At 46.8% G+C, this 70,720-nt stretch overlaps 3 protein-coding genes and 2 long non-coding RNA genes across 10 annotated transcripts in view; 3 read left to right on the forward strand and 2 right to left on the reverse strand.

Moving 5' to 3' along the window:
* The first annotated feature begins 10,194 nt into the window (after nucleotides 1-10,194).
* Nucleotides 10,195-11,429, forward strand: LOC109942456 (uncharacterized). The gene is made up of 3 exons (XM_020544486.1): nucleotides 10,195-10,260; nucleotides 10,374-10,497; nucleotides 10,683-11,429. The coding sequence occupies exons 1-3, from the start codon at nucleotides 10,236-10,238 to the stop codon at nucleotides 10,912-10,914; spliced, it is 381 nt and encodes a 126-aa protein (XP_020400075.1). The 5' UTR covers nucleotides 10,195-10,235; the 3' UTR covers nucleotides 10,915-11,429.
* A 5,019-nt stretch (nucleotides 11,430-16,448) lies between these two features.
* On the forward strand, nucleotides 16,449-48,375 carry LOC100381791 (uncharacterized). Of its 3 annotated transcripts, none has more exons than XM_020543748.3 (10): nucleotides 16,449-16,899; nucleotides 17,781-17,990; nucleotides 18,757-18,819; nucleotides 18,900-18,973; nucleotides 19,074-19,169; nucleotides 44,420-44,477; nucleotides 44,584-44,688; nucleotides 44,772-44,853; nucleotides 47,341-47,462; nucleotides 47,605-48,375. In XM_020543748.3, the coding sequence occupies exons 1-9, from the start codon at nucleotides 16,711-16,713 to the stop codon at nucleotides 47,457-47,459; spliced, it is 996 nt and encodes a 331-aa protein (XP_020399337.1). In that variant the 5' UTR covers nucleotides 16,449-16,710; the 3' UTR covers nucleotides 47,460-47,462; nucleotides 47,605-48,375. The 3 variants fall into 3 exon arrangements, with proteins under 3 accessions (XP_020399337.1, XP_020399338.1, NP_001348243.1); XM_020543749.3 differs by having other exon boundaries at nucleotides 47,341-47,406; NM_001361314.1 differs by having other exon boundaries at nucleotides 16,494-16,899; nucleotides 47,341-47,453; nucleotides 47,605-48,374.
* LOC103638990 (uncharacterized) lies at nucleotides 20,394-25,091 on the reverse strand. Of its 4 annotated transcripts, XR_004852745.1 has the most exons (4): nucleotides 24,754-25,091; nucleotides 24,264-24,612; nucleotides 24,090-24,177; nucleotides 20,394-23,103 (listed from the first exon to the last, which is right to left on the reverse strand). It is a non-coding gene; the product is annotated as an uncharacterized lncRNA (long non-coding RNA). The 4 variants fall into 4 exon arrangements; XR_559150.3 differs by having other exon boundaries at nucleotides 20,394-24,177; XR_004852744.1 differs by having other exon boundaries at nucleotides 24,090-24,612.
* LOC111590114 (uncharacterized) lies at nucleotides 30,014-30,401 on the reverse strand. The gene is made up of 2 exons (XR_002749199.1): nucleotides 30,259-30,401; nucleotides 30,014-30,173 (listed from the first exon to the last, which is right to left on the reverse strand). It is a non-coding gene; the product is annotated as an uncharacterized lncRNA (long non-coding RNA).
* Nucleotides 48,376-61,126: 12,751 nt separating the features above from the next.
* Nucleotides 61,127-70,720, forward strand: part of LOC118473466 (uncharacterized) — a 12,406-nt gene continuing 2,812 nt past the window's right edge. Inside the window, exons 1-2 of the mRNA XM_035962848.1 lie at nucleotides 61,127-61,432; nucleotides 61,531-61,611. Coding sequence (XP_035818741.1) covers nucleotides 61,244-61,432; nucleotides 61,531-61,611 — 270 coding nt within the window. The 5' untranslated portion in view covers nucleotides 61,127-61,243. The remainder of the gene's footprint in view (nucleotides 61,433-61,530; nucleotides 61,612-70,720) is intronic.

Raw genomic sequence — 70,720 nt, forward strand, 5'->3', positions numbered from 1 at the left:
GAACTTAACAAGCCATAAGACTCCCATCTCCACCAAGGAGAAAGGGAAGGCTCCTATGGCTAATAGTGTTAAGAAGAATCATGCTTTCATGTACTATGATAGGAGATATTCTAGAAATGCTTTTAGAGGTCATGATGTTTTTGATTCACATGCTTATGACTCTTATGCTATGACTGCTTCTAGTTCTCATGTTATGCATGGTAGAAATGGGCTTAGAAGAAATGTTGTTCATCAAATGCCTAGGAGAAATGTTGTTAGGAAAGTAGTGAATGAACCTTCTACAATTTATTGTGCTTTAAATGCTTCCTTTGCTATTTGTAGAAAGGATAGGAAAATAGTTGCTAGGAAGTTAGGGGCAAAATGCAAGGGAGACAAAACTTGCATTTGGGTCCCTAAAGATATTTGTGCTAACCTTGTAGGACCCAACATGAGTTGGGTACCTAAAACCCAAGCCTAAATTTGCCTTGCAGGTTTATGCATCCGGGGGTTCAAGCTGGATTATTGACAGCGGATGCACAAACCATATGACGGGGGAGAAGAAGATGTTCACCTCCTACATCAAAAATAAGGATTCCCAAGATTCAATTGTATTCGGTGATGGGAATCAAGGCAAGGTAAAAGGTTTAGGTAAAATTGCAATTTCTAATGAGCATTCTATCTCTAATGTATTTTTAGTAGAGAGTCTTGGATATAATTTGCTATCTGTTAGTCAATTATGTCATATGGGGTATAACTGTCTATTTACAAATGTAGATGTGTCTGTCTTTAGAAGAAGTGATGGTTCACTAGCTTTTAAGGGTGTATTAGACGGCAAACTTTATTTAGTTGATTTTGCAAAAGAAGAGGCCGGTCTAGATGCATGCTTAATAGCTAAGACTAGCATGGGCTGGCTGTGGCATCGCCGCTTAGCACATGTGGGGATGAAGAACCTTCACAAGCTTCTAAAGGGAGAACACGTGATAGGTCTAACTAATGTTCAATTCGAAAAAGATAGACCTTGTGCAGCTTGTCAAGCAGGGAAACAGGTGGGAGGCTCTCATCACACCAAAAATGTGATGACGACATCAAGACCCTTGGAGATGCTGCATATGGACCTTTTTGGACCCGTCGCCTATCTGAGCATAGGAGGGAGTAAGTATGGTCTAGTTATTGTTGATGACTTTTCCCGCTTCACTTGGGTGTTCTTTTTGCAGGATAAGTCTGAAACCCAAGGGACCCTCAAGCGCTTCCTCAGGAGAGCTCAAAATGAGTTTGAGCTCAAAGTGAAGAAGATAAGGAGCACAAGATGGTAACGTGATGGAGGAAGAAGCGCAACCGGCACCTCCAACCCAAGTTCGAGCGATGATTCAAAGGGATCATCCCGTCGATCAAATTCTGGGTGACATTAGCAAGGGAGTAACTACTCGGTCTCGATTAGTTAATTTTTGTGAACATTACTCTTTTGTCTCTTCTATTGAGCCTTTCAGGTAGAAGAGGCCTTGCTAGATCCGGACTGGGTGTTGGCCATGCAAGAGGAGCTAAACAACTTCAAGCGCAATGAAGTTTGGACACTGGTGCCTAGTCCGAAGCAAAATGTTGTGGGAACCAAGTGGGTGTTCCGCAACAAACAGGACGAGCACGGGGTGGTGACGAGGAACAAGGCTCGACTTGTGGCAAAAGGTTATGCCCAAGTCGCAGGTTTGGACTTTGAGGAGACTTTTGCTCCTGTGGCTAGGCTAGAGTCCATTCGTATTTTGCTAGCATATGCCGCTCACCATTCTTTCAGGTTGTACCAAATGGATGTGAAGAGCGCTTTCCTCAATGGGCCAATCAAGGAGGAGGTGTACGTGGAGCAACCCCCTGGCTTTGAGGATGAACGGTACCCCGACCATGTGTGTAAGCTCTCTAAGGCGCTCTATGGACTTAAGCAAGCCCCAAGAGCATGGTATGAATGCCTTAGAGATTTCTTAATTGTTAATGCTTTCAAGGTTGGGAAAGCCGATCCAACTCTTTTTACAAAGACATGTGATGGTGATTTGTTTGTGTGCCAAATTTATGTCGACGACATAATATTTGGTTCAACTAACCAAAAGTCTTGTGAAGAGTTTAGCAGGGTGATGACGCAGAAATTCGAGATGTCGATGATGGGCGAGTTGAACTACTTCCTTGGGTTCCAAGTGAAGCAACTCAAGGACGGCACCTTCATCTCCCAAACGAAGTACACGCAAGATCTACTAAAGCGGTTTGGGATGAAGGACGCCAAGCCCGCAAAGACGCCGATGGGAACCGACGGACACACAGACCTCAACAAAGGAGGTAAGTCCGTTGATCAAAAAGCATACCGGTCAATGATAGGGTCTTTACTTTATTTATGTGCTAGTAGACCGGATATTATGCTTAGCGTATGCATGTGTGCTAGATTTCAATCCGATCCTAAGGAGTGTCACTTAGTGGCGGTGAAGCGAATTCTTAGATATTTAGTTGCTACGCCTTGCTTCGGGCTCTGGTATCCAAAGGGGTCTACTTTTGACTTGGTTGGATACTCAGACTCCGACTATGCTGGATGTAAGGTCGATAGGAAGAGTACATCGGGGACGTGCCAATTCTTAGGAAGGTCCCTGGTGTCATGGAACTCTAAGAAACAAACCTCTGTTGCCCTATCCACCGCTGAGGCCGAGTATGTTGCCGCAGGACAGTGTTGCGCGCAACTACTTTGGATGAGGCAAACCCTCAGGGACTTTGGCTACAATCTGAGTAAAGTCCCACTCCTATGTGATAATGAGAGTGCTATCCGCATGGCGGAAAATCCTGTTGAACACAGCCGCACAAAGCACATAGACATCCGGCATCACTTTTTGAGAGACCACCAGCAAAAGGGAGATATCGAAGTGTTTCATGTTAGCACCGAGAACCAGCTAGCCGATATCTTTACCAAGCCTCTAGATGAGAAGACCTTTTGCAGGCTGCGTAGTGAGCTAAATGTCTTAGATTCGCGGAACTTGGATTGAATTGTAGCATACATGTGTTTATGCCCTTGATCATGTTCATTCTGCATTTTGTTGCTTATTGTGGTGCTCAAGTTGTACAAACACTCCCTGGACCTCACAAGTCCGTTGCAAAGTAATGCACATGTTTAGGGGGAGATGTGTTACAACTTGACCCTTTGAGACTAACCATGTGCTTGAGTTTGGTAATTTAGTCTCGAAGGAGGATTGAAAGGGAAAAGGTGGACTTGGACCATGAAAGACTTCCACTGCACTCCGATGAGAGGGTAACTAATTCCAAGTTCATCTCATGAAATCTTATTGCCATTTGCTCTTAATTGAAGACTTTGGTGAGGCAATGGGGTTAAAAAGCCAAGATTAATCCCGTTTTGGTGCTTGATGCCAAAGGGGGAGAAAATAAAGGCCAAAGTGATAAATGGATCAGCTACCACTTGAGAGATTTTGAAAATAGTAGAATAGAGTTTTTGTTTTGTCAAAAGCTTTTATTGTCTCTTATTGTCTCTATTGTCAAAAGTTGGCCTTGTGGGGAGAAGTGTTGATTATGGGAAATAGGGGGAGTTTTTGAACTCTTTGATCAATCTCTTTTGGAATGACTCTCTTTATGCCTCAACATGTGTGTTTGACATAGAAATAGAGATTTGAGTTTGATTTGCAAAAACAAACCAAGTGGTGGCAAAGGATGATCCATATATGCCAAAATTGAATCAAAATCAATTTGAGTTTTCATTTGAAGTGATTTTGCACTTGTTCTAGTTGCTTTATGTTGTGTTGGCATAAATCACCAAAAAGGGGGAGATTGAAAGGGAAATGTGCCTTTGGGCCATTTCTAAGTATTTTGGTGATTGAGTGTCAACACAAGTGCTTAAATGTAAATCAATGCCCATGGATGAACAAAGTGCAAATCTTCAACAAAGGTATGTTTCTAAGTCTTAGTACATTGGTTTTGTGTACTAATATATTTGTCTAAGTGTTAGAAACAGAAAGAAGAAGAGAAGAGAAGACTTGGCTGTGTGCAGCCAAGGGGCTGTTTCGGTCTGGGGCACCGGACTGTCCGGTGGTGCACCAGGCTGCCTCGGCCGAAGAGGCCACTCTCGGGTTTTTCTCCGGCGACTTCGGCTAAAATTCACCGGACTGTCCGGTGTGCACCGGACTGTCCGGTGAGCCAACGGTCGGCCGGGCCAACGGTCGGCCGCACGATCGCCGCGCGACACGTGGCCGAGCCAACGGTCGGAAGGAAGCACCGGACTGTCCGGTGTGCACCGGACTGTCCGGTGCGCCAGATCTGCAGTGGTCGGCAACGGTCGGCTGCGCCTGTTAAGGAAAGAAATCGGGCACCGGACAATGTCCGGTGTGCACCGGACTGTCCGGTGCGCCCGACGCCAGAAGACAAGGATAGCCTTCCAGATGTGCTCTCAACGGCTCCTAGCTGCCTTGGGGCTATAAAAGGGACCCCTAGGCGCATGGAGGAGAATACCAAGCATTCCTTGAGCACTCTTGATCACTCACACATCAATCTCGCGCACTTGTTCGACATTCTAGTGATTTGAGCTCCGTTCTAGTGTGCTAGTCTTTTGAGCTCAAGTCTGGGTCTTGTGTGTGCGTATTCGCTGTGATCTTTGTGTCGTGTGTGAGTTGCTAATCCCTCCCTTGCTCTGTGATTCTCTGTGAACATCTTTTGTAAGGGCGAGAGGCTCCAAGTTGTGGAGATTCCTCGCAAACGGGATTGAGAAAAGAAAAGCAAGAACACCGTGGTATTCAAGTTGATCATTGGATCACTTGAGAGGAGTTGAGTGCAACTCTCGTCCGTTGGGACGCCACAACGTGGAGTAGGCAAGTTTTGTACTTGGCCGAACCACGGGATAACCACTGTGTCATCTCTGTGATTGGATTCTTGTGCTTATTGTGTTTTGACTCCTCTCTAGCCACTTGGCCATAATTGTGCTAACACTTAACAAGTTTTTGTGGCTTAAGTTTTAAAGTTTTACAGGATCACCTATTCACCCCCCCTCTAGGTGCTCTCAAAAACCCTATACTTTAGATCTTGTGCCCAAAAATGATTTAAAACACCAAAACGGTATCACGCTAATCGAGCATAGCGCAAATCGAGCACGAAATTAATTTATAAAATGCTTGCACAACATATATATTATTATTGATTTTTTGCCAACAACCAATAGAGAATTAAACTGATACTGGTAATCTACGGTAGTCAAAAGCGAGAAAACAACCCAAACAGAACAATTATATACAGAAGAGTGCATGGTATAAAATTTCTCTGTTTATTTTTCATAAAAAATAAATCAATCTCGTTCAATCTGGAAGGAGGCATCGGTTAGCTATTCTACCAGCCCACATTCTAGTTATTTAACCAGAGGAAAAGGTTTTCTCTAGTCCAATTTGATGCTGGTTAATCTTACAGGGATGAAACACTACTATACAGATTCAATAATGTGATGAACCAATGGAGACCTCTTCAAAGCCCAAACAAAAGCACAAAATTGCAGAGAGACGCAATGACATCTATAGTGTGTGTGAGAGAGACATTCAGAGAGACTAAAAGCGGCAACGACTGATATGCAAGCAAATCTCTACTATTATTAATAAGGTCTGTCATTCCCATTCTTTATTCTGTCTTTCTCATTCCCTCCTCCCGCAAAGCTTAGGGTGTGTTTGGTTTGACTTTTGGCTTTTGGCTTTTGCCCCCTAAAAGCCAAAAGCCAACCAAAGGGCTGGATCCAGGAAGCAGCTTTTTTTAAAAGCTGACTTTCTCACAGTGCAAATCTGAAAGCACCCCTGAACCTGCTTTTAGTGACTTTTCGGATGAAACTATGAAAACATATATCGAAGAACTTTTAACGATTTTTAGTGGTTTCCACTAAACGGTTTTTAGCTTTTTAACGGCTCACAGCCTACAGCAGCTTTTTCCACAGCTCACAGCCCACAGCAACTTTTTTAACAGCCACAGCCCAACCAAACAGACCCTTATTCCCATTCTCATTCCCCCGTACAGCCCACGTCTAGCTAAAATTAAAAAAACACATGCCCTCAAGGGGATTTGAACCCGTGACCTCTTAAGCAAAGGCCAAGAGTAGCTACCACTACATCACATATGTGTTTATGTCTACATCTATGACAAGAAACACATCTACTATATCTCTCACCAAGCTCACTTGCTACCCTTGCACAATGCGTAGTAGTAGATAAGTATCACCGAGATTCTTGAATTAGATTTTTGGATGGAGGTAATATTATTTAAAGAAGAGCTTTGCATGCAATTTTTTTTGTTTGAATAATGTATTATACTTAAATTCCTTTTTTTTGCATGCGTGCCATTTTTCTCCGTAATATTTTTTCCATAGATCAGACTTCTGAGTCATTTTCATAAACCAACGCCAAACATGAATCCATGTTTCTTACTTGAAACCCCGAACAAACACCATGAGCAGGAGGCACTCACGTTGGCGTCGCTCATCGATGACGAGAAGAAGCTTGACGACTGTCAGTTCGACCTCTAGAAGCAGTCTTACGTGGTCGCATGCGCCGCTGTGTACGACAAGCTCCCGCGAAGCCACCACTTGGACGCGATCCAGAGCAGCTGCACCGCGCTGTCCATCGTTAAGCAGAGAGGCCTCATGGTTGTTGCCAACATCGACGACTCTCGGGTTGTTCTGGACACCGGATCCGACGACGACGCCATCACGTCGTCTAGCTCATCGTCCACCTGAAGCCCAACCTACCACGTAAGTCGCTACTGACCGGACATGAATTCTTGTGCGCACGATGGATGTTGCTGACGTTGTGTGAGTGTCCTCGAACATGATGTATGTAGTGGAGTAGCGCATCTGGTGGTGCAACGGCTAGGGGTACTACCTCGCTGATGAGCCCGGGGTACACTTCGTTTGGCAGCCCAACCAAGAGTCATCGGTACTCGTCATGTCGCGCGCGTTCGACGACTACTATATCGAGGATTGTGGCGTCATCTTAGCGTCGGAGGTGACGCAGAGGAGGATCGACAATAGTGACCAGTTCGTCATCCTCGTCACCATCAGGGTAGCTTTTGTGCCGACCTGCCTTTAATTCTCTTCACAAACACACACATTTACCTTTTTGTTTAAGCAAGAGCGTATGGTGGTGCGTGTCTGATGACTAACGATGTACGAGTAAATTTCTTCCAGCATATGTGGAACGTGCTCTCTAATGATGAGACCATATAAATCGTGGTATATATCGAAGTCTGCATGATACTGATGGTTGCAATGTAGTGGTGAAACAACTAGATTAAAATAATAAAATTTATGTATGACTAGGATCACAAATTGATTATAAAACATTTTCTCATAACAATATAACACACATTTTATATATAAGTTATCGTAGTATACTGATATTACATATTACCGTTGCAACGCACGGGCACTCAGCTAGTACTAGGTACAAACATGCAAACAGATCTTTTTTTTTCATTAGATCTAAATTTAACGGTAGATACAATTGTGTTTTGTTAGGGTTTTTTATAAAGCTACATCAGATGATGGTGAAAGAATTTAGGTGTTAAATATGACATACCATTGAATATAGATCTAACGGAGTAAAATATCTGCTTGCACGCTTACATCTGGTACATGCTTGCATATTAGTCGTCGCCCACTAAAAACCGGTGTTCAAATTCATACATTTGGTTAGGCTACAATCTATTACTACTCTATAAGACGGTAACGAGGGCGTCCACCAGTGTGCGCATGCCCCCGCTCCCATGATTCTCGCCCCGCCCCGCTCACCGAGCTCTAACGTGCGCCATTCTAGAATGCCCCACAATCCTCGCCGCCGCGATCCCTTCCATAGGCGCCCCCATCCTCGCCCTTCCATCGGCGCCGGGTATCTCGCCCGCGAGCCCGCGCCCCCTGCCCGCGCACCAAGCTCCTTCCCCGCGGCAAGCTCCCTCCCCCGCGGCTCCCCTTCCTCCGCATGAGCCCCCTTCCTGCGCCGCCCCGGGTCACTGCCAGGTAGCATGCAGCCGTCGCAGTCGCTGGTGTCCGCGCTCGCACTGCGATCCACTCCGCCGCCGCCCGCGTGCTCACCGACATCAAGGCCGACCTCCGAGGTACGTGTGCCGTCGCGCGGGGTCCTCGTGCTCGCTGTTCGCTCCCGCTTCTGAATCTAATGAGCTCCTGGGCGGGGGGTGGGGTGGGATCGGTGTGGTGGGGGGCGCAGATGCCGAAGGATCCGGAGGGCGTAGCCGAGCGCCGTCCCTGGATCGGGAGGCCGCCGAAGCGAGCGCCACGGGGCGGGATCCAGACGTGAAGTCGCCGTCGCCGCGTGATTAGGTACGGGGTTCTTGTCGTTCTACTCCTCCAACTGGGTGTTGCTCCATTCAGTCCAGTGCACGCGCGGGTTGGTGGTAATGGTGCTGAATCCGAGCAATTGAGCTGATTGTGACGGAGAGATTGGTGAATTGATGTCGACTTGTGGTGGAAGTGGTTGCTGTTCCAGACAGCTGAACTGCTATTGGCCTGTGTGCTTCTCTGTTCTCACAGTGTGGCTCAGCAGAATCGTGAAGCTCTGGATTCAAGCTTTGTTGGGCTTTGTCAATGCTCCAGGGTGTAGATTCCATGGAAGCATATGGCTGTGTGTGCTGAGCCTCCCCTGAGCAATTTTTTTATGACGAACTGGGGCAATTGGGTGTGTTAAACACAGCCAAATGGAGCAATCGGTTCTGGTGGATTGGACTGGATATTGAGTTTGCGGGAGCTGTTAGGGACAATATTCATAGTTCTGCAGTTAGTATCAAAACCCCTTTTTTTGTTAAGTACACAAAATGCCTCTTTGTTGGATGCTAGATTATTTGAAGAATTAGTTTATTCCTTTTGCATGATGAAGCGAGCATGAATATGATGGTCTTTGCTACTGGTTCTTTTGTGATCCAGATTCCAGACGCTTCCTGGCAACATATAAGGACAACTTTCTAGCAACATGGAATGACTGGGAGATCCGCATGCTTGTGCTCAGCAGTCCCGCCCTCCACCAGGTGTCTCTCCTCTTCTCCGCCGTGCTGATCCTGCTTCTATAGCTGGCCTACCTGCTCGCGTACTCCATCTGCTTCGAGCGCACCCACCGCATCCAGACCTTCTGGGCACCATTCCTCCTCCACCTCGGCGGCCAGGACACCATCACCGCCTGCCTTCTCCACCGAAGACAACGACGTGCTCTGGAAGCGCCACCTGCTCAGCCTCCTCACCTAGGTACGCAACGGGCCATGCCACATGCTCGCACGCTTCCACATGCTCGCACATTTTAGATTTCGACTATATCACAATCTTTTTCTAAATAAGTATTTGAAGGAAAGGAAGCAATTTGGAGCTCCACTGGCAGCTTTTCAGCTCAATCAAGAAAAGCTTATGCACATGCTTGGTAACTTCTTGTTGGTTAGTGACTGTGCAAGCTGTATGAGTCATGTTAGGCAAAATAACACCAGTACGGTCTACAATTTATTGTATCACACAAAAAAAGAGAGAGAGAAATAAAGTTCTCATCAAACAATACATGTTGAAGTAGACATAGATGTCAAACAAACAACACATCAAAAGAATCGGTAACTATTTCAAGGAATTATCTATGACTTGGCAATGTATTTGTTTTTGAATCAGGCTCCAGGATTCCTAGATTTCTTGTTTTGCATGAATTTTGTAAAATAATATTGTCATGGTTAAATTCTGAAATATTGTCACAATTAAATCTATACTACTCCTTAAGACCCTATCGTAGGCGTCCACAGTATATGGCGCACGGTTCTGCCTCTCGCCTGTAGTTTCTATGCCGCTATGAAGGGTGGTGGCATTTCCTCAAATACGTTGCATGCATCACTGTAACTGTTCTTCCCTTTCTGTCTATTTCTAATTACTTGTATATTTTACGTGCTAGATGGCCTGATGCTCCACAGCAGTATCCTGGAAACACCCTCCTATGATGAGTGGAAGAATAATTTCCCAGACTAAGAAACAGAGGAAGATCAACCCATCATAGGCCACTCTATCATCCATGGTGTGGTATGTATTTGGATATCTAATTTAGCAGCCGCATCTATTTTTCGTGTCTTAATTTTATGTTCGCTTGCTCTGGAGAGCTGCGCAAATTATTCCATTTATTTTAAGGAATTTAGCAGCTACTTATACTCTGTACATGTACATCTGAATCTAAGAAATAGACAGCTGACCAACAATTCCTAACCCAGCACAAGGATATCCGTGTATCAGCATGCCGCTATGCTCACCACCACACAGTAAGCCATTAGTCATGAAGGTCCTCACCATTCCTCAAATACGTTGCATGCATCACTGTAATTGTTCTTCCCTTTCCATCTATTTCTAATTACTTGTATATTTTACGTGCTAGATGGCCTGATGCTCCACAGCAGTATCCTGGAAACACCCTTCTATGATGAGTGGAAGAATAATTTCCCAGACCAGGAAACAGAGGAAGATCAACCCATCATAGGCCATCTATCATCCATGGTGTGGTATGTATTTGGATATCTAATTTAGCAGCTGTATCCATTTTTCGTGTCTTAATTTTCTGTACGCTTGCTCTGGAGAGCTACGCAAATTATTCCATTTATTTTAAAGAATTTAGCAGCTACTTATACTCTGTACATGTGCATCTGAATCTAAGAAATAGATAGCTGACCAACAATTCCTGACCCAGCACAAGGATATCCGTGTATCAGCACGCCGCTATGCTCACCACCACACACGAAGCCATTAGTCATGAAGGTCCTCACCGTTCCTCCGCACCGCCGGCCAGGTACATCACCGTGTGTTGTGTGTTCTCCTGTCTGGACCTTGGTCTGACGGACGCCACACATTATGCCTGGTTTTATAAATTCTGCATTATGAAAGAAAACTTGATATTGGGAACAAATTCAATATTCACGTAATACTTGAATGTTTGACGGTGTCTCTGTCTTTTGATGTTTTCACTATCGCCGTGAACTTGACCCTCATGACCTTGTCATAATTATTTGCTAGGTACAAACTGTAATCTTGTTCTCTCTTTTTGTGCTACTGGATCGAGCTTGTATAAAGGTTGATTTTGGATTTAGATTCTAGAGTTGCATGCTTAGCCAAGTTTATAGTCTGAATAGTAATGTAATCTCATGTTCTGGAATCATGGTCCGACATGCCATATCTCTGAATCTGTGCTACGAGTTAGTTTTTTAAATGAAATGTAATCTTGTGAGAATTGTCCTGCTCTACTCAAATATTAAATATCCTATGTTGTGTAATACCAACCAAAACTCTTTCATATACGCTACTTTAGAAACTAAGGTACACAATTAAATTAGCTAACACATTGGAACTCAGATGGTATGATCTACCAGATAGTTTAACAAATCTAAATATGAAATTATGATAGATCAGCATACTACCTTGTACCTTACATGGACAGATGGGCTGGACATTGAGTTGTACATAGTCAAATGAGTGATAGGAAACTTTGGAACTCACATATTTTGTTTGATGCAGGTGCATCACAACCCACCTATTTAGTAACTACTAATGATGTGGACTCCACTAGCGTTTGGGTCCAGCCTCTGGATGACAAAAAATAAAGGTATATGCAGCGCTTTTGGTTAGAATTCATACCTCGGCTCTTTAGATATATGATGGTAGGGTGCTAACACATAGTTAATGGTTTGAAATCTTTTCTCTTGTTGTTGGGTGAGATTATGAAGGTTCATGCCAATGATCAAATAAAAAACATGTGTTGAGTTTCCATTTTCTTTTCATTTTGTGCACCTTGTATGTTTTAAAAAATGATTGGGTATCTGAGCTCCATACCTTTATAGAGGATTGCTGGTCAAACATGAACTGTCAGTGAGAGGAAAGAATCATGTTATGGTGAAGGGTTTCTTTTGGCATATCATATATATCTCTCCTATAATAGATAGATATATCATCTGGTTGTACAATTCTAGATGGATTAAGTAGATAGCTGAAAACAGGAAAGTTCCAGCCAATAAGGCACATAAGCATACTACAATTTGATTTGACGAACTGATACAAAGTAAAAGGAAAAATGGTTAGCCCAAAAATGATAATAAGTGAAAATTCTTCAAATATGAGGATAATCACACCTCAACAAAGTCATGCCCGTGGTAGTAGTGGATCTGGGAAGAACTTATTTGCTAAAGCAAGAGCAAGAAGGCTGCTTTGCATTCCTGCATCAAGAGATACCGGTAAGGCAACAAAACAAATTAGAAAGAGCATATCCTCATGTATAGGAGAGGACGTCACCTGTCTCAAAAGATATTGTCCTCTGTAGTGCCTTTACGTCGTCTGACTTGCTAAACCAAGTACCAGCAAGATGATAAGAACTGGAACTGCAAGAGTGCCAAAAAGGAATCCAAACAAAGGCTTAATGACAAACTGTCCGATATAGCCCGCAGCAATAGCATCTGGCCTTTTTATTGCTTCAGTGAAATCCTTGACGCTTGAGTTTACACCAACAGCAAACATCAAGAACCCCAAAGCTGGTGCATAATACCTGCAATAATAACACACACCCTAGAAATGTAAATATCAGGTCCAAATATAGAGCACTATGCTACTGACACAAATATGAAACTATCTAATTGTATAAAAGCCAGCTAATAAGTGGGTCTGTGACATGTAAGACCCTTGAATGATTAATCATTACAGAAATATATGACCCTGCGAACACCAAACTATTCTGCAGGTTAGATTTTTAGATATATGGGAACTAGCTGGCTTGCCCACGCTGCAACGACATGTTTTGCGCTTTCTCCAATGGCTATAGGTATGCACCCTCCTCCCTTTGGATCATATCTGTGGTGTTTCTACCTATGCGGCGTCTCCCCTTTGATGCGAATTTAATGCCTACTTTAGACCAGCATGACTATTGGTTTGATAAAAGCTTGCGATCATCAAGTTTTGAAATACATTTTTTGTTTTAGTAGTACTAATTGATAAACTATAATTTTCAGAAGTAACGTTTCTTCCTTACATATGTTGCTCTGGTCAGTGATGGCTAGGGACATAAATGTGTATTCTTGCTACAAAAAATGCAGGTACGTTTGGATTTTTGTGGTCCACAAATAGCAGCAATTCTATGCTTTCTTGCTTGATACAGTGTGGCGGATGACGACTTGCTTCTACTTGTACGGTAAATGCAAATCTTTTTTAAATGATTGTTTATTATCGTCCAATCATGATCTTCTCTATGTGCTGCGAAAGTTGGAGCGGCTGATGCATGTTTTGATTCAAATATTCAAAACTACTTTGTACGCCATGCTCCTTAAACTGTTTTGCAAAATTCAGTTGCAATATCTTCCTCAATTTCAACTTCAACCATGTGTCTTGCTGTGTCAGGATCTGATTCAGTTCTACTTACTCCATATAAAACTAAATAGAAATCTACACATTTTGCAAACAACAAAATGCCCCAGTTGTAGGAATGAGCTGGCCATATAGGGTCTGATTCAGTTGTACTTCCTCCTGATAAAACTGAATAGACTAGAGAATATCCGATGGGCCATCCGTTTGCTCCTCCGGAACCTGCGTGTTGCATGATCTGAGTACTCTAACGGTAACCGAAGGATTCACCATTTTGTCCCCCCTTTCAGGCTGGCCCATCGGATCCTCAGCGCTTTCTGTTCATTTTGGTCGGGAACAAGATTGATTTAGATGGCGGGAGCAAACGGATGGTCAGTTTTCCTGAATGCGCAAGCTTTCTCATATATATAGATTCGAAATACCCTGCAGTCTCTTTGCCTTTCCCGCAGGTTCCGGAGAAGAAAGCGAGGGAATGGTGCGCCTCCAAGGGTGATATTCCATACTTCGAGACCTCTGCGAAGGAGGTCCACAACGTCGACACTGCTTTCCTATGCATCGCTAGGCTCGCCTTGGAGCATGAGCATGACCAAGACATGTAAGTAAAAGCGTCTTATGTTTCTTGTTCGGATACAAAGTTCAGTCCATGTCATTTTTCCTGGATTATGGTCTTGCTGAAGTTCTACCAAAACACATTTACTGGTTTTTTTATTGGGAAAAAAGAGCAAAGACGAACCTTTTTTATAACAAAAAGGGAGCAAAAAAAGATGCTAGGAGGGTTAAGGTCATCCTGTGTCTGTGCAGGTTGCCAAATCCTGGCGACTCCCAGATTGATTTGCGGTTCTAATATAGATATGGATCTACTAGGAGAAGCTTTAATACGCTCGATACCTGGCATGATGAGTTCCTCAATCAAGTAAGCCACATCTCCCACGAGCATGTATCTTTCTGGATGTCTGGTTACAATAGCAGCTACTCATGTGGTTGAGAATAAAATACAAAAGATAAAGATAAATATTCAGATGATCGTCAGTATAGTCTCATCCACGACAAGTTCATTATGATTTACATAGACTTCATTTTTACATCCAAAATCAAAAGAAAATAAAAGAAAACCGGCAGAACCTTGCCTACGTTTCGGTTTCGTTGTTAAGTGCAGTGCATGCGTGTTGCATGATCTGAGTACTCTAACGCTAACCAAAGGATTCACCATCTTGTCCCCCTTTCAGGCTGGCCCATCGGATCCTCAGCGCTTTCCGTTCATTTTGGTCGGGAACAAGATTGATTTAGATGACGGGAGCAAACGGATGGTCAGTTTTCCTGAATGCGCAAGCTTTCTCATATATATAGATTCGAAATACCCTGCAGTCTCTTTGCCTTTCCCGCAGGAAAGCGGGGGAATGGTGCGCCTCCAAGGGCGATATTCCATACTTCGAGACCTCTGCGAAGGAGGACCACAACGTCGACACTGCTTTCCTATGCATGGCTAGACTCGCCTTGGAGCATGAGCATGACCAAGACATGTAAGTAAAAGCGTCTTCTATTTCTTGTTCGAATACAAAGTTCAGTCCATGTCATTTTTCCTGGATTATGGTTTTGCTAAAGTTCTACCAAAACACATTTACTGGTTTTTTATTGGGAAAAAAGAGCAAAGAAGAACCTTTTTTAATAACAAAAAGGGAGCAAAAAGAAAAAAGATGCTAGGAGGGTTCAGGTCATCCTGTGTCCGTGCAGGTTGCCAAATCCTGGCCACTCCCAGATTGATTTGCAGTTCTAATCATAGATACATGTTTGTTATTTGTCTGTTTTGTGTGCCCCCAGTTACTTCAAGACAGTTGCGGAACAATTCCCGGAAACTGAACAGACAAGCGGATGTGCTTGCTAGGAGCCAGCCATTTCCTAGAAGGCTGGAACTACGTGGATGTTACTGAAGGACTGGCCCCCGATATGTTCCCTTGCAGTTTTTCTTTTGAGCTCCAGTAACTTTATTACTGTTCTGCGTTGCTCTCACTGGATTTTAGCACTTCTGTAAGTTGTCATCTTTTAAAGTTAAGAATTTTTACATAAGTCTTACACATCGAACAAATCCACCATGTACATTAAGATGCAATGCTTATCGACCACTCAAGTAATATGTTGTTCATGTTGTCTGGTGTTTAGTGCAACTGAAATGAATCTACAACTGTGTTCTGTCCAAAAGAAGGAGTACACATATGTAGAAATCCTCAAGTTGACATTTTGATTTTTGTTCCGTGCAGTTCAAAACTTTGGACTACGTCATGTACGGAAGCTACGGTCATGTGATGTGTGGACTTTAGTCAGAGAATATTGTGTAGTTTCAATTGGAATTATCTGAAATTTGACGTGATAATTGCTGCAATGAGGAACCTATTTGAGAGATAAGAGTCATGTAAGGATTGATATTATTTGAATTTGGGTCTAATTGGGTTGTAAAGTGCACCCTTCATCAGTAATTATAGTGTGAATTGTGCAAATGAGGAGAAATTGTAGTTCAAGATGACATAAATTGTTCTTTTCTTCTCTGTTTTTACAACGCAATCAAGCACACCGTCAAAAGTGCATGGAAACAGAACAGCCTGGAACAGAGTTATTACAATTCTAAGACACACGGAAGCAGATAACATGTGATATACAGAAGCAAAGAGCATCTGGTTCAAAACCACTAAATTCTCGAATGGTTTCTCCCACTGGTCAACTTGGCAATCCTTCTCACTAAAATTGTGAATGCGAGGAAAAAGGGGATGTCTGGAGCCTGAACATAAATAGCTGATTTGTTTCACTTTTGCAATGCTTCTTACTAAGCTCCCCTGATGATACACAACATATGCATTTGTCTGTTGCATCAGCATCATACATATTACTCCTTGCCAAAATCTACATTGTAATGTGCACTCGATTTCAGCTTTTTTAGCATTTAGCTTCCTCAGCCTGAAATAGAAGTTGCGAAGATTTTGAGTGTCAACGTTTAACTACCACCTTCATGAATTGTTGATTGGATTGGTGAACTGAGTGCAAATGGTGTCAATTCATCGATGTGTGCCGTCGCAACGCACGGGCACTGTACTAGTAGAGTCCAATAACCCCATAGTTTCGAGTACACAAAAAACCCGGATTTAATTTCCCAAAATACCAATCTAGCCAAAACCATTTTGTATGACCGTATACCACCCCGCACCCACCCGAGGTGATTGGGATTGTGAAGAAGAGAGGAGAGAAGGTGAAGTGGACTGCACAGCACACACAACTCGTCCTCGGTCCTCCGTACCCTTCCGCGCTCCGCCCCAGCACGAAACGCCGAAACCCTACCCTTTGGCTTCTCCGTCCTCGTCCTCGCCCCCGCCCATCCGCGCACCAGCCGAATGTCGTCGGGAGGCGGTGGGGGGCAGCAGTTCCGCTACACGCAGACGCCGTCCAAGGTGCTGCACCTGCGGAACCTTCCGTGGGAGTGCGCGGAAGAGGAGCTCGTCGAGCTCTGCAAGCCTTTCGGCCGCATCGTCAACACCAAGAGCGGCGTCGGCGCCAACCACAACCAGGCCTTTGTCGAGTTCGTAAGTCCTTCCCCCGCCCCTCACCCTTCCTTCCTGTCGACCGTACCCATCGATATCATTTGCGATACGGTCGGGAATTGGGGGTGGGCGCGCCGCTGGATGTTCTCTGTGGTTTCATACTTAGTACAGAAATTGATTTGGTCAGCAGTTTAATTGTTGGGCTTGTTGGCAAACCACTGAATCTAGCTAGGTTTAACCTGTGTGGTATTGGAGTTTTGTCAGCGCTCTGGATTTGGATTATATCTTTTGAAGGATTCAGCGAAAGATTCCAACATATTTAGTTACACTTGATTAAACCTGTTTGAGTGATCCGATCAATCCATGAAGCTGCACAATTATGTTCTATTGAGTTGCATAGATCAGACATGATTAGGAGATTTGGGAGCTTTTTATTCTTTTCAGCCTGCTTGGTGAAAGCTGCTAAAAGGTCTTTCATATATATTTGCACAGTTCCATCCGAAAGCCGATACAAGCAGGCCCAGAGATGCTTTCAATTTTGCAATGCGAGAAAGCCGGCTTTTGGAAAAAGCTGCTTTGGTTTGGCTTTTAGGGGATAAAAGCCAAAAGTCAAACAAACACACCCTTATATGGCTGGTAGAGAAGTGTAGTACTGTAGTTCCCCTTGTTTCATCCATTTTTTGGTGTGTGTTGGGGAGGGGGGGGGGGGTCCCTGTAGTAGTGGGAACTGGATTGGTGTTGCTCGAAATCAAATCATTTGCAGTACTCCCTCCGTTCTTTTTTTATTTGTCACGTTTTAGTTCAAAAATGAACTAGCAGACGACAAATATTTGAGAACGGAGGTAATACTATATTTGGATCTACTGTTTTAGTGCCAAATGATCATGGCAGGATTACTTATGTGGAATCAATTTCCTTTGCAGACTGACGTTAATCAGGCAATCTCGATGGTTTCTTATTTCGCATCATCTTCAGAACCAGCACAAATACGAGGCAAGACTGTTTATATTCAGTATTCAAATAGGCAAGAAATAATTAACAACAAGAGTCCTGGAGAGACTGCTGGAAATGTCTTGCTTGTTACCATAGAGGGTGTTCAATCTAGTGATGTCACCATTGATGTGATCCATATGGTGAGTTCTAAAATCCTTTCCTTTTCCTGTCTTCTAAAGTACTTAGATGGTTGTGTTAGTATGGTAATGACAAACCTCAAGTATGCCTGTTATTTTCTTGATTGCCGTTGACTGAAGGAATCCAAGGGAGTCTACCTGACCCGATCCTTGTAAATCAAAGATTTTACATAGATTTTAATTTCGTAGTAACATATTCTGCATGAATCAGCAGGCCCATGATAACTGGAGAAAATATCATTATCAGCACCTGCAATTGGAGAGATACCATGTTTGTTTTGCTGCCTTCTAACTAGTACATTCCAAGTTCTTATGAACTCTCATGTTTCATCTGGAGGATGCAACTTTCTAAGTATCCTCCATCAACGCGCTTATCTCCGGTGTAGGACACCTCCTGTTTATCCAAGTTACTGATGAAAGGTTAAATTCCAAACCTTTAGACCATAAGTATCTCTATGGTGCTTATCTTTAGATCATTGTTTGGCGATATTATACATTTTGGCCTGTTTATTTTAACAGTACATTGAATTTCATTTATTGGTTCTCTCTCGTTGCCCCTTCTTTTTTTGTTTGGGTGAGGGATAAGCTTCAAGAGTTTTTATCTTTTGTCTGGAAATGATGTTTACTTTTATTATCAAATATTATGTCAATCACTGTGTGCTGTGCCCTGTGCTGCAGTTTTTTACATGTGCCATGAATTGTTATGCATTTTCTAAAACAGCCTTCCCTTTACCTCCTACGTATGATCCCTTTATTATATTCCTTTCAGGTTTTCTCGGCTTTTGGGTATGTTCATAAAATAGCCACCTTTGAAAAGGCTGCAGGTTTTCAGGTCAGGTTAAAGTTACATGCTTCAGATACTTAGTAATTTTGAAATGAACATCAAGAGCCTTATCTTATTCTTTCTGGCAGGCATTGATCCAGTACACTGATGCGGCTACTGCTTCAGCTGCTAAAGAATCCTTAGATGGAAGGAGCATCCCAAGGTGACATTGTGTGGCCTTCCCTTTGTCATCCATCCTTGTTGTTTGTTGTACTTTCTTATGCCTGTTATAAACTGAATTTTCCTTTGTACCTTTATCGTAGTTACTTGCTTCCGGAGCATGTAACATCCTGCTGCCTGCGAATTTCTTTTTCTGCACATAAGGATTTGAACATCAAGTTTCAGTCGAACCGCAGCAGGTAATGCCCATAATTTGTTTTCATGGAGTTAGTTATTCATTATTATTTCTGATGTAAGATCCATCCTTTTGTCCCATGTTCTCTTAAGTTTGATCATTCACTGCTTTATGGTGTTCTCATAGTTTTCAGATCGTCTGATCGATCCCACTGGGCGATCAGGTGTCGATCAGGGCGATTAGTCGCCCCTGATCGACCCTAATCGTCCCCCTAGTCGTCCTGTGTTTTCCAGGACATATATATATATATATATATATATATATATATATATATATATATATATATATATATATATATATATATATATATAGGGACGAACTAATGGAAGCCCAGGGCTTCCATTAGTACGGGAAGCCCCAGCCAGGTATACCTACGCGCAGGTAGGCGTGCATCCGATCGTGCACGGTTCTAGCTCAGGCAGATTTTAGCGTAAATCGTGAACCAAACCAGCATAAATTAGTACGAATTTTAGCGTAAATCGTAGATCCGTTTCATAACGACGAATGGGCCCAAACATTACGACGTAAAAATCGCGCGCTTCCGATCGTGCGCGGGATCTGGATCAGACGATTTTTTGCGTAAAACGTGAACCAAAACAGCGTAAATGGGTATGAATTTTAGCGTAAATCATAGATCTGTTTCGTGACGACGAATGAGACCCAAAATTACGGCGTAAAAATCGTCCGCGTCCGATCGTGCGCTGGATCTGGATCGGACGAATTTTTGCGTAAAATGTGAGCCAAAACAGCGTAAATGGGTATGAATTTTAGCGTAAATCATAGATCTGTTTCGTGACGACGAATGAGACCCAAAAATTACGGCGTAAAAATCGCCCACGTCCGATCGTGCGCGGGTTCTGGCTCGAACGAATTTTTGCGTAAAATGTGAACCAAAACAACGTAAATGTGTACAAATTTTAGCGTAATCGTAAATTTGTTTCATAACGACGAATGTGCCCCAAAAATTACGCCGTAAAAATCGCGCGCGTTCGATCGTGCGCGGGTTATGGCTCGGGCGGATTTTTGCGTAAAATATGATCCAAAATAGCATAAATGGGTGTGAATTTTAGCATAAATCGTTGATCTGTTTCGTAACGAATTACAGAGTTTAAATCGCGCATGTTTAGCGTTAGTTTCCGTGCATGTCGCATAGAAGTTTTTGAACGTAAAACACATCGACAGGACCATTTATTATGTAACAACCAAAAGGCAACACATGGTTCAGATCTCAAAAATAAGAAACCTGTCATTTCATATCCGTGAACCCATAAATGATATACAAAATATGATAATGAGCGACACAATGATGGTCAGGATGTTAAAAAGATCCACCATTCATGTCGCACACATCAATCAAGAACGATGTCATAAATATAACAAAGATGGCAGATGCCACGCCATAAATCATATCAATATATGTGCATGCTGAACCAATGACAGAAAACACAATTGAAAAAACAAAATCATCAGAACACTTGGCTTGCTATAAAAATGCTTCTTATGCTTCTTTATAGCCTATACATAGTTCCTCCATATGCTTTTATGATTCCAGTAAGAAATAGGATAAGTGAGATGAAAATGAAAGAATACAATCCAAAACTTTAGTAACTTACTTCTTTATCCTCTAACATTTCTTTAGAACAATTATTATACATTTCTAGTACCACAATCGAGCCATACAAAAATTTTAAAGCCCAATGTTTTCCTGTTTACCGCATGAAAAGGAAGGACACGATGCAAAATAAGCGCGCACACACACAATGGATAGAAACTTGACTGAGTTCAGCTACATGCATCTGCATGGATACCCTCAATTCCATTTCTGCTATATATTGCAAAGTAAGTACCAAATGCCACACTAGGAAATACATAGAGGAAATGAAAGTGCATAGTAGCTGCTCAAGTATATAATAAACCATTATGTTGCTAGCATTTCAGACAGAAGATAAAAGAAAATATCTAATACCATGATAATGCAAACCATTACAAATTGGCTTTTAGGTGTTTCAACCAACACATTAGTGAATGAGGGAAAAACCATTATCGGGATGGTTGATGAGGTGCTGGATGCAGAGGATTCGGGGGGTGCCTGCATGAGACATTGTGATGTTAAATGTTAACTATAGATCAGCATAGCAAGTGAACTAAACTCATTTTAACTAACCTGAACTCAATTAAAACTAGTGTCTTGTATATGTCCTAAAAGGAAGGACTTATGATGTCGTAACAAAGAACAATTACTTTCAACTATATAGATAACATGAATGTTCACAACAAAATCTATTGGTTGTCTCCACCCTGAATTGTTTAGCAAAAATATTCCAGAAATTTTTCCACTACAACTGACCATTACTAGCAACTGACAAATATTGTTATCTTAACAGTGCTACTTGTTAGCATACAATGGAGGAACTAATACTTCAATTAATTATTTTGATAAGCATTTGCATGTAATGGTATTTTAATGGGAGTGAACATCACAAGGATAAGGTGATTAAACAGTGTATATTGATGCCAGGCCAAGCAAAGCAATGCAGAGCGAGGCATACAAATGTCATCTCTGTAAACACATCATGTTCAGTTGCTGAAACTAGTGTATCAACGATTACTTGGAAGAAAGATGAATCCTAGAATCATAAAAACTGTGATATGTACACGTGTGCACTGCTATAATCCAAGAATCATAAAAACTCAACTTGATTATTGTAAACAAGTGCTTGGATGAGCATAGTTATTTGTGTGCATAAGAATAAATGGATCAGCGATGTTAATTTTATGATAGTGAGGCACCTTTTCCCTGGAGCACTGAATATATTGTGAAGAACATTGCAAAACAAAAAAAGATTCGATTGAACCATGAATATAGAACAAAAAACTATAAAAAACAAATGCGTGTATCATGTAACCGTGTACCAGTGAGAATAACTAAATGCCATTTTGTTGTGTAAAAAATTATGTAGAAAAGTATAACTAGGATTGAACTTCATATTTTCTAAATGTTTTGTAACAACTGCACATATAATTTCCATGAGAGCATAAAAACATTAAGCCCTAATAATAAAAAGTTTGAAATTTGAGTGTCACCTATACGTCAGTGATTTTAACTAGTGTGCTCGTATAAGCGAGCATATACATGCCTTTTAAAGTGTAAAACAATGTGCATAAAAAGTAATAGCTGAGACTAAACTTCATAGTTGTACTATATCAAACGAAAAAGATAGGGAATTGATATGTTTGAATCATTAACTGTGCATTGCATAGAAAATGCATTAACAATTTTGCAAAAGGGGTGCTGGCAACCCTAATCATAAAAAAAACTTAACATGTCTATTTTGTGGCTAAGCATAAACAAGATCCATGTATCGTAAAAACCCTAATCGATGTGCATAACAATATCTCTACCAGCTGAAAACGGAAACACAGATAGTTTCATGCGTTCAAATTCTGGTTGTGAATTACTCCTTCAAGACACTTCCACATATGAGTTAACATAAGTAATTGAAAAGCCTCAATTAAAATGGGATGCTAGTGCTAAACACTAAAGACAATATTTTCAATTAATGCTTGCATAACATACCAGGTTGTTTCCCTAATAATGAAGCCATGACCTTCAAGTCTAGCATGAATTTAGCTTCATACTTATGTTTCTACTACGGACCCTAAATGCTAATTTAGTTTTGGCAAGTGAAGGATTTCATCATTTAGAAAGTGGAGGATTTATGTTGTATTATTGCTAGACCCAAAATATATCTCTAAAACTGTACATTGCAGATTAGCATCAATTAGAAAGTAGAGGTTTTAGGTTGTATTATATGGTATAGCTAGACCCTAAATATATTTGTAAAACTGTACAATGCCAATTAGCATCAATTTCTGCTATTAGATAGTTTGTGCTTGTGCTTACGTGTCTCTTGTGGTCTTGTATCAAATGTAAAAAGCTGCAAAAAGATCCATCAAGCTAATTAGCAAATTTGATAAGGACAAATAGTCCAATAACATAACAATATCAAAAATCTACTATAAGCTCAATCACCAGGCACAAAATCACATTGCAATGCGATCTATTATTTTGATCACCTACATCCTGGTAGATTCTGCAGCATGAAAGAAAATGTTGCCCTAGCCTTATATATTTTGGAGCAGGATTATGTAGAATGGTAGAAGCCATGAATTCTTGTCATGTATCTAAAGAAGCATATAAAAATTATAGAATGAGTCCATGGGCTAATTAAACTTGATAGCTGGTTCTATAGATCAGTAAAACAAAAGTATCAAAATGGCATCATTTTCCTTTTTAGGCGTATGGTTAGGTCAATCAACAAATTATTCACAAGCACAAACCCTTCCAAAGATTACAAGGCTTGAACAGGTTGCAATATAAAAAATTAGTAAATCAGCAAATCAATTGGCCAATGCCAAAATCCTTGCAATGTTCAGGTTGCAGGTTTATTATCAGATCAGCACCAGAGTAACTTATGCTTCTCAATTTCAGGTTGCAGGACAAGAAGTATATTTAAAGGAACATGTATATTTTAGGTCTCAGCCTAATCTGTTACAGTAATTCAATTATATCACATGATTTAAGCTCATTTTTGAAATTCTCAACCAAATTTAGTGTCCTAGAATTATTAGGTAAATTATGCTGGACGAAACTAAAGCATCCTTTACCATTTTTCAGAATCAAATCCAGCAGTGGGACCTATAATAGAGCATCCTTTACCATTTTTTCAGAATCATATCACTAATGAAATCATCCTAAATTAATTTAAATGATGTCAGCTCCCTATAATGCAACTCAAAAGTCAAATTAACACTCTAAATAACCAAAACGCCAGCTCAATCCCAAGAGCAGGAGTAACTGCGATATTGAACTGGAACGCAGCTGAAGCTAACCTCAATAATATATATTTTCCATTGGAATTACATCCACAACAAATAATTCACCAAGAAAGAAAGGTGGCTACTATGGTACAGGAAGCTCAGAATCAGGATTTTGATTCACGTATACCTATCTGCACACATTCCACATAAAAGCATGTAAAGCTTAAGGGTGCAGTTTTAATTTTAAAAAAGAGATAAAAACTAAAAACTTGCCTACCTCCCCTACACGAGGTAGACACAATCCTTGGCCTCCTTGCACATGATGTCCAACATGAAGTCAATATGCTCGGTGCCCTCGTTGTTGTGGAAGATATGGAAACACAGCGATCAGCGATCGATTGGATCGGAGAGGGGGGGGGGCGAGGAGATGGGACTCGTAGGGAGAATACCTGGAATTTCTTGTGTGAAGGTGGGTGGCGAATTCTTGGGAAGTCTCCTAGGACCGCTGCCTCCTACACCACGCAGTCGACTCCCACAATGAGGTCGTTCTCGGACAACCCTATGCCCACACACCTCATGCTGTACATGGCCGACAACACCACCCGCAGCACATTGTCCTCTGTGTACTGCAGCCCATGAATAACAGAGGAGTTTCAGCGAGAGGAGCAAGTGGGGACGCAGGGCGCAGCCACACAGGGTCACCACGGATCGAGCGCCAAGTGCCAAGGATCTCACATATTGTAGCAATGGTGAGAGGTACTACATACCGGAGCACGAAGTTGTTCCAGACGGGGGCGCACACCATTCACCACCTCTTCGCTGACCCTCGACCCGCTGCCTCCTCCGCCTAGACTTGGTCGCCCTTAGGTGACATGAGCGAGGAAGCGACCTTGGAGAGATCCTCTATGGTCTGGTGGCCAGAGAGCCGCGCGAGCCCGCGCGGAACCGTCCCACGTTCTCGGCCGGGACAAGACGGCACAAGGCGCCTCCGCCTCCGGGTACCGCAGGAGCGAGGAAGGAGGTGATGCGTTGAATCTAGGTTTAGGGGAGATAGGGCCGAATCCTCTACTGTGGTGATGCGCAGGGTAAATGGATGAACATTTTTTGGCTAAATTAGGACGAAGATTTAGGAGTGGTTGTTTTTTTACGATGGTTTCATGGGCGGTTTTGATTAGCGTGACCATATGCTTGACTGGGTTGGGCTGAACCAGAATTGATTGATTGGTTGGGGCTTCCTGTATTATTGGAAGCCCAGGCTCTTAATAGACATACTATATATATATATATATATATATATATATATATATAGATTGTATATTAGCAGCCCTGGGCTTCCTTTAGTTATTGGAAGCCCAGGCCAGACAGTGCAATCCGGTCGAGCCGGACCAGGTCCAGACGTCTATAAAAGAAAATCCGTAGTGCTAGGGATCAGTTTTTACGCCCCATCTCGATTCATTAGCGACGGTTGCCAGGCCGACGGTGGCGGCCCCCGATCCAGAGGGCGAGCGGCGGCGGCAGCGCCCTTATGCGGTGGCGGCGGTTTCCAGGCCGGCGGTGGCGGCCCTCGATCCAGAGGGCGAGCGGCGGCGGCGCCCTTGTGCGGTGGCGGCGATTCCCAGGCCGGTGGCCGCAACTCCATTACCTCGACGCGCGGTGGCGGAGGTTCCTCGATCCGCAGCGAGGCCCTTGTGCAGGCAAGCGGCGGCGTCCCCGAAGCCCCGAGGAGGCGGCACTTCCAAGGCCGGCGAGCAAGCGACGCCCGTCGACGTGCGAGTAGCGACGACGACGCATGAGGCGCGATGTTCGAGCGAGCGATGTCACGGAAGGGGCGAGATGCGCGCAGCGATGATCGCGCGTGACATCCTCTGATCCGGCGCATTTTTCTTTTCGTTTATTGTGTTTTATGCCTACCACATGTATTATTTACGCTAAAAACTGTATGTTTTTATGCTTTAACACAGAGTTCGTATATGAGTTTACTGCATGCACATTTAAAAGACAATTCCTTGATTTATGCTGTTCTTAATTTGCGCGCATGCAATGGAAACTCCCACGATTTTGCCATAATTTTTGGATCTGTATAAAAATAGAAACCGCATGCATGCGGCTGCCATGTTTTTCGGATCTGTCATAAAAATAGGATCGTAATAACAACCTACTAAAGCTATCAACCTCTAATTGACTCGGTATTTACGCTTATAATTGAGGGATTTTATGCTCAAAACTTAAGGTTTTTACGCTCCACCCGGAGATGCGTCCACCAGTGAACAACATGCCAGATTTTTTACGCAGTGTAAGGAATTGCATAAATACCTACACCGTGTAGTATAATTTGTTTCAGTATACATCATAAACTAGTTCTAATGCGTTTAGTTGCATGGCTGTTGGAGGGATCCTATATTTATGAAGGAAATAAAACATTAAATGTGATTTTTTGTTTCTATGCATGCAATTCATTTCATTTCATTGCATATTCTTTCCATCATAAATTCGTGTGCATGCAGCCTGTAGCAGATTTTTACGCAGTATACCGAATTGCATAATTATCTACACAGTGTAGCATATTTAGTATCAGTATATAGCATAAAATGGTCATTACGAGTTTTAGTTGCATGTCTGTTTCAGCGATCCTAAATTTATGGAGGTAATAAAGCATTTAAAATAGAAACCGCCACACATATCTTTCCTAAATTTACGCGCATGCAAGGGAACGTGATTGACTCATGCATGCATTTTGCTATAATTTTAGGATCTGTATAACCGCATGCATGCGACTGCCATGTTTTTCGGATCTGCCATAAAAATAGGATCGTAATAACAACCTACTAGAGCTATCAACCTCTCACATTGGCTCGGTATATACGCTTATAATTGAGGGATTTTATGCTCAAAACTTAAGGTTATTACGCTCCAACCCGAAGGTGCGTCCACCAGTGAACAACATGCCAGATTTTTTACGCAGTGTAACGAATTGCATAAATACCTACACCATGTAGTATAATTTGTATCAGTATATATCATAAACTAGATTTAATGTGTTTTAGCTGCATGGCTGTTGGAGGGATCTTATATTTATGAAGGAAATAAAACATTAAATACGATTTTTTGTTTCTATGCGTGTAATTCATTTTCTTTCATTGCACATTATTTTTATCATAAATTCGTGTGCATGCAGCTGGTAACATATTTTTACGCAGTATATCGAATTGCATAATTATTAACACAGTGTAGCATATTTAGTCTCAGTATATATCATAAAATGATCCTTACGCGTCTAGCTGCATGGCTGTTGCAGCAATCCTAAATTTATGGAGGAAATAAAGGATTTTAAAAACAGAAACTGCCGCACATATCTTTCCTAAATTTATGCGCATGCATTGGATCGTGTTTGACTCATGCATGCATTCCTTTTTTTGCGCTAACAGACGTGGGACAGGTGGCGCACCCGACAGCCTGTTTGGGCGCGCTGGTTGAACCAGTTTGAAGGGGTGGTCGGCCTGGGCTTCCTTTAACTATTGGAAGCCCGGGGCTCCCGTTATACCTACCCTATATATATATATATATATATATATATATATATATATATATATATATATAACACTATCTATCTCTCTCTCTCTCTATATATATATATATATATATATATATAACACTATATATAGATATATACTTATATAGTGTAGACTATAGAGACTTGCAGCAGTATAAATAGTCCAATATTCAATAGTTGAATAGTCTAAAACAGCAGTACATCCAGCTTACTAGACCATCACAGCAGCAACAAGTTTATTCAATACTTGAATAGTTCGTAACAGCACAGCAGCAACAAATTTATATGAAACTGCAAGTCTATAACTTACTAGGCCAGTAGACCATGACCAAGAAGGCTTCAGATGAGGAGCTCATCTCTAGTCCCTGTGTTCTTTTTTCTCCCAGCCGATGTAGAGAGAAAGATGTTGCTGTGTTGGAGCCTTGGAGGGAGAGAGAAGGGTGAAAAAGGGAGAGGGAAGGGAGCTGTGAGAGAGAAGGGTGTTTTCTGATTTTCTCCCAGCCGTGTCAGGGAACCTGAAAAGACAGGTAGAGCTGGGGGCGGCTACCTCTATTAATCATGGGCCAGTCCAGTCAAACAGACTGTTGGACTACCCGAGCACAGACTGGACTGTTGGGGCCAGTCTAGACTGTTGGACTACCTCTATTAATCGCGACTGATCGGCTCCTAGGCGATTAATCGTTCCATATCGTCGCTTAATCGGACGATATGGACGATCAGTAACACTAATCGAGTCGAACACCCTAATCGAGCACAAAGAAACGATCAGCCCGACTAATCGCGATTAGTCGGACGATCTGAAAACAATGTGTTCTTGCCTGAGCAGTTCTCGATGTGATGCCATGCCATAACATGACTCAAACAAACACAAGAGGTTATGGATATCAAATTGCATGAGATTATAAGATACCCATCTTAGCATGTTTAACTTGTAGAATAATGTCATTGAATTTTCATGTTGAAGGCATATGACCTGCTTTTCGAGGTTCTAATCGCCTGAGTTAGAAATGCAGCGGTTGTGTTTTTTTTCTTCTTTTGCATTAAAAATAATGTGTGTTGATAAGTACATCACTAAATCATAGAAGCACAGTGACAAGGTTCTTGGTTTCCCTTTTACTGTTAATGTATAGAACCAGATCACTTAGCCATTGCATCAGCTTGAGTGCTTGGCTATTGATCATAGTTTTTAAGGCGGTAAGGCGACCGATCCCCTTTTTACCTTTTAAGCGGTAAAGCGTAAGGCGAGGTGACGCCTTAAATGGTTATCGATGTTTTTTTTGGGCCAGCAGTACCAGTGCAGGCGCCGTATTTAGACAAGTGTCAGTTGCTATTGCTAGATAAGGTTGTTAGAGAGATTAAGGGGCTTATCCCCTCTATCTGTTAGGCAGACAGTTTTTATCACTTTTATTTGCTAGGCAGTCGGTTGATTGAAACAAGGACTTAGGACTCCTCATCTATTAAGGAGACAGGAGTTTGTACCAGGAAATTTATAGAAGTTGCTTCCTATTGGGAGGAACTGCTTCGGTCACCGTGGCTTCCTCGGCCGTAGGTGACAGTAGCTGTCCTCGTCGATCTCCCTATCCAATCCGATCTCTCCCTTAGTCCGAGGCTCTGCTAATCTCCACTCTCCATTCCCCTAAACGTCGTAGCCATATCATAAATATATTTAAAAATACGAAAGTATTGATATTTGAGAACGTGCTTAGAACAAAAATATCAATAAAGAAGAGAAAAGGATAAAGAAAAGAAAAAAAAAGAAAGAAGGTTACCAGCCCAGCCAGCCCACAAATCAGTCTAGCTAGTCCATCAAAGTTTGGTTAAGCACTGCCCAGCTAGCTCTTCTCCACGCCACCCTCTCTCAGCCATTCAGCCGCCACCCTCTCTCCGTCTCCGAGCCCTCTCCCTCTCCCAGCCACTTCTATGCGGTGCCATCGCTGCACCACCTCTGTCCCTGTGCAGCAGCAGCAGCCATGCTGCCTCTGCCCTCCGCAGCAGTCGCCATGCCGCCTCTGCACTCGCCACTAGGGGTGAAAACAGTCGAAAACGATCGGAAAACACTAAAACCGTTACCGTTTTCATATTTTTTATCGGAAACGAAATCGGAAACGGTAACTTCGGAAACGGAAACGATATCGATATTTCGGAAACATCGAAATCGAAAGTTCGGTACAAAAAATACATCGGTATCGGTCGGAACCTTAAATACAATCAGTAACCATATCAATATAAAAATGTCAATATAACAAATTCACAATAAACAAAGTTTACAAATATCACAAAGACCACAAGTTCACAATTCACAATATAACAAGTTGATCACAAAGATCACAAGTTCACAATATAACAGGTTGATCACAAAGATCACAAGTTCACAATATTACAAATTGATCACATAGATCACAAGTTCACAATATGATAAGTTGAGCACAAAGAACACAAGTACACAATATAACAAGTTCATCACAAAGTTCACAAAGCCACAAGTCCCAAGTTCGCAAGGTCACAAAACATTACGGAGCAAGTACAATAAGAAACATTCATAGCATTCATGGTACATTATCATCATCTAGATCTTCATCAACAAGCTTACAACGATGCCTCAGGTCCATCATCATGATCATCATCTAGGTCTTCATCCTACAATTTGTTAAAGAAATATACAATTAAACCATAGCTAATGTTTTATGCACCAAAATAGAATAGAAAATGAAGGTAAATTAACCTCAAATGAAAGATTTCTTGCAAGAGCCTCAAGTTCATCCATTTCATAAACCATATTAGGAATAGTAACACTCTTAGCCTTGGAACCTGGGAATATAAAGATCCATTAGTGCATTAGTAAAAGGGTATTCAACTAATGACTAATTAATTTGTAAATAAATATAAGGTACTACTATATAACCTTTTCTTGCTCCAGCTATCCAATCTTTGGTGCAGACCAGTGCTTCTACCATGGTAGTAGGGTCAAGGCGAGTACGAAATGGATCAAGTACACGACCACCAGCACTAAAAGCAGATTCTGAAGCTACTGTTGACACTTGCATAGCTAAGACATCACGAGCAAGCTGGCTCAAGAGAGGATATTCTTCTTTGTGTGCTTTCCACCATGCTAATATGTCAAAAAGTGTGTTGATTACTTTTACCAACCATGCTTTCCACCATGCTAATATGTTAAACCATCAGTTTGAAATTTTGCAAAGTCATTGTTTCATACTTGTCAATAAGAGAGATTTACTAGAACTAACTGAATGACTAACTATATCCATACTAGCAACTATGCGTTACTTGAACACTGTATCATACTGTCTGTCTGTCTACCTCTATTGTTCGCGGCACAAGCTTTATATCTTTGTTGCCAAATCGGTAGTAACAAAGCTTGTACCTGACAAAAATAGGATGATATAAGGCACGGGATTCAGAAACATATTGTCTTATCTCACAATGTAAATGTTTTTCCCCCAAATCTGTGCTAAAAGTTGAGTATTTTCAGAGGAATCCTCTCTGGAAATAGCTAGAATGTCAGCTTTCACTAATACTCTTGGACAATTCTAATAATCATGCATGCATGGGTAGTAAAGCTAAAAGTACGACTACACTCTATTATTAGAAATACAAGTGCTTGGCTGCTTGCAGGTGAGCAGAGCGTAGTGACGAACTGACGACGACTCATGTAAAAATGTTACATAGGTGAGTAGTGATGGCTAGCAGGTGAGGAGAGCCTCCTTCATTCTGCTTGGAGGAGAACCCACCAAGCGTATAACATTCCCTCACGCTAGGATTATGCTTCACCAACCTGCTAGTGCTTATTATCGGGCAAGGACACCAAAATTTTTACTAGAAGTGGAAGAGTTACACAAAGTTCGCGAAATGATCACAAGGGTTTATGCACTAAGAACAAGCAAGCCTTTTTGGGTTGTATCCGAAGACATGGAAAGGGATGTTTTTATGTCAGCAGATGTCGGCGTTTCGAACCCGGGGGGTCCCTGGATCGACGAGTAAATTGTCGCCGCGTGCCCCAGCCCAGATGGGTCGGCGCGAGACGGAGCGCGAAGGGGGGAGAGAAGCCGGAGGGAGACAGGCGTAAAAGGGGAAACCCGCGGCCTTCGTGTTTGTCCCGCGCCCAGGTCGGGTGCGCTTGCAGTAGGGGGTTACAAGCGTCCACGCGGGAGGGAGCGAGCGGCTTACGCGAGCGCCGTCCCGTCCTTCCCCGCGCGGCCAACCTTCTGTAAGAGGGCCCTGGACCTTCCTTTTATAGGCGTAAGGAAAGGATCCAGGTGTACAATGGGGGGTGTAGCAGTGTGCTAACGTGTCTAGCGGAGGAGAGCTAGTGCCCTAAGTACATGCCATCGTGGCAGCCGGAGAGGTTTTGGCACCCGGTTCGTGTGGTGTCGTGGCCGTCGGAGGAGCGCTGGAGCCTGGCGGAAGGACAGCTGTCGAGGCTGTCGAGTCCTTACTGACGTCCCCTTGCTTCCGTAAGGGGGCTGAGAGCCGCCGTCGTCATAGAGCATGCGGGGCGCCATCATTACTTGTTTACCGGGGCGAGCCAGATGGGACGCCGGTCTTGTTCCCCGTAGCCTGAGTTAGCTTGGGGTAGGGTAATGATGGCGCCTCCTGTGACGTGGTCGGTCCGAGCCCTGGGTTGGGCGAGGTGGAGGCTCCTCCGAGGTCGAGGTCGAGTCTGTCTTCCAAGGCCGAGGTCGAGTCCGAGCCCCTGGGTCGGGCGAGGCGGAGACCGTCGGCTGAGGCCAGGGCTGAGTCCGAGCCCTTGGGTCGGGCGAAGCGGAGTTCGTCGTCTTCCGGGGCCGAGCCCGAGTCCGAGCCCTGGGGTCGGGCGAAGCGGAGTTCGTCGTCTTTCGGGGTTGAGCTCGAGTCCGAGCCCTGGGGTCGGGCGAAGCGGAGTTCGTCGTCTTCTGGGGCTGAGCCCGAGTCCGAGCCCTGGGGTCGTGCGAAGCGGAGTTCGTCGTCTTCCGAGGCTGAGCCCGAGTCCGAGCCCTGGGGTCGGGCGAAGCGGAGTTCGTCGTCTTCCCGGGCTGAGCCCGAGTCCGAGCCCTGGGGTCGGGCGAAGCGGAGTTCGTCGTCTTCCGGGGCTGAGCCCGAGTCCGAGCCCTGGGGTCGGGTGAAGCGGAGTTCGTCGTCTTCCGGGGCTGAGCCCGAGTCCGAGCCCTGGGGTTTGGCGAAGCGGAGTTCGTCGTCTTCCGGGGCTGAGCCCGAGTCCGAGCCCTAGGGTCGGGCGAAGCGGAGTTCGTCGTCTTCCGGGGCTGAGCCCGAGTCCGAGCCCTGGGGTCGGGCGAAGCGGAGTTCGTCGTCTTCCGGGGCTGAGCCCGAGTCCGAGCCCTTCGGGCGATGCGGAGTTTCCTATGGCGCCTGAGGCCGGACTTGGCTGCTGTCAGCCTCACTCTGTCGAGTGGCACAACAGTCGGAGCGGCGCAGGCGGCTGTCCTCTTGTCAGGCCGGTCAGTGGAGCGGCGAAATGACTACGGTCACTTCGGCTCTGTCGACTGAAGGGCGCGCGTCAGGATAAGGTGGCAGGCCACCTTTGCATTAAATGCTCCTGCGATACGGTCGGTCGGCGTGGCGACTTGGCCAAGGTTGCTTCTTGGTGAAGACTGGGCCTCGAGCGAGCCGGAGGTGTGTCCGTTGCTGGAGGGGGTCCTCGGGCGAGACGTAAATCCTCCGGGGTCGGCTGCCCTTGCCCGAGGCTGGGCTCGGGCGAGGCGAGATCGTGTCCCTTGAGTGGACCGATCCTTGACTTAATCGCACCCATCAGGCCTTTGCAGCTTTGTGCTGATGGGGGTTACCAGCTGAGATTAGGAGTCTTGAGGGTACCCCTAATTATGGTCCCCGACAGTAGCCCCCGAGCCTCGAAGGGAGTGTTAATACTCGCCTGGAGGCTTTTGTCGCACTTTTTTGCAAGGGGACCAGCCTTTCTCGGTTGCGTTTTGTTCCGGTGGGTGTAGCCCCCGAGGCCTCGGAGGAGTGGTTTGACTCCTTCGAGGTCTTAATGCGTTTCGCAATGCTTCGGCCGGTTTGGTTGTTCCCTCATGCGAGCTGGCCGTAGCCCGGGTGCACGGTCGGGTCCCAAGTTCTCGGGCTGGTATGTTGACGCTGTCAACAGTTTGGCCGGAGCCGGGTTTGCGAGAGCAGCCCCCGAGCCTTCGCACAGGGCGAGAGGACGGTCAAGGACAGACTCGACTTTTTTATATACGCCCCTGCGTCGCCTTTCCGCAAGGAGGGGGGGAAAGCGCCATGCTGCCCTTGGAGGGCGCCGAACATGGTGTCTCCAGTGAGCTGCTAACGGGTAATCCGAGTGGACGCCCGTGCCCCATTTGTTAGGGGTCGGCTAGAGGCCCGGAGGCGCGCTCCAAAAGTACCTGCGGGTGATCTGCCGGACCCGGTCCCCTTTTGACGGGGTCCGAGGGCTCGATGCCTCCCTCTGATGGGATTCCGTTACAAGATCGTTCCCGCTGGTCTCGGAAATGTCCTAGGGTACCTCGGGAGCGTAGCCCGAGCCTTGGTTATGTATCGAACGTACCCAGGGTCATCCCTCGCTCTGTGTCTGAGGCGGCTGTGAACCCTTCGAGGGCCAGCCTACGAACCCCTGATCAGTAATGGGCGCAGAGCCCGAGTGGCCTGAGGCGGCCGTTGAACCCTTCCAAGGGGCCGGCCTTCGAACCTCTGACCAGTAGTGGGCGCGGAGCCCGAGCGCTCTGAGGCTGCTGTTGAACCCCTCTGAGGGGCCGACCTTCGAACCTCTGATCAGTAGGGGGGCTCGGGGCCCGTTTCCTTCGCGGAGAAGGATCCCTTTCGGGGTATCCCCTTTCCCGGTCCCTGTTGTAAGAGAGAAAGAGGAAGAGGAAAAGGATACGAAATCGAATGACGTGGCGCACCTTTTTTGACGCGGTCGTTATGGCGAAGGTGAAGCGTCGCCCGCTTCTCCTGCCAAAGGTGTCGCCTGTCCCGCCGCAGAGTTAATGCGACGGGACGAGTGGTTCACGGGGCAGCCGTTGCGCGCGTGCGAGCCGTTCGAGGAACGGAACACGGGCGCGCCGTCTTCACGCCGCGAGAGAGGGTTCCCTTGCTGTCCCTGGATGGGACGCGAGCTTGGCTGACGACGTGACCGCTGCTTCCGCCCGCCTGCCACCGCCATTACTGCCGGCCCATCTTTGGCCGTATTGACCGTCACGCCTTCTCCCACAGCTGACTGACCCGTGACCGACGTGCCTGGCCGGCACTGTTGGGTCAATACGCAGGGTTGCCTCGAGTCGCAGTACTGGTTTCGCAGTCGAGGAGGCGCGGTAGTGGCACGAGTGGCGGTGCAGTTGCTCGCACGTAGCAACTGGCGCGCCGGTTGCATGACGTGTGGGCCTGGGCCTCCATGCTGGGCGCGTTGGAGTCGAAGGGGTGCGCCCACTTGGCGCGGTTGCATGCCGCCTGCATGGTTGTCCGCTCTTTCACCCGCTGGTCTGGGCGAAAGTGGAGGAATGCTTGTAACCGCTGGGCAGTTGCGCGCACCGCGCGCGGCGGTTTGGCTTCTTCTGCCCTGGGCCAGCTTGCATGGCGCATGGGACCCAGCCCCCGGGTCGTAGGGGGGGGGCCTTGGAGCGTGTTGGAGAAGACTCAGCCCGCGATGGCTGAGGACGCAAGCGGGGAGAGTTGCCTTTAAAAGGAGGGTGACCCCTTTGAAAGACAACCATGTCTTCGCGCTCCCTTATGCATTGCGTCTTTCCACCTTCCGAGCCCCCGGATGGGGAACACCCGCGATCCTTCTGCCTTGTCGTTGGAGGAACGCAACTTCGCGGAAGTTGGTACCTTTCAGCCATCGTTCGGCTTCAAGGATTTTCATCAGGCAGCCCGACCGCATCCCCTCGCCACCACCAGCCCCTGGGTGGGGAGAAGCAAGCCGGGCTGCGATCTTGGTCCCGCCCTCAGCTTCAAGGATCTTCATCATCCTTGCTGGGGCGGAGGCCGGGCTGAGCCGGAGCTCTACCTCCCGCGCGGGTTCGTGGGTCAGCCTCTCCCTCAGCATTCAAGGGAGAGGGCGCTCACCGGCCTAGCGGGAGGGTCGGACTCCGACAACGCGGGGCCGATCGGCGGCGAGCGTCGTCAGCTTCAGCGCGTTGGGCTCGCTGGCTCAGCTGGCTCTGGCTCGGCTCCCGGTGCCCCCTCTCGCCGCGAGGGCGGTTGTCGTGCCGCGCGCACCGGAGGACCGCCCAAGACGTCGCGCGCTGCTAGGGCGGCGTTCGTGTTCTGGGGCTGTCCTGCCTTTGCCCCGGTACGGCGCCTCTGCGCGGAGGTCGGTGCTCCGTCTCGTCCGGGAGGATCCGAGTGGGGATCTGCCGGTGGGCAGACGACTCCTGTCGTCGGTGCTGAGGTGGCGGCGGCTGGAGAAGTCCTCGTCGCCGACAGGATCACCGCCACCATCCGCGCTCCGGGCCTCCGGCTCTTTGTACTTGTCCTCGCCCCTCGAGCGTAGACGTGGGCAAGGGCATTGTTGCAGCGGCGCCCGCCCTGAGGCCATTGCTGCTGCAATTCGGCCACCCGGAGCGGAGGTCGTTGTCGCTGCTTCTGGAGCGGGCGACAGTTGGCGACCTGGAGTTTTGTCGCCCCGCGGGCCCCCCAATGTGGGGGGTTGTTCGTACCCGCGGAGGTGGAACCAGAGTTTTGTTTGTAATGGCACCTTGAGTGCCGGTGTCTGTTCATTGTGGCTGTCGAGGCCTGAACATGTATGTATCTTTGGCACGGAGCCGTGTTTTTTTCCTCATTTCGAGCACTAAGACTCGCCTGTCGGCTATCTGAACCACTTCACCAAGTGTGAGTTGCCTCGTGCGAAGGTGACGAGTGAGGTATCCGTATCCCGGAGGCGTAGGAATCCCTTGGCTCGGTCGGCCTTGCCGCCCGAGGCTTCTCTTGCTTAGTTAAAGGAACCCCTTGGCCGCCCTTCAATGAGCCGAAGCCGGAGGTAGCGGTGTCAGCATGGACAGGGGCAGAGTTGGCTCGAAAAGAAGATTTGGTCGGCCGGAGCCTGGCCGGGTCGTCCGCTGGCGGGACCGACGCCGGAGTTGAGTTGCTGAGGCCACGAGCCGGGTTGATGTCCTCGGGGGACAGCTGGTTGAGGCTTCGGGGTGGCCGACCGAGCCGTTTGCTCGAGCCGGATTCCTGGAGAAGACCCTGGCGGCGATGGCCCGGGCGTGGTGCTGATGTCGTCCTTCGGAGTGGAGATCCTCCGACCGCGTCGTCGTCCGAGGCTAGGCCGGACCTCGCCGAAGGTGTAGTTGACGCCGAGGGTGCTGCTGCTCCCTTCGACTGTCAATGTCCGAGCCTGCAGGATCGGGTTATCTTGTAGTGTGTGTATGTTTTCTGCGGCCGCCGAGGCCCAAACACACTGTCGTCGTGTTGTAGAGCTGCGTTCCTTTTCCTCTTGTTTCGAGTACCTGGACTTATTTCGGTCGGTCTTGCCGCTTATGTGCACTCTTACTCGTCCATAGGGTTCTGTCACCGACGTAGTCGAGAAGGCCCGAAAAATCGTTTCGGCAGAGGAGTTTTCGAGCGTGAAGACTTGTTCGGTCCGCGGAATCACTTATCCGAGCATGAGTTACTTATCGCAGAAGGTGATGAGTGAGGTATCCGTATCCCGGAGACGTAGGAGTCCCTCGGCTCGGTCAGCCTTGGCTGCTTACGTGTACTCCGTCGTTTTCAGGATCCACTTTCGAAGTAGTCGAAAAGCACGAAAGACATTCTGGCAGAAAAGATCTTTTTCCGAGGAAAAATTTGACGCAGAGGGGGTTCCCCCTTTTAGCCCCCGAGGGAGGGTCGGGCTTTGCCGAGGCAAGGCTGACCCTTCCTTGATGACTAGACTTCGTGTGTGAACGAGGTGTACGAACAACTTAAAAACATCTTAAGGGTAGAAGCGACGTAGCTGTCGGATGTTCCAAGCGTTGTTGTAGACCTCGCCTTGACTGTTGGCCAGCTTGTACGTCCCGGGCTTCAGAACTTTGGCGATGACGAACGGCCCTTCCCAGGGAGGCGTGAGCTTGTGCTGCCCTCGGGCGTCTTGTCGCAGCCGAAGCTCCAGGTCGCCCACCTGGAGGTCTCGGGACCGAACCCCTCGGGCGTGGTAACGTCGCAGGGACTGCTGGTACCGCACCGAGTGTAGTAAGGCCATGTCCCGAGCCTCTTCCAGCTGGTCCAGTGAGTCTTCTCGATTAGATCGATTGCTTTGGTCGGCGTAGGCCCTCGTCCTCGGGGAACCGTATTCTAAGTCTGTGGGCAAGATGGCCTCGGCCCCATAGACTAGAAAGAACGGTGTGAAGCCCGTGGCTCGGCTCGGCGTTGTCCTCAGACTCCAAACCACAGAGGGGAGCTCCTTCATCCATCGCTTGCCGAACTTGTTGAGGTCGTTGTAGATCCGCGGCTTGAGTCCTTGCAGGATCATGCCGTTGGCACGCTGTACTTGCCCATTCGTCATGGGGTGAGCCACGGCGGCCCAGTCCACCTGGATGTGGTGATCCTCGCAGAAGTCTAGGAACTTTCTGCCGGTGAACTGGGTGCCGTTGTCGGTGATGATGGAGTTCGGGACCCCAAAGCGATGGATGATGTTGGTGAAGAACGCCACCGCCTGTTCGGACCTGATGCTGTTTAGGGGTCGGACCTCGATCCACTTGGAGAGTTTGTCGATGGCGACCAACAGGTGCGTGTAGCCACCGGGTGCCTTCTGCAAGGGGCCGACGAGGTCCAGACCCCACACAGCAAACAGCCAGGTGATGGGTATGGTCTGCAAAGCCTGAGCGGGCAGGTGGGTCTGCCTTGTATAGAATTGACACCCTTGGCAGGTGCGGACAATTCTAGTGGCGTCGGCCACCGCGGTCGGCCAGTAGAAGCCTTGTCGGAAGGCGTTTCCAACAAGGGCTCGAGGTGCTGCGTGATGGCCGCAAGCCCCCGAGTGTATCTCTTGTAAGAGCTCCTGGCCTTCGGCGATGGAAATGCATCGCTGGAGGATGCCTGAGGGGCTGCGGTGGTAGAGCTCCTTCCCGTCTCCCAGCAAGACGAACGACTTGGCGCGCCGCGCCAACCGCCGAGCTTCGGCTCGGTCGAGGGGTAGCTCTCCTCGGTGGAGATATTGCAGGTACGGGGTCTGCCAGTTTCGATTAGGCATGGCCCCGCTCCGCTCCTCCTCGACGCGCAGTGCCTCACCCTCGGGGGCCGAGGGTGCCTCGGGCTGGGCCGAGGCCTTCTCGGGCTCGGGTGTGTCGTCGGTCTTGACGGAGGGTTAATGCAGGTCTCGGGAGAAGACGTCCGGGGGAACCGTTGTTCGCCCCGAGGCTATTTTAGCCAGCTCGTCCAAAGTCTCGTTGTAGCGTCGGGCGATGTGGTTGAGCTCGAGCCCGTAGAACTTGTCTTCCAGGCGCCGAACCTCATCGCAGTAGGCTTCCATCTTCGGGTCGCGGTAGTGGGAGTTCTTCATGACTTGGTCGATGACGAGCTGCGAGTCACCGCGAGCGTCGAGGCGTCGGACCCCTAGCTCGATGGCGATGCGCAACCCGTTGACCAGAGCCTCGTATTCGGCCACATTGTTGGACGCCGGGAAATGGAGGCGTAGCACGTAGCGTAGGTGCTTCCCGAGGGGCGAGATGAAGAGCAGGCCTGCGCCTGCTCCTGTCTTCATCAGCGACCCGTCGAAAAACATGGTCCAGAGTTCCGGTTGGATCGGAGCTGTTGGGAGCTGGGTGTCGACCCATTCAGCCACAAAGTCCGCCAAGACCTGGGACTTGATGGCCTTCCGAGGGGCGAACGAGATCGTGTCGCCCATGACTTCCACCGCTCACTTTGCAATTCTACCCGAGGCCTCTCGGCACTGGATGATCTCCCCCAGGGGGAAGGATGACACCACAGTTACCGGATGAGACTCGAAGTAGTGTCGCAACTTCCGCCGTCGTCCCAGTTGGAGATCTGCCCCGGAGGCATGTGCTCCAGCCAAGCTTGAGCGGTGTCGGAGAGGAACAGGGGGAGGTTGCGGATGATGAGGTTGTCATCGTCCGTTCCACCCAGGTGGCAGGCCAGCCGGTAGTTCGCGAGCCACAGTTCCGGTCTCGTCTCCCCCGAGTACTTTGTGATAGTAGTCGGGGTTCGGAACCGGGTCGGGAACGACGCCCGTCGTATGGCCCGGCTGAAAGCCTGCGGACCGGGTGGTTCGGGCGAGGGACTCCGATCCTCCCCGCTGTCGTAGCGTCCCTCACGCCTGGGGTGGTAGCCTCGGCGCACCCTCTCGTCGAGGTGGGTTCGACGGTTGTGGTGAGCGTGTTCGTTGCCGAGGCGACCCGGGGCCGCAGGCGCTGTGTTGCGCGTGCGCCCGGTGTGGACCGAGGCTTCCCGCATGAATCGGGAAGTCGCGGCGCGATGTTCCGAGGGGTACCCCTGCCTTCGGGAGGCGGAGCTTTCAGCCCGTCGGACCGCGGCATCCTCCAGGAGATTCTTGAGCTCTCCCTGGATACACCGCCCCTCGGTGGTTGATGGCTCCGGCATCGCGCGGAGAAGTATCGCCGCTGCAGCCAGGTTCTGGCCGGCCCCACTGGAAACCGGTGGCGGCCTTACCCTGACATCGTCGGCGATGCGGTGCTGGATGCCCTGGGGTAGATGACGCACTTCTCCGACCGGAGGTTGGCCCGCCCATTCCTGCCCAATGTCCCGGCGGAACGGCTCAAGTGTTCCTGCTCCCTCGTCGAGCCTGGCCTGCATCTCGCGGATTTGCTCGAGCTGTGGGTCATGACCCCCCGCCGGGACGGGGACCACAGCTAGCTCCCGAAGGATGTCAACGCGAGGCACAGGCCTAGGGGGATCACCGTTCTCCGGCATACCAAGATGGTTGCCTTCGTCGGGACCCCCTAGATCGACGTGGAAACATTCACGACTTGGGCTGCAGTTCTCGTCGCCGAGGCTGCGGCTGCCGTCAGAACAGTCGGAAAGGCAGTAGTCGCATGCGGCCATAAAGTCCCGCATGGCACTGGGGTTACCAAGTCTGGAGAAATCCCAACTGAAGTCGGGCTCGTCATCTTCCTCGGAACCCGAGGGCCCGTAGGTCGAGACAGCCGTCAACCGGTCCCAGGGTGATCGCATACGATACCCCAGAGGGTTTGGACTCGCCTCTATGAGAGCGTCCACCAAAGCGAAGTCGCTTGGTGGGTCGAGGCTGAATCCAAAAGGCACGAGATGGGAATCGGTCGGTACCTCTTGGTCGACGGGCGGTGACGAAGTCACGTCAGGGGCAGACTGCACCGTCGTCTCAGGTACGAGGGTGACGCCCAGCAAGTCCTTTGCGAGCGTGCTGGCGTCGTCCGTTTGCTTGGGGTTGGCGTGTTGCGGGGAGACGACGCTCGTCTTCGTCTCAGACGCGAGGTCGATGCCCGACGTGCCCCCCGTTGGGGCGCCGGCGCCGTCGACTCGCTCGACAGCCGACGAGGTGCCGCCTCCTGCTTGGCCTTGGTTGCCCCGCCTCCTTCTCCTTCGGCGGGGGAGGCGACGGGACAAGCCCGAATGTTGTTCTTCCGCCATGTGGGGAAGACATCGTCGATTCCGTCGCCGGCGGGCGGGTTGTCGGCCGCCATTGTCGCCGTCGCGCGGCGGGGGAAGGAGTATCATGTCGTAGCTGCCGTCGAGGGACATGAACTCAAGACTCCCGAAACGGAGCACCGTCCCGGGCTGGAAAGGTTGCTGGAGACTGCCCATCTGGAGCTTGACGGGAAGCTGTTCGTCAACATGCAGCAGGCCCCTACCTGGCGCGCCAACTGTCGGCGTTTCGAACCCGGGGGGTCCCTGGACCGACGAGTAAATTGTCGCCGCGTGCCCCAGAGGGGGGGGAGAAGCCGGAGGGAGACAGGCGTAAAAGGGGAAACCCGCGGCCTTCGTGTTTGTCCCGCGCCCAGGTCGGGTGCGCTTGCAGTAGGGGGTTACAAGCGTCCACGCGAGAGGGAGCGAGCGGCTTACGCGAGCGCCGTCCCATCCTTCCCCGCGCGGCCAACCTTCTGTAAGAGGGCCCTGGACCTTCCTTTTATAGGCGTAAGGAAAGGATCCAGGTGTACAATGGGGGGTGTAGCAGTGTGCTAACGTGTCTAGCGGAGGAGAGCTAGTGCCCTAAGTACATGCCATCGTGGCAGCCGGAGAGGTTTTGGCACCCGGTTCGTGTGGTGTCGTGGCCGTCGGAGGAGCGCTGGAGCCTGGCGGAAGGACAACTGTCGAGGCTGTCGAGTCCTTACTGACGTCCCCTTGCTTCCGTAAGGGGGCTGAGAGCCGCCATCGTCATAGAGCATGCGGGGCGCCATCATTACTTGTTTACCGGGGCGGGCCAGATGGGACGCCGGTCTTGTTCCCCGTAGCCTGAGTTAGCTTGGGGTAGGGTAATGATGGCGCCTCCTGTGACGTGGTCGGTCCGAGCCCTGGGTTGGGCGAGGTGGAGGCTCCTCCGAGGTCGAGGTCGAGTCTGTCTTCCAAGGCCGAGGTCGAGTCCGAGCCCCTGGGTCGGGCGAGGCGGAGACCGTCGGCTGAGGCCAGGGCTGAGTCCGAGCCCTGGGGTCGGGCGAAGCGGAGTTCGTCGTCTTCCAGGGCTGAGCCCGAGTCCGAGCCCTGGGGTCGGGCGAAGCGGAGTTCGTCGTCTTCCGGGCTGAGCCCGAGTCCGAGCCCTGGGGTCGGGTGAAGCGGAGTTCGTCGTCTTCTGGGGCTGAGCCCGAGTCCGAGCCCTGGGGTCGGGCGAAGCGGAGTTCGTCGTCTTCCGAGGCTGAGCCCGAGTCCGAGCCCTGGGGTCGGGCGAAGCGGAGTTCGTCGTCTTCCGGGGCTGAGCCCGAGTCCGAGCCCTGGGGTCGGGCGAAGCGGAGTTCGTCGTCTTCCGGGGCTGAGCCCGAGTCCGAGCCCTGAGGTTGGGCGAAGCGGAGTTCGTCGTCTTCCGGGGCTGAGCCCGAGTCCGAGCCCTGGGGTCGGGCGAAGCGGAGTTCGTCGTCTTCCGGGGCTGAGCCCGAGTCCGAGCCCTGGGGTCGGGCGAAGCGGAGTTCGTCGTCTTCCGGGGCTGAGCCTGAGTCCGAGCCCTTCGGGCGATGCAGAGTTTCCTATGGCGCCTGAGGCCGGACTTGGCTGCTGTCAGCCTCACTCTGTCGAGTGGCACAGCAGTCGGAGCGGCGCAGGCGGCGCTGTCCTCTTGTCAGGCCGGTAAGTGGAGCGACGAAATGACTACGGTCACTTCGGCTCTGTCGAATGAAGGGCGCGCGTTAGGATAATGTGTCAGGCCACCTTTGCATTAAATGCTCCTGCGATACGGTCGGTCGGCGTGGCGACTTGGCCAAGGTTGCTTCTTGGTGAAGACTGGGCCTCGGGCGAGCCGGAGGTGTGTCCGTTGCTGGAGGGGGTCCTCGGGCGAGACGTAAATCCTCCGGGGTCGGCTGCCCTTGCCCGAGGCTGGGCTCGGGCGAGGCGAGATCGTGTCCCTTGAGTGGACCGATCCTTGACTTAATCGTACCCATCAGGCCTTTGCAGCTTTGTGCTGATGGGGGTTACCAGCTGAGATTAGGAGTCTTGAGGGTACCCCTAATTATGGTCCCCGACAGCAGACGAAGCCAAAGCTTATGGACTTGTCGATATTGTAGTAGTGCAGCACGATGTCGACGCACGACCTGCGAGGCATGACGGGCGACGACGATTCTACTAGCCAGCTAGGACGACCGGACGAACGACAGAATAACGAGGATGACGACTACTCAGCCATGGGGGATGAGAGAGAGGCTTGAACCTGACTTGAAAACTACGGGAGCGTCCGCGAAGCTTGATCTCCTGTAGCCGCCGTCCACCGGAACTCTAGCTGTCGTCCACCGGAACCCTAGCCGCCGACCCACCGTGGCTGTGCCTGGCACTCTCAGATCACGGGCACTCCGCACTCTCAGTCTCAGATCTCAGTTCAGTCACGGCCTCACGGGCTAATGGACGGTCACAGACTCACAACCCAGTATCTAGAATTACAGGTGGGCTGGCCCCGCCTGGCCGCTTGCTAATTTCTGGAAATTCCGAAACTAGAATCCGGTAAATTCCGATTAAAAATCGGTAACCGATACAAACGGTCGGTAGAACGCCACACCGTTTTCGATACCGATTCCGAATTAAAATTCCGACAACCGATACCGTTTCCGAAAATACCGTTTCCGACTAATCCGATCGGAAAAAATCCGAAAACGGTATCCGAAATTCCGAAAAATTCCGAAACCGTTTTCATCCCTACTCGCCACTGCTGCATCCACGAGCTTGCCCTTGATAGCCAGCCTCTCCCACCCGCCTTAGGTGTCGGAGCAAGGCGAGGGCGACACCTTACCTCGCCGGACCACCTTACCGCCTAGGCGATGCCTTAAAAACTATGCAATTGATCAATACCCAATCACTCTTCAAACTGCAAAACTGCAAAAACAAATCAGAACTCTAAAAAGTTCTCCCAAAAATATGTTTCCTACTTCCTTGTTCTTGCAATTTTCTCATTGAGTACCAAAAGGACTACTTGTCCCTTCAACTCCTGAGTCCATTCCCACTCTTCTTTAAACTGCTTGACTTAGATTGTATTAGGGTGAGATTCTAGTTGAAATTGTATTAGTTGTCGTATACCCATATGATCGCTTGGGTTTTCATTTTTCTACAAACCCTGACATAATTTATCCTAACATCGCTTTCCCGTTTGTACTCTTTTTTTAAAGACCTGAGTGTTTGGACTTGTCATGCTAGGACATAGCTATTGCCACATGTTTCTTCTTTCCAATCTGACCATTTTGTCGTGCAAGATTCAAGAATGCCAAATAACTTTGTTGGAGAGATGCTTTTGTTTCTCTCCACCATTGTTTAAAATTTCTTTTATTGTTATCTTGCAGGGATTATAATAATCCGTATCTTCCAATCAATTATTCTGCCATGGATGGTACATTACAGGTATTTATTTACTTTTTCAGAAGATCATGGGCATTCTAGTATTTCAATTGTCTGTTTTTCTCTTTTATGTAAACTTGCTGTTTTGCCTTTTGATGTTCTGGCACAGCCTGCTGTTGGAGCTGACGGAAGGCAAGTGGAGGCTCAAGGCAATGTTCTTCTTGCATCAATTGAGAATATGCAATATGCTGTTACTGTAGATGTTCTTCATACTGTAAGTCAAATTGTGAAGACAATTTAAAATATCCTTAAATTTTTTTGTTATTTTCTCTTCTAACTATGACAATGTGGCTACAGGTGTTCTCATCATTTGGTTCAGTCCAAAAAATTGCTATTTTTGAGAAGAATGGGGGGACACAAGCTTTGATTCAGTACCCTGGTATGCGTCTAGAAATAGATCATTGCAGGCTTCAAATCACTAGGCTTTGAACTAGTTTTTTTATCTCTTTAACAACAAATCCTAGATACGTTAGGGTAGGCTAGAGACCTAGAGTTGAAACCCTATAGAAGCTACAACTCAAAGTTCAGGCATGTGGATAGCTATTTTCCTTTCGCTTCTATTCAAGGCTAAATCTTTGGGTATATTTAATTCTTTCAAGTTTCCTTTTACTGTCTCTTTCCATGTCAACTTCAGCATTCCCTTGCCCCTCATCTCATTAATATCACGATTCACGTGTTAGGATATCACTACGCACGGGCGCCTCTAGAGCTCTTTGGTGGATATGTCCAAACCATTTTATGTGTTGGAGAAGCTTTTCTTGAATTGGTGCTATCTCTAACTTATCATGTATATCATCATTCCGTACTTGACCCCTTCTTGTATGGCCGCAAATCCATTGTAACATTCGTATTTTCACAACACTTATCTGTTGAACGTGGCATCTTTTTTTGTAGGCCTACATTCTGCATCATACAACATAATAGGTTTAACCATCATTCTATAAAACTTGCCTTTCAGCTTTTGTGGTATCCTCTTGTCACAAAATGTCAGATGTTTGCCAACACTTCATCCACCATGCTTTGATTCTATGGCTAACATCTTCATCAATATCTTCATCACTAAGTAGCATTGATCCTAAATACCGAAAGCTATCCTTCTTGGACACTAATTAATTTCCATCTAATATCCCCTTCCTCATGTGTAGTAGTGACAAAGTCACATCTAGTGCTACCGAGTCTAAAACCTTTGGACTCTAGAGTCTCCTGCCATAACTCCAGTTTTCTATTTACTCCTGTCCGACTTTCATCAACTAGCACTACATTGTCTTCAAAAAGCATACATCAAGTGATACCTCCTTGTATGCCCCTTGTGACTTCGTTCCTTATCATCTTGGGACTTGGTTGATTTGGATCCACCATAATAGGTGTGTTTTTGACAATTGGTCTCCTAGCCTGCCTCTAATCCTCATGCAGGTTGATGAAGGGAGGAGATTGTGGGAGGCTGCTGGTGCCAAGGGATTATCCTCCCTGGCAGCCCCTCTTCCTGATACGTGAGGGCTGGAGGCTTCTTAGTCTTTAGTGGTGTCTGTGTTCCTATGGACCGGTTTATGTATGCCTATTTTTGGCCTCCATAAGGAGTCCTTTGTTTGTTTATATTTTTGGTCTTCTTTTGACTGTGTATCCTCTCTTCTTATTTATAAAATGGTGCAGTTCTCCTGCGTATTCGAGAAAAAAACCCCCTCTTCCATCAAGTTGAAAATGTAAGGGCTCAAAGCTGACCTTTGATGTAGTCCTATTTTACTCGGGAAACCATTTGTGTCCCCATCACTTGTTTGAACACTAGTCACAATATTGTTGTACATGGCCTTAATGAGTCCAACGTACTTTGTTGAAACTGTATGTTTGTCCAAAGCCCACCACATAACATTCCTTGATAGTTTGTCATAAACCTTCTCCAAGTTCTTCTGCTTCCTATATTACCGCATCACTTGTCTTATTAAGAAAAAAGGCTTCTATGGTTGACCTTCCTGTCACGACTTCAAATTGGTTTATAGAGATCCTCATTATTTCTCTCATACAATGCTCGATAACTCTTCCATAGCTTCATAGTGTGGCTCATCAACTTAATTCCTAGGTAATTGGACTTTACATATCTTTCTTAGGGCGTGTTTGGTGTGGCGCCTAAGCCGCCACACCGCGCCACACTTTTCAGCCACAAGTGTGGCGCCCAATTTGGCCGCCACACTTGTGGCTCAAAAGTGTGGCGCGGTGTGGCGGCTTAGGCGCCACACCAAACACGCCCTTATTATTGTAGATCAGTACCAATATACTTCTCCACTCGTTAGGGATCTTATTCGATCGGAAGATATGGCTAGGCAACTTGGTTAGTTGTGCTATAGCTTATAGTCACAAAGTTCCCAGATCGATAGGGTCGAGGAACGTGGTACGCTACTTGTGAGTGGTTTTTACATGGTGGGAACGAAAATGACCCTGTATCTGGGTCGGGGACGGCGTTTCCGGGTTGAGGGTCGCTACCACTGTACCCATTTCTTGTGACTATGCTATAGCTATGTCCTTGAGGCATCTCGATCTCGATTGGGCAAATTGCCCCCTGTACCTTGGACATCTTACTTCCCTTCTGCTGTAATGATTTGCCATCTGCCAACTGTGAAGTACTTAGATGTCCAAAAAAACAACGTTTTTCCTTATAAGATGATGTTTTGTGAAAACCCAATTTGGAAGTGGTTTTCCTGTGTTGTACCAAAAACAAGAGGCTTTCACATCTTTAGGAATGGCATCTCCTGAGACCCTGGAGTCCTTAATTAATCTGCTTATACTAACACGACTTTCTGACTAAATATGCAACTGATAATTTCTTTTTTCTATGGGCTTCAGAATCTGATTAAGTTTTTCCTTAAACTTGTAGATGTATCTACAGCTGCTGTAGCGAAGGAATCATTGGAAGGGCATTGCATCTACGATGGTGGCTACTGTAAGCTTCACCTGTCATACTCTCGTCATACTGATCTGAATGTGAAGGTATAATAGGTACATTTTGTTTAGTGTTATCTGGTCATAAAAGCCTTCTAGATGATACATATAATCCCTTCACAGAACCCTTAGTTATAATACAGGACGCCCCATTATTGATATGCCTGACATTTGAAGTTATGCTCCCTTCGTCTTTCAGGCACATGGTGACAAGAGCAGAGACTATACAATTCCAGCTGGCGTAATCCAAGGGGTGCCACCTGGTGTACAAGCTACATCCTCTGGGTGGCAAGGTAACGTTCAAGCAGCTGGGGCATATGCTGCCCCACCCGGTGCCCCTTCGCAAAGCCACGGTGCCAATGGACATGTGCAGAACTGGAATCCCGGCAACTCAGTCTATCCCCCAGCCCCAGGACCAGGAATATATCCAGGCCAGATGTACTCATCTCCCTCACAGTATGCAGCGTCAGGGGGCTTCCCTAATACCCCATCCACTGCTCCGCCACACTATGCAGCATCAGGGGGCTTCCCTAACACCCCACTCCCAGCTCTTCCTGGTGCTCCTACACAACAGTTGCACGCTTCGCAGCAGATGCTGCCTCAGCATGGAAATCAGTCGGGAGGCGCATCCGGAACTAGCCAACCGGCGCCACCAGCATCATACTACCGTTGAGTTGAAATCTTCTTTTGCTATTGTACTTAACCTGTTTTGTCACTGAGTTTGTTATTCATCATCTAAAACTGCAACACTGTTGTCCGTAGCTGTGTTTAGATGATGTTGGGGGAGAACAACAACATAGCAACATGATTATATTGGTGGTTCTTCCTCTCCTAAGATTGGGAAAGGAGAAGATATTGCGAGTGTTTCATATTGGTGGAGTTTGAAACATTGTTGCTGGAGATAGTTTTACATAAGCAAACATAATCTTCAGTTATAAAGGAATATAAGAGCCATTGCTATTCATGAACATAAGCTTCAGTGTCATCATTGTATATTCGGGATCTCTCTGATGGCACGAATACAATAGCAAGCGCAGACTCAAATGATTGATCCTGCCGTCTATTTATAGGATGTAGCATTTATATAATAGCAAGCACAGTTTTAAAAACCTGCATGGATGCTCCTGAGATGCTGTCCACCCCTGTTATCCTATTGGAAAACCAACATAATACTATTATTACATTGTTTTAGGGCGCGTTTATTTTGGCTGGTTTGGCTCTTTTCGGGTCTGGTTCCAGGGAAAGAAATGACCTGGTTTCGAATTGGCTCAGTTTGGACTTTTTTCTTCCACCACTGTCCGACATTAATCCTGGTCTGGTGCCTTTCGGATCCAATGCGTAACGCTGGCGGCGGAGGAGGTGAAGAGACGACGGCGCCAGGTGATAGCGTGGCAGCGCGAAGTGACGGTGTGGCGACGCGAAGCTGAAAGGGAATTAGGCTTACACCTTGTTCCTATATAATTTTGGTGGTTGAATTGCCCAACACAAATCTTTGGACTAACTAGTTTGTTCTAGTGTATAAGTTATACAGGTGTCAAAGGTTCACAACATAGCCAATAAAATGACCAAGTGTTGGGTTCAACAAAAGGGCAAAGAGCCAACCGTAGGCCCTCTGGTCTGGGCGCACCGGACTGTCCGGTGTGCCACCGGACAGTGTCCGGTGCACCACCGGACAGTGTCCGGTGCACCAGGGGACTCCAGCTCGAACTCGCCACCTTCGGGAATTTCCAGGGGTTCTCGCGCTATAATTCACCGGACTGTCCGGTGTACACCGGACAGTGTCCGGTGCGCCATGGAGAAGCGGCCTCAGGAACTCTTCAGCTTCGGGAAAAGCCAACGGCTCGTCCGCTATAATTCACCGGACATGTCCGGTGTGCACCGGACTGTCCGGTGTGACTCCAGCGCAACGGCTACCCCGCGCCAACGGCTACCTGCAGAGGCATTAAATGCGCCGCAGCGCGCGCAGACGTCAGGTTTGCCCATACTGGCGTACCGGACAATGAACAGGAGCTGTCCGGTGCGCCACCGGACATCAAGGGTGGCCCACAAGTCAGAACTCCAACGGTCAGATTCCAACGGCACTGATGACGTGGCAGGGGCACCGGACATGTCCGGTGTGCACCGGACTGTCCGGTGCGCCATCAAGCAGACTGGCTCCCCAACGGCCACATTTGGTGGTTGGGGCTATAAATACCCCAACCACCCCACATTCATATCCATCCAAGTTTTCCACTTCACAACCACTTACAAGAGCTAGGCATTCAATTCTAGACACATTCAAAGAGATCAAATCCTCTCCAATTACACACAAAACCCTAGTGACTAGAGAGAGTGATTTGCCGTGTTCTTTTGAGCTCTTGCGCATTGGATCACATTCTTTCTTTCTCTTTCGCTCTTGTGATCAACACTCAATTGTAACCGAGGCAAGAGGCACCGATTGTGTGGTGGCCCTTGCGGGGAAGTTTTATTCCCGGTTGATTGAGAAGAAGGAAAGCTCACTCGGTCCGAAGGACCGTTTGAGAGAGGGAAGGGTTGAAAGAGACCCGGCCTTTGTGGCCTCCTCAACGGGGAGTAGGTTTGCAAGAACCGAACCTCGGTAAAACAAATCCTCGTGTCACTCTCCTTATTTGCTTGCGATTTGTTTTGCGCCCTCTCTCGCGGACTCATTTATTATTACTAACGCTAACCCCAGCTTGTAGTTGTGATTATTTTTGTAAATTTCAGTTTCGCCCTATTCACCCCCCCTCTAGGCGACTATCAATTGGTATCAGAGCCCGGTGCTTCATTAGAGCCTAACCGCTCGAAGTGATGTCGGGAGATCACGCCAAGAAGGAGATGGAGACCGGCGACGACAAGCCCACTACAAGCCAAGGGAGCACTTCATCTTCATCGGAAGAGTCCCGCACCAAGAGAAGAGAGAAGAAGAAGAAATCCTCCAAGCGGAAGGAGAAAAGATCTTCCTCTTCTCACCATAAGGAGAAGAAGGAAAAATCTTCTCACAAGCCGCATCGGAGTGGGGACAAGCACAAAAGGATGAGGAAGGTGGTCTTCTACGAGACCGACACTTCATCGACCTCCACCTCCGGCTCCAACGCGGCGTCCGTCACTTCTAAACGCCAAGAGCGTAAGAAGTATAGTAAGATCCCCCTACGCTACCCTCGCATTCCTAAACATACACCTTTACTTTCCGTCCCATTAGGCAAACCACCAACTTTTAATGGTGAAGATTATGCTATGTGGAGTAATTTGATGCGATTTCATCTAACCTCTCTCCACAAAAGATTATGGGATGTTGTTGAGTATGGTGTACAGGTACCATCCGTAGGGGATGAGGACTACGACACGGACGAAGTGGCCCAAATCGAGCACTTCAACTCTCAAGCCACAACCATTCTCCTTGCCTCTTTAAGCAAGGAGGAATACAACAAAGTACAAGGGTTGAAGAACGCCAAGGAGATTTGGGACCTACTCAAGACGGCGCATGAGGGTGATGAACTCACCAAGATCACCAAGCGGGAAACGATCGAGGGGGAGCTCGGTCGCTTCCGTCTTCGCCAAGGGGAGGAGCCACAAGACATGTACAACCGGCTCAAGACCTTGGTGAACCAAGTGCGCAACCTCGGGAGCACAAAATGGGATGACCACGAAGTGGTTAAGGTTATTCTGAGAGCTCTTATTTTCCTTAACCCCACACAAGTTCAATTAATTCGTGGTAATCCAAGATATCCACTAATGACCCCCGAGGAAGTCATCGGGAATTTTGTGAGTTTTGAATGCATGATTAAGGGCTCCAAGAAGATCAACGAGCTTGACGAGCCTTCCACCTCCGAGGCGCAACCGGTGGCCTTCAAGGCAACGGAGGAGAAGAAGGAGGAGTCTACACCAAGTAGACAACCAATTGACGCCTCCAAGCTCGACAACGAGGAGATGGCCCTAATCATCAAAAGCTTTCGGCAAATTCTCAAGCAACGGAAGGGGAAGGACTACAAACCCCGTTCCAAGAAGGTTTGCTACAAGTGTGGTAAGCCCGGTCACTTTATTGCAAAATGTCCTATGTCTAGTGACAGTGACAGGGGCGACGACAAGAAGGGAAGAAGAAAGGAGAAGAAGAGGTATTACAAGAAGAAGGGCGGCGATGCCCATGTTTGTCGGGAGTGGGACTCCGACGAAAGCTCAAGCGACTCCTCCGACGACGAGGACGCCGCCAACATCGCCGTCACCAAAGGCCTTCTCTTCCCCAACGTCGGCCACAAGTGTCTCATGGCCAAGGACGGCAAAAAGAAGGTAAAATCAAGGTCCTCCACTAAATATGAAACATCTAGTGATGAGGATGATAAAAATGAGGAGGATAACTTACGGATTCTTTTTGCTAACCTCAACATGCAACAAAAAGAAAAGTTGAATGAATTAGTTAGTGCTATACATGAGAAGGATGAACTCTTGGACTCTCAAGAGGACTTCCTTATTAAAGAAAATAAGAAGCATGTTAAGGTTAAAAATGCTTATGCTCTAGCAATGGAAAAATGTGAAAAATTATCTAGTGAGCTAAGTACTTGCCATGAGACTATAGACAACCTTAGGAATGAGAATGCAAATTTGTTAGCTAAGGTTGATTCTCATATTTGCAATGTTTCAATTCCTAGAAATAATGATGATGATTTGCTTGCTAGGATTGAAAAATTGAACATTTCTCTTGCTAGCCTTAGAAATGAGAATGAAAAATTAATTGCTAAGGCTAAGGATTTTGATGTTTGCAATGCTACCATTTCCGACCTTAGAACTAAAAATGATTTGTTGCATGCTAAGGTCATTGAATTAAAATCTTGCAAACCTTCTACATCTAATATTGAGCATGTATCCATTTGTACTAGATGTAGAGATGTTAATGTTGATGCTATTCATGATCACCTAGCCTTAATTAGAAAACAAAATGATCACATAGCACAACTTAATGCTAAGATTAGAGAGCATGACTTAGAAAATGAAAAATTTAAATTGGCTAGAAGCATGCTCTATAATGGGAGACGCCCGGGCATTAAGGATGGCATTGGCTTCCAAAGGGGAGACAATGTCAAAATTAATGCCCCTCCTAAGAACTTGTCTAACTTTGTTAAGGGCAAGGCTCCCATGCCTCAGGATAACGAGGGTTACATTTTGTACCCTGCCGGCTATCCTGAGAGCAAAATTAGAAAGATTCATTCTAGGAAGTCTCACTCTGGCCCTAATCATGCTTATATGTATAAGGGTGAGACATCTAGCTCTAGGCAACCAACCCGTGCCAAATTACCTAGAAAGAAAACTCCTAATGCATCAAATGATCATGCCATTTCATTTAAAACTTTTGATGCATCTTATGTGCTTACTAGCAAATCCGGCAAAGTAGTTGCCAAATTTGTTGGGGGCAAACACAAGGGCTCCAAGACCTGTGTTTGGGTACCCAAAGTTCTTGTATCTAATGCCAAAGGACCCAAAACAGTTTGGGTACCTAAAGTCAAGAACTAAATTTGTTTTGTAGGTTTATGCATCCGGGGGCTCAAGTTGGATACTCGACAGCGGGTGCACAAACCACATGACCGGGGAGAAAAGGATGTTCTCCTCATATGAGAAAAACAAAGATCCCCAACGAGCTATCACATTCGGGGATGGAAATCAAGGTTTGGTCAAAGGTTTGGGTAAAATTGCTATTTCACCTGACCATTCCATTTCAAATGTTTTTCTTGTTGATTCATTAGATTACAACTTGCTTTCTGTTTCCCAATTATGTCAAATGGGCTACAACTGTCTTTTTACTGATATAGGTGTCACTGTCTTTAGAAGAAGTGATGATTCAATAGCATTTAAGGGTGTGTTAGAGGGTCAGCTATACTTAGTAGATTTTGATAGAGCTGAGCTCGACACATGTTTAATTGCTAAGACTAACATGGGTTGGCTCTGGCACCGCCGACTAGCCCATGTTGGGATGAAGAATCTTCATAAGCTTCTAAAGGGAGAGCACATTTTAGGACTAACCAATGTTCATTTTGAGAAAGACAGGATTTGTAGCGCATGCCAAGCAGGGAAGCAAGTTGGCACTCATCATCCACACAAGAACATAATGACGACTGACAGGCCACTGGAGCTCCTACACATGGATCTATTCGGCCCGATCGCTTACATAAGCATCGGCGGGAGTAAGTACTGTCTAGTTATTGTGGATGATTATTCTCGCTTCACTTGGGTATTCTTTTTACAGGAAAAATCTCAAACCCAAGAGACTTTAAAAGGATTCTTGAGACGGGCTCAAAATGAGTTCGGCTTAAGGATCAAGAAAATAAGAAGCGACAATGGGACGGAGTTCAAGAACTCTCAAATTGAAAGCTTCCTTGAGGAGGAGGGCATCAAGCATGAGTTCTCTTCTCCCTACACGCCACAACAAAATGGTGTAGTGGAGAGGAAGAATCGAACTCTATTGGACATGGCAAGAACCATGCTTGATGAGTACAAGACACCGGACCGGTTTTGGGCCGAAGCGGTCAACACCGCCTGCTACGCCATCAACCGGTTATATCTTCACCGAATCCTCAAGAAGACATCATATGAACTCCTAACCGGTAAAAAGCCCAACATTTCATATTTTAGAGTTTTTGGTAGCAAATGCTTCATTCTTATTAAAAGAGGTAGAAAATCTAAATTTGCTCCTAAAACTGTAGAAGGCTTTTTACTTGGTTATGACTCAAACACAAGGGCATATAGAGTTTTTAACAAGTCCACTGGACTAGTTGAAGTCTCATGTGACGTTGTGTTTGATGAAACTAACGGCTCTCAAGTAGAGCAAGTTGATCTTGATGAGATAGGTGAAGAACAGGCTCCATGCATAACGCTAAGGAACATGTCCATTGGGGATGTGTGTCCTAAGGAATCTGAAGAGCCTCCACATGCACAAGATCAACCATCCTCCTCCATGCAAGCATCTCCACCAACTCAAAATGAGGATGAAGCTCAAGTTGATGAAGGACAAAATCAAGAAGATGAGCCACCTCAAGATGATGGCAATGATCAAGGGGGAGATGCAATTGACCAAGAAAAGGAGGATGAGGAAGAACCAAGACCGCCACACCCAAGAGTCCACCAAGCAATCCAACGAGATCACCCCGTCGACACCATCCTCGGCGACATTCATAAGGGGGTAACTACTCGATCTCGGGTTGCTCATTTTTGTGAACATTACTCTTTTGTCTCCTCTATTGAGCCACACAGGGTAGAGGAAGCACTTCAAGATTCGGATTGGGTGATGGCGATGCAAGAGGAGCTCAACAATTTCACAAGGAATGAGGTATGGCATTTAGTTCCACGTCCTAATCAAAATGTTGTAGGAACCAAGTGGGTCTTCCGCAACAAGCAAGATGAGCATGGTGTGGTGACAAGGAACAAAGCTCGACTCGTGGCCAAAGGGTATTCACAAGTCGAAGGTTTGGATTTTGGTGAAACCTATGCACCCGTAGCTAGGCTTGAGTCAATTCGCATATTATTGGCCTATGCTACTTACCATGGCTTTAAGCTCTATCAAATGGACGTGAAAAGTGCCTTCCTCAACGGACCAATCAAGGAAGAGGTCTATGTTGAGCAACCTCCCGGCTTTGAAGACAGTGAGTACCCTAATCATGTCTATAGGCTCTCTAAGGCGCTTTATGGGCTCAAGCAAGCCCCAAGAGCATGGTATGAATGCCTAAGAGATTTCCTTATTGCTAATGGCTTCAAAGTTGGCAAGGCCGATCCTACACTCTTTACTAAAACTCTTGAAAATGACTTGTTTGTATGCCAAATTTATGTTGATGATATTATATTTGGGTCTACTAACAAGTCTACATGTGAAGAGTTTAGTAGGATCATGACACAGAAATTCGAGATGTCGATGATGGGGGAGTTAAAGTATTTTCTAGGATTCCAAGTCAAGCAACTCCAAGAGGGCACCTTCATTAGCCAAACAAAGTACACTCAAGACATTCTTGCTAAGTTTGGGATGAAGGATGCCAAACCCATCAAGACACCCATGGGAACTAATGGGCATCTCGACCTCGACACGGGAGGTAAGTCCGTGGATCAAAAGGTATACCGGTCGATGATTGGTTCATTGCTTTATTTATGTGCATCTCGACCAGACATTATGCTTTCCGTTTGCATGTGTGCAAGATTTCAAGCCGACCCTAAGGAATCACACCTTACGGCCGTAAAACGAATCTTGAGATATTTGGCTTATACTCCTAAGTTTGGGCTTTGGTACCCTCGGGGCTCCACATTTGATTTAATTGGTTATTCGGATGCCGATTGGGCGGGGTGCAAAATTAATAGGAAGAGCACATCAGGGACTTGCCAGTTCTTGGGAAGGTCCTTGGTGTCTTGGGCTTCAAAGAAGCAAAATTCGGTCGCTCTTTCCACCGCCGAAGCCGAGTACATTGCCGCAGGACATTGTTGCGCGCAATTGCTTTGGATGAGGCAAACCCTGCGGGACTACGGTTACAAATTAACCAAAGTCCCTTTACTATGTGATAATGAGAGTGCAATCAAAATGGCCGACAATCCCGTCGAGCATAGCCGCACTAAGCACATAGCCATTCGGTATCATTTTCTTAGGGATCACCAACAAAAGGGGGATATCGAGATTTCTTACATTAATACTAAAGATCAATTAGCCGATATCTTTACCAAGCCACTTGATGAACAATCTTTTACCAGACTTAGGCATGAGCTCAATATTCTTGATTCTAGAAATTTCTTTTGCTAAGCTTGCACACATAGCTCATTTGAATACCTTTGATCATATCTCTTTTATATGCTATGACTAATGTGTTTTCAAGTCTATTTCAAACCAAGTCATAGGTATATTGAAAGGGAATTGGAGTCTTCGGCGAAGACAAAGGCTTCCACTCCGTAACTCATACTTCGCCACCACTCCGAGCAACTCTCTCTTCTTTGGGGGAGAAATGAGCATCAAGGAAAAGGACTTCGTCCTTGGGGGAAAGAGTAAAAGCTCAAACGCAAAAGGACTTCGTCTTTGGTATAATCTTAACTCACTTATTTATGACCAAAGGGGAAGAGTGCACTTTGAGGGCTCTAATGATTCCGTTTTTGGCGATTCATGCCAAAAAGGGGGAGAAGTGAGCCCAAAGCAAAAGGACCGCACCACCACCACCAAATTCAAAAACTTAGTGCTTTCCAAAAGTCTTTATCATCTGGTATCCTATTATGTTCAAAAGGGGGAGAAAGTAGTATTTCAAAAATGGTATATCAAAACCCTCTTGAACACCAAGAGGTGGATCTCTTTTAGGGGGAGTTTTGTTTAGTCAAAGGAAAAGCATTTGAAACAGGGGGAGGAAATTTCAAATCTTGAAAATGCTTTTGCAAACTCTTATTTATTTACCTTGACTATTTGCAAAAGATCTATGAAATGGATTTACAAAAAGGTTTTGCAAAAACAAAACAAGTGGTGCAAACGTGGTCCAAAATGTTAAATAAGAAAGAAACATTCCATGCATATCTTGTAAGTAGTTATATTGGCTAAATTCCAAGCAACCTTTGCACTTATTTTATGCAAACTAGTTCAATTATGCACTTCTATATTTGCTTTGGTTTGTGTTGGCATCAATCACCAAAAAGGGGGAGATTGAAAGGGAATTAGGCTTACACCTTGTTCCTATATAATTTTGGTGGTTGAATTGCCCAACACAAATCTTTGGACTAACTAGTTTGTTCTAGTGTATAAGTTATACAGGTGTCAAAGGTTCACAACATAGCCAATAAAATGACCAAGTGTTGGGTTCAACAAAAGGGCAAAGAGCCAACCGTAGGCCCTCTGGTCTGGGCGCACCGGACTGTCCGGTGTGCCACCGGACAGTGTCCGGTGCACCACCGGACAGTGTCCGGTGCACCAGGGGACTCCAGCTCGAACTCGCCACCTTCGGGAATTTCCAGGGGTTCTCGCGCTATAATTCACCGGACTGTCCGGTGTACACCGGACAGTGTCCGGTGCGCCATGGAGAAGCGGCCTCAGGAACTCTTCAGCTTCGGGAAAAGCCAACGGCTCGTCCGCTATAATTCACCGGACATGTCCGGTGTGCACCGGACTGTCCGGTGTGACTCCAGCGCAACGGCTACCCCGCGCCAACGGCTACCTGCAGAGGCATTAAATGCGCCGCAGCGCGCGCAGACGTCAGGTTTGCCCATACTGGCGCACCGGACAATGAACAGGAGCTGTCCGGTGCGCCACCGGACATCAAGGGTGGCCCACAAGTCAGAACTCCAACGGTCAGATTCCAACGGCACTGATGACGTGGCAGGGGCACCGGACATGTCCGGTGTGCACCGGACTGTCCGGTGCGCCATCAAGCAGACTGGCTCCCCAACGGCCACATTTGGTGGTTGGGGCTATAAATACCCCAACCACCCCACATTCATATCCATCCAAGTTTTCCACTTCACAACCACTTACAAGAGCTAGGCATTCAATTCTAGACACATTCAAAGAGATCAAATCCTCTCCAATTACACACAAAACCCTAGTGACTAGAGAGAGTGATTTGCCGTGTTCTTTTGAGCTCTTGCGCATTGGATCGCATTCTTTCTTTCTCTTTCGCTCTTGTGATCAACACTCAATTGTAACCGAGGCAAGAGGCACCGATTGTGTGGTGGCCCTTGCGGGGAAGTTTTATTCCCGGTTGATTGAGAAGAAGGAAAGCTCACTCGGTCCGAGGGACCGTTTGAGAGAGGGAAGGGTTGAAAGAGACCCGGCCTTTGTGGCCTCCTCAACGGGGAGTAGGTTTGCAAGAACCGAACCTCGGTAAAACAAATCCTCGTGTCACTCTCCTTATTTGCTTGCGATTTGTTTTGCGCCCTCTCTCGCGGACTCATTTATTATTACTAACGCTAACCCCAGCTTGTAGTTGTGATTATTTTTGTAAATTTCAGTTTCGCCCTATTCACCCCCCCTCTAGGCGACTATCAGAAGCAGCGACGACGGCCACCCTCCCCGCTGCCTTCTCACCAGTAAGCTCTCGTCGATGCTTTCAAACTTCATGGTGGTCCATCCGGCGGCGCTGCTTGGAGGCGGGGACATTGAGGCGCGCGAGCAGCGCCTTCCGGGAGGCGCCGACCTTGGCCTCGAACTTGGGGAGCGTGTAGCGGTGGGGAGAGAGCCACACGGGCTTGAGCGCGGGGCAGGGGCCGCGTGGGCAGATGCCCAGCTGCTGGTGCCGGGTGGGGAATGTTGGGGTGGGATCGTCCGGGTGGAGCGCGACGAAGGAGCGTGAGAGGTTACCGAGCGTGGTCCGCTTGGGCGGCGGCGAGAGCGGTGGCACGATCTTGCAGATGCCGAATGGCGCTGCGGCAGGCTCGATCTTGAGGAGGTAGGCGATGGGGTCGGCGAACTCAGCCACGGTGGGGCGGAACTCAGGCGCCAGAGGGAGAAACTTGAGCCACGGGGGTACCGGCTCCCCTTGCGAGGACGCCATGGCGGCCGATGATCCTTGGCCGCGCGGGGATCGATCTCGCGGGTGGCTCTAATCGCGCATTTGGTCGGAGCAGAGCGGAACAGAGCGAAGCAGAGGAGGGCTTTGGCCTTTGGAATTGGGAGGGGAACGAGAGTGGAGTGGAGTGGAGACTGGAGAACAGGAGGGCGAAGGGGAGCGTGCCCGCTTTACAGAAACCGCTGCTTCAGTTGCATCCATAATCATTCGCTTTTTGTATAAATATTTTTTCATTTGTCCTCATTCATTTGTGTGCCTATATTCATGTGTTTGAGTCCCTCGGAGAATTATTACTTCATGAATTAATTGTACACTTTAGGATCATGTATGTCAGCTCCTTAGTTCAGTTTTGTTACATGTAGATCCCTACAACACCGATTAGAGTTGGGGAAGGCGAACCTCCTCCTTCTTGGGATCCGGTACCAACTCCAAAAGGTACTGAATTCTGTCTATGTATACATAGTTTGCTTTATATTCAGCTTATATCTGACGACAAGTCTATATTATTTAGTTCTACAATGAGTATCTCATTGTGGGATCATATTAGAAAGAGGAGGGAAGAAGAAGATGATGACATGATGATATTTATTTTCCCCGCCTTATATCTGATGGGTTCTACTAGAGGTGGGGGACAAAAGAAGAAACCAGGGGCGGACCGACGTTGAGCTGAGTGGGGGCACAGGCCCCCACTCAATTTTCTTGGTGTAGTGGATTTTTTACTTTATTTACTGTAGTTACAAATGTTTATTTATTAACAACACTTTATTTAGGCCCCCACTCACATTTGGGCCCCCACTCAATATTTGGGCTGGGTCCGCCACTGGAAGAAACGTCATACCTCAGATGAGATAGGCGAGGTTAAGGTTCGTCGACTCCTCGAGGGACATGTCAAGAACTGTCAAGTTACATTTCGGATGGAACCACACATCTTCAGAGAGCTTGCAAATTATCTTAGAAGGAGAAGGATCATTGTTGATACAAGGATCACGGTCGAGGAGAAGTTGGGGTTCTTCTTATACATGCTAAGTCGCAACGCCTCGTATCAGGATCTCCAAGTGTATTTTGGGCACAGTAATGACACCTTCCATCATCACATCAACCACTTCTTCAATAAGGTCATTCCTGTCTTATCTGGTCGCTTCATTCAGCCTCCTAATCCTAATCAAGTGCATCAAAAATCCAAGATAATCCTAGATTCTATCCATTCTTCAAGAATTGTCTTGGTGCCATTGATGGAACTCACATTCCTATTTCCATATCTCCCGAGAAACATTCTCCTTTTCAAAATCGGAAAGGAACACTAAGCATAAATGTGATGGTGGCATGTGATTTCGATCTCAATATCACTTTTGTTTCTAGTGGATGGGAGGTATCAGCCACAGATTCTAAGTGCTAAGATCAGTTATGAGCAAGGGTTTCCAGGTACCTCCAGGAAAATTCTATCTAGTTGATGGAGGGTATGCAAATACTCCATCTTTTCTTGCTCCATACCGAGGAGCTCGGTACCACTTGAAGGAATTTGGGGCTGGACATCGAAGACCACAGAACCCGAAGGAGCTCTTCAACCATCGCCACACACTTCTGAGGAACCATGTGGAAAGGGCTTTGGGGGTGCTTAAAAAGTGCTTCCCCATTCTCAAAGTTGCCACGTTCCACACACTGGAAAACCAAGTAAAGATACCTATAGTTGTTGCCATCTTCCACAATCTAATCCGATCACTTCATGGTGATGAGGATTGGTTAGATCATCAGCCGGATAATATTGATCCATCAAACTTTGTTGCTCTACCAAGTGGTGATCAAATGAGTGACCCAGGCACTACACAAGGCAATGCTTTAAGAGATACCATCGCCCAAGAAATGTGGGCTCAATACCAACAACATCTAAATTAGTATTTTCGTGGTTGAATAAGTTGTAATAATTTAATTAGTAGTATTGTAACATGTAAAACAACACTTTAAGTTAGTAGTATTGTAAAATGTAATAAGTTTTTTCTTTAAAAAGCTATGGTTGGAAAAGGCTCCCCAAGGTTCAACATAGGTGGTTCCCCAAAGTTGCGTAGGTTCATTCCTACAACAAGTGCTACTAAAAAGAAGACTTCTCCTAAATGCAGTGGGGCAAAAAAAGTGGAAGTTCTCCAAGAGGTATTGTGTTCAATGTTTCTTCATGCTTTCTTGTAAGTTTTGTATTACTGATGTGTGACCATTGTTTATGTAGTAGTGAAACAAAGAGCGGATTGGAATCCAGGCCTTGAGAGGTCTCTTGTTGACATTCTCCATGAATTTAAAGATAGTGGATATAGAGGTGACAATGGTTGGAACTTCGAAGGGTGGAATAGAATGGTCAAGGAGTTTCATGTGAGGAACAAGTATGTCTCCTTTACAAAGTCTCAAATTCAGGATAAAGAAGGTCAGCTGAAGAGAGACTACAAGATGCTCAAAGCAGCAAAGCAACAGAGTGGGTCCACCTGGAATGAGAAAAGGAATATGGTTGAAGGACCACCAGCTTTGTGGGAGAATCTCATGGTGGTAAGTTGATTTCTTGAAATTCAATTATCAAATTAGTTATGTAGGATAACCTTATAATTATAATCTCGTATTTGATCAATGTTTTTTTAATTGTGCAGACATTTCCTAAAATCAAGAAGTTTAACAACAACAAGGCAGCCTTCCCGCTCTTTGATGCTTTGGGAGAGCTTTATGATGGTGTTAGTCGCCTAGAGGGGGGGGGGGTGAATAGGGCGAAACTGAAATTTACAAATATAAACACAACTACAAGCAGGGTTAGCGTTAGAAATATAAACGAGTCCGCAAGAGAGGGCGCAAAACAAATCACAAGCGAATAATGAAGTGTGTGACACGCGGATTTGTTTTACCGAGGTTCGGTTCTTGCAAACCTACTCCCCGTTGAGGAGGCCACAAAGGCCGGGTCTCTTTCAACCCTTCCCTCTCTCAAACGGTCCCTCGGACCGAGTGAGCTTCTCTTCTCTAATCAAAGCCGGGAACAAAACTTCCCCGCAAGGGCCACCACACAATTGGTGCCTCTTGCCTTGATTACAATGGAGTTGTGATCTCAAGAACAAGTGAGAAAGAAAAGAAGCAATCCAAGCGCAAGAGCTCAAATGAACACGGCAAATCACTCTCACTAGTCACTAGGGTTTTGTGTGGAATTGGAGAGGATTTGATCTCTTTAGTGTGTCTAGAATTGAATGCTTAGCTCTTGTAGTAGTTGAGAAGTGGAAAACTTGGATGCAATGAATGGTGGGGTGGTTGGGGTATTTATAGCCCCAACCACCAAACTTGACCGTTGGCTGGAGGCGTCTGCTCGATGGCGCACCGGACAGTCCGGTGCACACCGGACAGTCCGGTGCCCCTGCCACGTCATCACTGCCGTTGGATTCTGACCGTTGGAGCTTCTGACTTGTGGGCCCGCCTGGGTGTCCGGTGCACACCGGACATGTACTGTTTGATGTCCGGTGCACCAGTATGGGCGTGCCTGACGTCTGCGCGCGCTGCGCGCGCATTAAATGCACCGCAGGGAGCCGTTGGCGCCGCAGGGAGCCGTTGCTCCGCTGTCACACCGGACAGTCCGGTGCACACCGGACAGTCCGGTGAATTTTAGCGGAGCGGCTGCCACGTGAACCCGAGGCTGGCGAGTTCCGGAGACCGCGCTTCCTTGGGGCACCGGACATGTCCGGTGCACACCGGACAGTCCGGTGAATTATAGCGCGCCGGCTTCCGAGAATTCCCGAGGGCGAAGAGATTGAGTCTGAGTCCCCTGGTGCACCGGACAGGTACTGTTCACTGTCCGGTGGCACACCGGACAGTCCGGTGCGCCAGACCAGGGGTGCCTTCGGTTGCCCCTTTGCTCCTTTATTGAATCCAAAACTTGGTCTTTTTATTGGCTGAGGGTGAACCTTTTACACCTGTATAATCTACACACTTGGGCAAACTAGTTAGTCCAATTATTTGTGTTGGGCAATTCAACCACCAAAATTATTTAGGAACTAGGTGTAAGCCTAATTCCCTTTCAATCTCCCCCTTTTTGGTGATTGATGCCAACACAAACCAAAGCAAATAGAGAAGTGCATAATTGAACTAGTTTGCATAATGTAAGTGTAAAGGTTGCTTGGAATTGAGCCAATATAACTACTTACAAGATATGCATGGAATGTTTCTTTCTTTATTTAGCATTTTGGACCACGTTTGCACCACAGGTTTTGTTTTTGCAAATTCTTTTTGTAAATCCATTTCAAAGATCTTTTGCACATAGTCAAAGGTAAATGAACAAGAGTTTGTAAAGCATTTTCAAGATTTGAAATTTTCTCCCCCTGTTTCAAATGCTTTTCTTTTTGACTTAACAAAACTCCCCCTAAAAGAGATCCACCTCTTAGTGTTCAAGAGGGTTTTGATATACCATTTTTGAAATACTACTTTCTCCCTCTTTTGAACACAATAGGATACCAAATGATAAATACTTTTGGAAAGCACTAAGTTTTTGAATTTGGTGGTGGTGGTGCGGTCCTTTTGCTTTGGGCTCATTTCTCCCCCTTTTTGGCATGAATCGCCAAAAATGGAATCATTAGAGCCCTCTAAGTGTTTTTCTTCCTCTTTGGTCATAAATGAATGAGTTAAGATTATACCAAAGATGAAGTACAGTCCTTTTGCTTTTGAGCTTTTACTCTCTCCCCCAAGGATGAAGTCCTTTTCTTTAATGCTCATTTCTCCCCAAGGAATAGAGAGTTGCTCGGAGTGATGGCGAAGCATGAGTTACGGAGTGGAAGCCTTTGTCTTCGCCGAAGACTCCAATTTCCTTTCAATATACCTATGACTTGGTTTGAAATAGACTTGAAAACACATTAGTCATAGCATATAAAAGAAATATGATCAAAGGTATTCAAATGAGCTATATGTGCAAGCTAGCAAAAGAAATTTCTAGAATCAAGAATATTGAGCTCATGCCTAAGTCTGGTAAAAGATTGTTCATCAAGTGGCTTGGTAAAGATATCGGCTAATTGATCTTTAGTATTAATGTAAGAAATCTCGATATCCCCCTTTTGTTGGTGATCCCTAAGAAAATGATACCGAATGGCTATGTGCTTAGTGCGGCTATGCTCGACGGGATTGTCGGCCATTTTGATTGCACTCTCATTATCACATAGCAAAGGGACTTTGGTTAATTTGTAACCGTAGTCCCGCAGGGTTTGCCTCATCCAAAGCAATTGCGCGCAACAATGACCTGCGGCAATGTACTCGGCTTCGGCGGTGGAAAGAGCGACCGAATTTTGCTTCTTTGAAGCCCAAGACACCAAGGATCTTCCCAAGAACTGACAAGTCCCCGATGTGCTCTTCCTATTAATTTTGCACCCCGCCCAATCGGCATCCGAATAACCAATCAAATCAAACGTGGATCCCCGAGGGTACCAAAGCCCAAACTTAGGTGTATAAGCCAAATATCTCAAGATTCGTTTTACGGCCGTAAGGTGTGATTCCTTAGGGTCGGATTGGAATCTTGCACACATGCAAACGGAAAGCATAATGTCCGGTCGAGATGCACATAAATAAAGCAATGAACCAATCATCGACCGGTATACCTTTTGATCCACGGACTTACCTCCCGTGTCGAGGTCGAGATGCCCATTAGTTCCCATGGGTGTCTTGATAGGTTTGGCATCCTTCATCCCAAACTTGGTTAGAATGTCTTGAGTGTACTTCGTTTGGCTAATGAAGGTGCCCTCTTGGAGTTGCTTGACTTGGAATCCTAGAAAATATTTCAACTCCCCCATCATTGACATCTCGAATTTCTGTGTCATGATCCTACTAAACTCTTCACATGTAGACTCGTTAGTAGACCCAAATATAATATCATCAACATAAATTTGGCATACAAACAAGTCATTTTCAAGAGTTTTAGTAAAGAGTGTAGGATCGGCCTTGCCGACTTTGAAGCCATTAGCAATAAGGAAATCTCTTAGGCATTCATACCATGCTCTTGGGGCTTGCTTGAGCCCATAAAGCGCCTTAGAGAGCCTATAAACATGGTTAGGATACTCACTGTCTTCAAAGCCGGGAGGTTGCTCAACATAGACCTCTTCCTTGATCGGTCCATTGAGGAAGGCACTTTTCACGTCCATTTGATAGAGCTTAAAGCCATGGTAAGTAGCATAGGCCAATAATATGCGAATTGACTCAAGCCTAGCTACGGGTGCATAGGTTTCACCGAAATCCAAACCTTCGACTTGTGAATACCCTTTGGCCACGAGTCGAGCTTTGTTCCTTGTCACCACACCATGCTCATCTTGCTTGTTGCGGAAGACCCATTTGGTTCCTACAACATTTTGGTTAGGACGTGGAACTAAATGCCATACCTCGTTCCTCGTGAAATTGTTGAGCTCCTCTTGCATTGCCATCACCCAATCCGAATCTTGGAGAGCTTCCTCTACCCTGTGTGGCTCAATAGAGGAAACAAAAGAGTAATGTTCACAAAAATGAGCAACCCGAGATCTAGTAGTTACCCCCTTATGAATGTCTCCGAGGATAGTGTCGACGGGGTGATCTCGTTGGATTGCTTGGTGGACTCTTGGGTGTGGCGGTCTTGGTTCTTCCTCATCCTTCTTTTCTTGATTATTTTCATCTCCCCCTTGATCATTGTCATCATCTTGAGGTGGCTCATCTTCTTGATTTTGCCCTTCATCAACTTGAGCCTCATCCTCATTTTGAGTTGGTGGAGATGCTTGCATGGAGGAGGATGGTTGATCTTGTGCATTTGGAGGTTCTTCGGATTCCTTAGGACACACATCCCCAATGGACATGTTCCTTAGCGCGATGCATGGAGCCTCTTCATTACCTATCTCATCAAGATCAACTTGCTCTACTTGAGAGCCGTTAGTTTCATCAAACACAACGTCACATGAGACTTCAACTAGTCCAGTGGACTTGTTAAAGACCCTATATGCCCTTGTGTTTGAGTCATAACCAAGTAAAAAGCCTTCTACAGTTTTAGGAGCAAATTTAGATTTTCTACCTCTTTTAACAAGAATAAAGCATTTGCTACCAAAAACTCTAAAGTATGAAATGTTGGGCTTTTTACCGGTTAGGAGTTCATATGATGTCTTCTTGAGGATTCGGTGAAGATATAACCGGTTGATGGCGTAGCAGGCGGTGTTGACCGCTTCGGCCCAAAACCGGTCCGGTGTCTTGTATTCATCAAGCATGGTCCTTGCCATGTCCAATAGAGTTCGATTCTTCCTCTCCACTACACCATTTTGTTGTGGAGTGTAGGGAGAAGAGAACTCATGCTTGATGCCCTCCTCCTCAAGGAAGCCTTCAATTTGAGAGTTCTTGAACTCCGTCCCGTTGTCGCTTCTAATTTTCTTGATCCTTAAGCCGAACTCATTTTGAGCTCGTCTCAAGAATCCCTTTAAGGTCTCTTGGGTTTGAGATTTTTCCTGTAAAAAGAATACCCAAGTGAAGCGAGAATAATCATCCACTATTACAAGACAATACTTACTCCCGCCGATGCTTATGTAAGCAATCGGGCCGAATAGATCCATGTGGAGTAGCTCAAGCGGCCTGTCGGTCGTCATGATGTTCTTGTGTGGATGATGGACTCCAACTTGCTTCCCCGCCTGGTATGCACTACAAATCCTGTCTTTCTCAAAATGAACATTTGTTAATCCTAAAATGTGTTCTCCTTTTAGAAGCTTATGAAGATTCTTCATCCCAACATGGGCTAGTCGGCGGTGCCAGAGCCAACCCATGTTAGTCTTAGCAATTAAGCAAGTGTCGAGTTCAGCTCTATCAAAATCTACCAGGTATAGCTGACCCTCTAACACTCCCTTAAATGCTATTGAATCATCACTTCTTCTAAAGACAGTGACACCTACATCAGTGAAAAGACAGTTGTAGCCCATTTGACATAATTGGGAAACAGAAAGCAAGTTGTAATCTAAAGAATCTACAAGAAAAACATTGGAAATAGAATGGTCAGGAGATATAGCAATTTTACCCAATCCTTTGACCAAACCTTGATTTCCATCCCCGAATGTGATAGCTCGTTGGGAATCTTGGTTTTTCTCATATGAGGAGAACATCCTTTTCTCCCCGGTCATGTGGTTTGTGCACCCGCTGTCGAGTATCCAACTTGAGCCCCCGGATGCATAAACCTACAAAACAATTTTAGTTCTTGACTTTAGGTACCCAAACGGTTTTGGGTCCTTTGGCATTAGAAACGAGAACTTTGGGTACCCAAACACAAGTCTTGGAGCCCTTGTGTTTGCCCCCAACAAATTTGGCAACTACCTTGCCGGATTTGCTAGTAAGCACATAAGATGCATCAAAAGTTTTAAATGAAATGGCATGATCATTTGATGCATTAGGAATTTTCTTCTTAGGCAACTTAGCATGGGTTGGTTGCCTAGAACTAGATGTCTCACCCTTATACATATAAGCATGATTAGGGCCACAGTGAGACTTCCTAGAATGAATTCTCCTAATTTTGCTCTCGGGATAACCGGCAGGGTACAAAATGTAGCCCTCGTTATCCTGAGGCATGGGAGCCTTGCCCTTAACAAAGTTAGACAAGTTCTTAGGAGGGGCATTAAGTTTGACATTGTCTCCTCTTTGGAAGCCAATGCCATCCTTAATGCCAGGGCGTCTCCCATTATAAAGCATGCTACGAGCAAATTTAAATTTCTCATTCTCTAGGTTGTGCTCGGCAATTTTAGCATCTAGTTTTGCTATATGATCATTTTGTTGTTTAATTAAAGCCATATGATCATGGATAGCATCAATATCAACATTTCTACATCTAGTACAAATAGATACATGCTCAACAATAGATGTAGAGGGTTTGCAAGATTTTAATTCTACAACCTTAGCTTGTAATATGTCATTTTTAGTTCTAAGGTCGGAAATAGTAGCATTGCAAACATCAAAATCTTTAGCCTTAGCAATTAAATTTTCATTCTCTAATCTAAGGCTAGCAAGAGATGCATTCAATTCATCAATCTTAGCAAGCAAGTCAACATTATCATCTCTAAGATTGGGAATTGAAACATTACAAACATGTGAATCAACCTTAGCATTTAAGATAGCATTTTCATTTCTAAGGTTGTCAATCATCTCACGACAAGTGCTTAGCTCACTAGATAATTTTTCACATTTCTCAATTTCAAGAGCATAAGCCTTTTTAACCTTAACATGTTTTTTGTTTTCTTTAATTAGACAATCCTCTTGGGAATCCAAAAGGTCATCCTTTTCATGAATAGCACTAACCAATTCATTCAATTTTTCCTTTTGAGCTATGTTAAGGTTGGCAAAAAGGGAACGCAAATTATTTTCCTCATCACTAGCATTGTCATCACTAGAGGATTCATATTTAGTGGAGGATTTAGATTTAACCTTCTTTTTGCCGTCCTTTGCCATGAGGCACTTGTGGCCGACGTTGGGGAAGAGGAGTCCCTTGGTGATGGCGATGTTGGCGGCGTCCTCGTCGTCGGAGGAGTCGCTTGAGCTTTCGTCGGAATCCCATTCCCGACAAACATGGGCATCGCCGCCCTTCTTCTTGTAGTATCTCTTCTTCTCCTTTCTTCTCCCCTTCTTGTCGTCGCCTCGGTCACTGTCACTAGATATAGGACATTTAGCAATAAAATGACCGGGCTTACCACATTTGTAGCAAACCTTCTTGGAGCGGGACTTGTAGTCTTTCCCTCTCCTTTGTTTGAGGATTTGGCGGAAGCTCTTGATGACGAGCGCCATCTCCTCATTGTCAAGTTTGGAGGCGTCGATTGGTTGTCGACTTGGTGTAGACTCCTCCTTCTTCTCCTCCGTTGCTTTGAATGCAACGGGTTGAGCTTCGGATGTGGTGGCATCATCAAGCTCGTTGATCTTCCTCGATCCTTCGATCATGCATTTAAAACTCACAAAATTCCCGATAACTTCCTCGGGGGTCATTTTGGTATATCTAGGATTACCACGGATTAATTGAACTTGAGTAGGGTTAAGGAAAATAAGTGATCTTAGAATAACCTTAACCACCTCGTGGTCATCCCACTTTACGCTCCCGAGGTTGCGCGCTTGGTTCACCAAGGTCTTGAGCCGATTGTACATGTGTTGTGGCTCCTCCCCTTTGCGAAGTCGGAACCGACCGAGCTCCCCCTCAATCGTTTCCCGCTTGGTGATCTTGGTGAGCTCATCACCTTCATGCGCGGTCTTGAGTAAATCCCAAATCTCCTTGGCGCTTTTCAACCCTTGTACCTTGTTATACTCCTCTCTACTTAGAGAGGCGAGGAGTATTGTTGTTGCTTGAGAGTTGAAGTGCTCGATTTGGGCCACCTCATCCTCATCATAGTCCTCATCCCCTACGGATGGTACCTGCGCACCAAACTCAACAACATCCCATATGCTTTTGTGGAGCGAGGTTAGATGAAATCGCATTAAATCGCTCACCTAGCGTAATCTTCACCATCAAAAGTTGGTGGTTTGCCTAATGGGACGGAAAGTAAAGGTGTATGTTTGGAAATGCGAGGGTAGCGTAAGGGAATCTTACTATACTTCTTGCGCTCTTGGCGCTTAGAAGTGACGGAGGGCGCATCGGAGTCGGAGGTCGATGTCGATGAAGTGTCGGTCTCGTAGTAGACCACCTTCCTCATCCTCTTGTGCTTGTCGCCTTTCCAATGTGGCTTGTGGGAAGAAGATTTTTCCTTCTTCTCTTTGTGGTGAGAAGAAGATTTCTTCTCCTTCCCTTTGTTGGAGGAGCTCTTCTTCTTTTCCCTCCTTTTGGTGCGGGACTCTTCCGATGAAGTGCTCCCGTGGCTTGTAGTGGGCTTTTCGCCGGTCTCCATCTCCTTCTTGGCGTGATCTCCCGACATTACTTCGAGCGGTTAGGCTCTAATGAAGCACCGGGCTTTGATACCAATTGTTAGTCGCCTAGAGGGGGGGGGGGTGAATAGGGCGAAACTGAAATTTACAAATATAAACACAACTACAAGCAGGGTTAGCGTTAGAAATATAAACGAGTCCGCAAGAGAGGGCGCAAAACAAATCACAAGCGAATAATGAAGTGTGTGACACGCGGATTTGTTTTACCGAGGTTCGGTTCTTGCAAACCTACTCCCCGTTGAGGAGGCCACAAAGGCCGGGTCTCTTTCAACCCTTCCCTCTCTCAAACGGTCCCTCGGACCGAGTGAGCTTCTCTTCTCTAATCAAAGCCGGGAACAAAACTTCCCCGCAAGGGCCACCACACAATTGGTGCCTCTTGCCTTGATTACAATGGAGTTGTGATCTCAAGAACAAGTGAGAAAGAAAAGAAGCAATCCAAGCGCAAGAGCTCAAATGAACACGGCAAATCACTCTCACTAGTCACTAGGGTTTTGTGTGGAATTGGAGAGGATTTGATCTCTTTAGTGTGTCTAGAATTGAATGCTTAGCTCTTGTAGTAGTTGAGAAGTGGAAAACTTGGATGCAATGAATGGTGGGGTGGTTGGGGTATTTATAGCCCTAACCACCAAACTTGACCGTTGGCTGGAGGCGTCTGCCCGATGGCGCACCGGACAGTCCGGTGCACACCGGACAGTCCGGTGCCCCTGCCACGTCATCACTGCCGTTGGATTCTGACCGTTGGAGCTTCTGACTTGTGGGCCCGCCTGGGTGTCCGGTGCACACCGGACATGTACTGTTTGATGTCCGGTGCACCAGTATGGGCGTGCCTGACGTCTGCGCGCGCTGCGCGCGCATTAAATGCACCGCAGGGAGCCGTTGGCGCCGCAGGGAGCCGTTGCTCCGCTGTCACACCGGACAGTCCGGTGCACACCGGAC

The sequence above is a fragment of the Zea mays genome, chromosome 9, assembly GCF_902167145.1.
Source record: "Zea mays cultivar B73 chromosome 9, Zm-B73-REFERENCE-NAM-5.0, whole genome shotgun sequence".
Lineage (NCBI taxonomy): Eukaryota > Viridiplantae > Streptophyta > Magnoliopsida > Poales > Poaceae > Zea > Zea mays.

Excerpts from the sequence above, each read along its gene's own strand:
- LOC100381791 (NM_001361314.1), top strand. The coding sequence starts at position 16,711 with ATGTCGTCGGGAGGCGGTGGGGGGCAGCAGTTCCGCTACACGCAGACG. Across the intron at positions 16,900-17,780 it reads ACCAGGCCTTTGTCGAGTTC|ACTGACGTTAATCAGGCAAT; the intron begins GTAAGTCCTTCC and ends TTTCCTTTGCAG. Across the intron at positions 18,974-19,073 it reads GATGGAAGGAGCATCCCAAG|TTACTTGCTTCCGGAGCATG; the intron begins GTGACATTGTGT and ends CCTTTATCGTAG.
- LOC109942456 (XM_020544486.1), top strand. The coding sequence starts at position 10,236 with ATGCCGCTATGCTCACCACCACACA. Across the intron at positions 10,261-10,373 it reads GCTATGCTCACCACCACACA|ATGGCCTGATGCTCCACAGC; the intron begins GTAAGCCATTAG and ends TTTACGTGCTAG. Across the intron at positions 10,498-10,682 it reads CATCTATCATCCATGGTGTG|CACAAGGATATCCGTGTATC; the intron begins GTATGTATTTGG and ends TTCCTGACCCAG.